This window comes from Prosopis cineraria, unplaced genomic scaffold, assembly GCF_029017545.1.
Source record: "Prosopis cineraria cultivar Desert tree isolate PC_DT_omini unplaced genomic scaffold, ASM2901754v1 PC4, whole genome shotgun sequence".
Classification (NCBI taxonomy): Eukaryota; Viridiplantae; Streptophyta; class Magnoliopsida; order Fabales; family Fabaceae; genus Prosopis; species Prosopis cineraria.
Genome location: NW_026555335.1, coordinates 42054946 through 42123337, shown reverse-complemented (window position 1 = coordinate 42123337; position 68392 = coordinate 42054946). Strand labels below are relative to the sequence as shown.

Below are 68392 nucleotides of genomic sequence, written 5' to 3'. Positions count from 1 at the left end.
CTCATATCAATTAATATGAGTATGAGAAATATAATCTAAATAAGCACTTCTTCTCACTCTTTTATAACAAAGTGGTTAGGAAAAAAAAAAGGAAATATCATTTTTTATATAAAGGAAAAATAATTATTTTTATTTATATGTGAAATATGGTTGATAGTGTCTTGTAATTTAAATGAACAAAAGGAAGTAAATTATAAAACTCTATATGGCCCCAAATCCAAATCCTTCTTGTATCTGAGTATTACGTGATAAATTAGAGCTTGAGATTACCTGAGAGTTTGTAAGAGTTATTATCAAAATATGCGGCAAATATGCATCGATAGTTTTTAGCACGAAAGCATGCTTGAACGAATTTTTGTGCCGTACTACTGAAGTTCAAAATAATTAAAGTCTTGTTTCTTATTAGAATAGAATGAATTAAAAAAATTAATATAAAAATAAATTAAATCACTTATATTATTCATGATAAATATGATAAAATTTATTAATATATATTATGAATGTGAGAATCATTATATCTTTTAAAAATTTCAGGAATTATGATTCTCAATTCCTTAAACTAAATTACTCATTTTCTTTACAAATGTGGTTTACTATTTTTTTATCTTCTCATTTGTCATTTATTTTTTAAATCATTCTATTTCATTTCTTTCTAATAATCAAATGAGATCTAAGATGCTTATTTAATATTGAAAAAATATATCAAGTGAGAACCCCTGGATATAATTTATATCAAAGAAGGATTTTAAGATTCTAAAGTTGTACTTCCACCCTTTAGTATTTGGATGAAATTAAGTTTTTACGAAAAATAATGACATTACCCTTGAAATTTAAAATAATAAAAAGACCCGCATGTGAGAGATTAGCAATACTTCATTTAGATTTTGATAATACGCTAATAGTTATTAATAACAATATATTAGCAACATATTTAGATTTTAACATGACAAGAAAATTGAGCACAAGTTTAATGAAATAAATGTTCACCCTATATAAATAACAAGCCATTTAAGTTTTGACAATACTTCATTTGTGACTAACAATGCATTTAAATTTTAACAAGATAGAAAAACTGATAAGATAGGTTTAATTATATAAGTATTAGTTCTTTATCAACAAGTATCTATTTAAATTTTGACAATAACTCATTTGGCATTAACAACAACGTATTTGGACTTTAACATTTGTTTTTTTTTTATCATCTTAAACTTTAGGGATGATGTTGCCTTTTCCTATAAAAAAAATTAATTTCAGTTGGTACAAAGTAGTTGTAGTGCAATTTTAGAATTTTATGATCTTTCTTTAATACTCTATCTATCTTAAATTATAGGACACTTTTAAAATAGTTTTTTTATCTCAAAATAAAAGGTGCTTTGGGTAAATTAAGATTTCATTAAATACACTAATTCTAATATTTTATTTTCTTTTTCTATAATTAATTTTTATCTCTTCTCTTTTCAATATATTAAATTATGAATATTTTTAAAAGTTTATAAAAAGATAAGGTTATTAAATATATTTAACGAGGTTTATTGATATGTAAAATTTTATTTAAAAGTATCATATAATTTGATATAGAGGGAGTAAAAAAATACATCCATAAGTCCTTAGCTGATATTTTCTGAAATATTTATAGAGTAGTTTCAACCAAAATAAAAATAAAACAAGTTTTGAATATCCGTACAGTTGACTAAAAGTAGCACTAGTTCACTTAGCATAATTCGTGTCTGTTATTAAAACTATAAAAAGAATGTCGTTATCATTGTCGATCTGTTTTATTTTTGGTTAAGTGTCTCATCTGTCTCTAAATGAATAATTAATTATAAAGACAGATTAATTACGTCTTTTATGAAAAGATAATGTATTTAGGTTTAAATGGAAATTTGACTAAATCTTAGCCTCTTGGGGATCCAATTGAGTACTAATCAACTCTAATATTGGAAATGATAACGAAAAGGGACCCTCTGAAATATCATGTTGGGTGTGGAGGAATCTTGATTCTATTGGAAGCAAAAGTATGACTTCATGGTATTGAGGTCTCTTGCTTTCTTCTTAAATTTATATTTCATGCCTATTTTGCCTTCATTTTCAAAATTTAATCACCATTTCTATTATCTCTTGTGCCTCTTCTCTCCCCCTCTCTGTCTCTAATTTCTTTCTCTTTTTCATTTTTTTAATTTATAAGCATCAATTCATTTTTATTTAGAGGTCAGAATTATGGTTAGCTATTGATAGCTCTAAGTTTAAAAGGTTAGAATTTGAAAACCTTTTTATATAATAGGTTTTTTATTTGTGAAGCCTGGCACTAACCTTTTAGGTTTAATATATGCTTTTTTAATTTTTAAATAATAAAACATTAAAACTCATAAAATATCTAATTTAAAATAATAAAATTACAAATTATATAATTTAAAAATACTAAAACGCATAATATAAATTATTATTGGAGAGACTAGAGAGTGGTGTTAAATGTATTACTATTGTTACCTTTTAATTCCAGCATTATTGGTAGATGTAGTTAAACTTTTTCAGGTTCTTCAAAGACAGTGGAAAAACTAGCTGCACCACATGTTTTATTGAGTTGGCCTTAGTTATAATTTTTAATAGTGATATAATAAAATTATTTTCCCAACTCTTGTTATGAACATACATAGTTTGGAAAAGTCTTCACTTTAATTACCGCATGTTTTACTGAGTTGGCCTGAGTTATATTCGTGTTATGAAAACTAAATCAAACTATCTCATGTGATGTAACTATAACTTGTTACTCACAACATAAAATTTCTCATGCCAATTCAGTTATCACCAGTCATATATAGATGCAGTGTTATGAAACCTGAATCAAACTATGTCAGACGATTGAGTCGAAAAGCTTGTTTTAAAAAGAAAAAGCTCCAATTTACTTCTTTCTCAAAGCCAAAAACTTTTGTCATCAATGAGAAAAAAAACCAACCTGCATTATCTATCATAAAAAGCTTGGCCAAACAGAAAAGAAATGTGTCAAGAGACCAATGAAAATTAAAATTGCACCTCCAAAATTACTCTGTCCCAAAGTAATGTTCATGTGTGCTTTCCTTAAGTTTCGATCTTCTTGCTACAATACAGTAAAATCCAAAACAACCACGAATTGAAACATGTGTTATGTGTCAACATATTATTATAAGATCATGATGCATGATGGCAAGTCAACCAAATTTTTAGGTATATGTTTCACTGTTAGGTATATCAAGCGCTCCTGGAACACTCCAACCCAACTATGAATGAGGTCTTATCAGTTGATGAGCTTTTATATGCGCCACATGCAATTGTCTAACAGTCATGTTATTATCCCCCATGTAACCCATAATAGATTCTCATCCATATCTACCAAATTGTTTTTAAGCTTAGCTCTGTTTGGACACATTTTAAGAGACGGAACAGTAAGGTATTGTTTGGTTGCCAAAAGTGATGAAAATGAAATGGATTAAAGAAATGAAAAAAAAAATAAAGTCTCCATGTAATATGATAAACACAACTAATTTCTTTTCCACATTTTGATCATGTTATTTTTATTTTTTCCCTATAATTCACTTACTTCTCATCATTTCCAATAGCCAAATTAAACATTTTTAAAGAGTGAAATGGTCATTTTAAAGTAAATTCTTTCTCGAAAACCCTTTTAGTATGACCTGGAATATCAGAAACCCATTCCTTTTGCCACTAAAATCTAAACTCTCAGCACAATGGAATGACATGTGCCTTTCTGTCCCCTTGTAAAGTCTTAAACACAACCTAAAGGACAAGGTGGCCATATCTTACCAGTTAATTTTTCATGGGACAATGAGGCATTCTTCTCTCACAACATGTCATTCAAACAAGTGCTGATCGTTTTCATATGCTTAGGTAGGATAAAATGGAGCTATATGGATGATGGCATGCATGGTGGTCCAAGGAAACAAATTTAGTTTGCTAAATATGTATGTAAGCAACTTTTATGCCCCTTTTCACTTTTTGGGTTAGCAGCATGCTTGAGTGAAATATTTTGATGTTAAGTGGGAAGATCTGTGAAGGATAACAAGTTGAAAAGCCCTAAAAAAGCTTGGTGGAGTTTACAAGTCCATTTTATTACTTCATACATGAAAAATACAAGAGGGCGCTTTATTAATTCTTGATGTGTTTTAACCCATATAAAATGTGAGAACATCAATTGAATTATCAGCTAACAATGTAACAACTTTATACAGTGTTGTCAACATTCAATCCATCATTCGAATTGAATGATTTGATGATAACTTTGTATTTGTCTGTCTACTTGGTCTGAACATTTTAATTGCCTATAATATTCCTTGTGCTTGCAGTGAAAATTGTCTCTCTCTTTGGTCAACTCATTAGCTTTCCACTGATATGTGATCTAATGAAAGGAATGCACCTATAAATGTCCCAGGTTATGGAAAGGAACCAAGTTCTGGAGCATCAAATTCACTGAAGATAAGTTTTTTACATAGTTTCAGGTGATATTCTCTTTGGTAGCATTTATGGCTATGTCCTTCATAATCATATTGTATCGCCTAGACGATTAAAAAGATAATGGAATTACTATGAAAAATAATTTAAAGGCACTTGATTTCATTCTAATAAAGTTAGAGAGAGAGTGTGAGTGAAATTGCTATCCAGTCTATTAAAATTACAAATTCATTTCTTACAGTTACTTGCTGAAGTGTGTAAAGATTCATATTAAAGGTGTAAAGTACAAGAAGTTGTTGCAATTTTACAATAGGATAGTTAAAGAAGCCATCTTTGATAGTAACTACTTATCTCTATTTTGAGCTGCTTGTCAGATCCCACATTGGAGGGACTTGAGGAGGGTCCTGACTTGAGGAAGATTATCAAACACTTTCAACTCCCACATAAAATCTACAACCAAATCAGATTTGTCAATCATGCTACCAGGGAGAACCCACCTTAAATCATTTTTAACTCTGCCTCCAAAAAGCCTAAACAAGTCTGCCAAAACATAACTAGAAGAAATCTAAATCTCGGTAAGACACTAGAGGAATATTTCAAGCAAAAGATGTAACACCACTTTCTTATAGTTAAGATTCTCAATCTCCAAAACATCACACATAACAATCTAGAGTTGTAAGAATGTTCAACCCTACAGACATAGCTCGTTCACCATTAAGCACCAAAATAGACAATAATAAATCTAGAAAACAAAGGCTTCCACAAGCCCTATCCACACTAAATCAATCCAAGAAGTCAACCATACCATAATCAATGCCCAATAATCAAACATACTCTATGAGAGAGAGAGGATATTATTGTTGCCGCAATATTGAAACCCAAAACAGGCAATCTTATTGTTGAAATCTTGAAACCTGTCGTTACTTTGAATATCCCAATCCACAATCCAAACTTTGATGTTGCTAATCTAAGCGCAACCTACCAATGAAGGTTAGAGCAATCCCTCATCTTAGAGTCTGGCAGCACCCAATAAAGATCATTAGCCTTTGAAATGTTGTCAAGATACCTCCATACCATCAATTTATACAATTTTTAAATGGTAAATTTCATCTTCTTAGCACCTGGAGGTAGACATCAAAGATCCTCAGCGTCACGATACCTTCAAGATTGCGTCCCTTGAAGTCCCTCACCCAATCAATCCACCAAAGCCCCAAGTTGCCACTAGAGATTTGAAACACCCACACTCTACACCACCCACATCTTAATCAAACATCTGTTCAAACTCAACTTATGTTGAGAGAAGGATGCCACCAACAATATCACTTCGCCTTGCAAAGATCCCTCAGAAATAAGGGAAGGGCCAAAACCCTAGCAGAGCGTTACTCTGCAGCAAATGAATTGTAGAAGCTTATCATTAGATTTAAAATGAAATATCAATTCCAATAATTCATCATAGCCATGCTGATTACGCTATACTTTTCTTCAAAGCTGGAGACACACTATCAAATGTGAGGAGTACTATTGAGAATTACTACTACTTTTTTGGCCAAGAAGTTAATTTCAACAAATTTGAGGTCATTGTTAGTCCAAATTCTTCTCTTGAAGATGAAGATAAGTGGGCCAAGTGGGCCAAGATGCTTAATGTTCGATTTACTTCCTCTCTTGGAAAATATCTTGGTATGTTTATTAATAATGGAGTTGAAAGACACTAAATTTTTAGGGAGCTTTTGCATAAATTTCAATGTAAGCTTGGTGGATGGAAATCTTCTCCCTTGTCTCAAGCTACAAGATTGACTCTTATCAAGTCTATTTTAGTTTCTTCAATTATTTATCAGTTGTCTTGCTTTCTCTTACCAAAGAATCTTGTATCAAAACTTGATTCTATTTGTGCAAACTTCTTCTGGGGATACTCTTTTGAAGGAAGCAAAAGAATGCATTTATCATCTTGGAGGAGCCTTTGTAAGTGCCTGTTTGGATTGAGGGATTAATCAATTTTAGGAGTCAAAAAATCAATTAAAGCAAAATTTATCTAAACATTCTTTTCCCACAGCTGCATGATTCAACTTCTGCGCTCCAGCGTTTTTTTTTTACAAAGTTTTATGAGAAAATTACATAGAAGGTCCAAGAAAAAAATCACAAGAAAAGCACAAAATTTAATAAAAATAAAATAAAACTCTCTTTTCTTCTTTTTTTTCTTAGTAAAATTCAAGCTTTGAATCCTTAAAAAAGTACTAGCATAAGTATTTAAACAAATTGCATTATAGTATGATCAATTATAATTAAAATCTATCATATAATCAATTATTTTCATAATCTATTATACCCAACTGAAATTCAAACAGGCACTAAATCTAATAGCGTTGGTGGTCTTGGTCTTAGACCATTCCATTTAGCCAATAAAGCCTTACTTGCAAAGCGATCTTGGAGAACTGTTTCTATGGATGATAATTCTCTTATTGGAAAAATTTTGAAAGTCAAATATCTGAATTCAATTCTGAAAGGTGATTGCAAACCAAAAAAATCATTATTCCTGGATCATGAAGGAAATTATTAAGGTTACCTATGCGATTTCCGACAACATGAAATGGTAGGCTGAAGATGGAACTCCGATTCCAATTCACCACGCAAAGTGGTTTCCCTTGGGAGACAACTCAATTAATAAGAATCTCACTATGGCCGATCTTTTCGATGAGGAAGCACTGCATGGAAAGAGCAGTGTTTAAATTCTTTATATGACAGCTAAGTCAGAGAGGAAATTTTAAGCACAACACTCTCTTTCTTCAACTAGGAAGATTGCTTGATATGGACGAAGTCAATTCAAGGTAATTAATGTTGTATGTGTGTCAAAAGTGTGTGTGTGTCAAAGTCCCACATTGATTAAAAGAAAGACTCTCCTAGTGTATATATACTAAGGAATGAAGTGGGCTAGTAAAATGGGCTTGGAAGAGAAGTGGCCTCGTGCACATGAGACAGGCCAACTCAGGGCAATCGCAGTTGAAATCAGCCGATTCGCCCCCCCTGCGCGCGAGTTCAAGAGGTAGTGGGTTCCTTTTACCGGATTATTTTATAAATAAATAATTATTTTGGCTTGCCGGAGAAACTCAAATTTTGGCTGTCTGGAGTTTGAAGTCAAACCAAGAACGTTTTTTTTTCATTAAACAAATTAATTTTTTCTAAACGGTTGTCTTCCCAAACGTTCCCAACGTTTCCAGAGTTGAATGCGTTTTGTGTAACTCCAACGTTTCCAGACAAGTTTTTAAATAATTTTTATGAGACTGTAACCGAGCTTTTAAACCGGTGGTAACCTCCCAACGTTCATGTCCACCTTCAGGCTATATATAGCCATGGGTTCAGACAGAGCGAAATACAGAAGCCTCTTGAGTCCTCACGGTTCTCTCTTCCTCCCTCTGCCAATCTATCTGTCTGTAATTACGTTTGGTCTCCGTTGTTCTGTTCCCTCGTTTCACCGAGGAAGTGCTTGTTTAATTCTGGGGAACTGCCGGCCGTCCGAGGGTGTGCCGGAATAGTTCTTAAGGACAGTGTCCTTCTGGGCACGACTCAAGCAACCAGTCAGGAGTTTGCTGTTACACACGTTTGCCGCCGGTATTATTCAACAATTAATTATTCTGCTAATAAAGGATACCATCTGATCTCACAAGCCCCATCAATTGCTAATGCTCCTTCACTTGACATCAGTTGGAAGTTCTTGTGAAGAATTGAACTACCTCATCGTACATAGCTATTTATTTGGAAGATTTTGAATGAAGCTATTCCAAATCCAAATATTTTGCGGAAGCATGATCTGCAAGTATCCTTAGTTTGACCACTTTGTAATAATCATAGCGAGTCTTTGAATCATACATTTCTCTTTCGTGACTTTGCAAGAGTAGTTTGGTACACATCATCTTCTTTGTTAAGATCAAATGATATGGAGATTATTAGCAATTTCATCTTTGTAGATCAAGTCGGCTGAATCAATTCCATCTAATATGCATATTCTTAAGGAGGTTCTCTTAACAATACAAATAATTTGCGAGTTCAGGAATTTAGCCAAGCATCAACAAAAAGAAGTTCATCCTTCTCAGGTAACCCAAAAGGTCATTTGGCTCTTTTTATCACTTTTGATAGCTGCTGTTGATTCAATAGCGCCAATTTTGCATTGTGTATATAAAAGTATGAAGTTCAAACCTTGCAAAGCTAGAGCTAGAATGGGAGTGTTTCTTTTTCTGAGTTACCATGAGATTTCTGGTAACTTAAAGTTAAGAGAGATGATAATTCTCTTTTTCAAGGATTATAGCTTCATTAATGCAAGAATTCATAAGCAATCTCAACTCACTATTGATCCTTTAGTTTTTTTTTTTTTTCTTGAAAGAACCGAGATTAATTATTAAGTGAATTATTGATTTAGAGGACTTTAGGTCACTAAATTTTTCAAATATTACCTTCATGTTTAAAAAATCCTAACTATATCAACAATCTCTTTGATAAAGGTAGTAGACACAAACGCTATGAAATAACATTAATTATCTACTTTTATATTTTGGTTATTATTGGTTTAAAAAGTTATCAAGAAGCTAGTTGAATTGGTGACAGTCTTTAGTTAGTGAAAATAAATTTAATTCTCATCACGAATATTTGTATAATGCTACTGTTTCTTTTCCTAATTAATTATAGTTGTCTTTTTATTAAAAAGAATATTTTAGTCGTTAAAGTAGTATTTAGTTCAAATAATAGTCAATTAGACAAGTAAGAAAAAAAGAACAAAGAAAACCGAAGAAAAAAGTATTTTAACAAAACCGGACATCAGAGGGGCGCGAGTTCTCTCGTCGCAGCTCCGTCGGCCGACAGCTGATGTTACTAGGGCGCTGATGACGCACAGCCGGTTGATCATTCGTCCGTGCTCCGGGGTTGTGGAATCTGGAGAAATGGAAGGAATTGGAAGATTTCGTACTGTGTTGTGATAGATGCTATGCGCCAGTTCTTGAGCTTTAGCTTTTACAGGCTATTTAGCCATTGGTAAAAACCAATTTCTTTTTTTCTTTTCAAATTTCATCCGTAGCCATAGAAATAACTTGTGCTGTTTTAATCCTTTACTTGGACATCAATAACTATGGGTTTAGCCTCTAGACATTGGCTTCTTGACGATTGCTGTACCAAAACAGAGAAGGGAGAATTTTCTTGTAGTGGAGGGGTTTCTTCACTGAATACTTTGTTTAATATTAACAATTCTTCAATCGTTGTAGTGAAAATATTCTATATTTCGATATAATCGTTGATGTTCAAGCCTTCCTGTCGCCAAAGCTGATGATTTTGGGGATTGCTAAATTAAGAAGCTTGAATACTTGCACAAACAGCACTGACACAACAAATCATGTAGTGTTTAAGGTTTATTTGAAGTGTTGGATCATGAGCAGATCTGACACCATAGGACTCCAGTTTTTACTGTTTTAACCATCGGTGCTTCATATGAGCTGAATGATTATGTTGTTACTTAAGTTATGTTGGAGAATCTTTCTTTTTTAATCTGGCACCTGCATGCCTACAATTTTGTTTATTTATTACGGGGACCTTTCATAGGCGCTATCACTGGTGCTTCAGGTGGTAAGATCTTTGAAAAATGCTGATTTTATTGCAGAGTGAATTGATAAATCAGGGAATAGCAGCTTCTTGTTGTTAAAGATGGCATGTATCAAAGCTGCAAAATAGATGGAAGAGAAATTTCCCTCCCGTCATCAAAGCAATGTTGATGTTTATATGGCGAAAAGCCATCCCCCTAAATTCCAGCCACTCTTCAACATTATTGAGATCAATATCCTTCTCGCAGTCGTCTTCTTCTTCCTCTTCTACATTGTCTCCATCCGATTCATGCATTATCAACACCATTCTCAATTGCAGAACCCATATGGAGGCACTATGGTACTTCAACAATGCTTCCAGGCAAATTAATGCAGCTAGGAATCCCCAGGTTTATGCTGCTATGATTCACATCTTAGCAGGGGCTAAGCAGTATAGTGAGGCCAGTTGCTTGACAAAACACCTCTTTCGTAAGCTCCAAGAGTCACGAAAACCCCACAGTGCATGCTGTCTCCTCTTTGACATTCTCTTTCAGCTGAAGAGTTCTAAATTCAGCACTGATGTGTTTGGAGTTTTAATTGTTGCCTTTTGCAAGATGGGTATTGTTGAGGAAGCCTTGTGGGTGTATAAACAGATGAGAATGTTGCCTATGTTGCAGGCTTGCAATGCACTTTTACATGGGTTGGTCAAGATAGAAAGATTTGATTGCGTGTGGACGTTTTATGAGGACATGGTGTCTCTTGGTTTTTCTCCAACCGTTATTACGTATGGCATATTAATCCATTGTTCTTGCACACAAGGTGACACAATCAAAGCGCACAAGTTGTTTGATGAAATGGTGGAGAGGCAGATTGAACCGACTGTTGTGATATACACTATTCTTATACGTGCCCTTTGCAATGAGGGTAGACTGGCAAAAGCAGAGGACGTGTTTAAGTTGATGAGAGGATCTGGTGTAGTTCCAAATTCGTACACTTACAATACTCTAATGGATGGTTATGGCAAGATTGCTAATGCTAAACGAGCTTTTGATTTGTTTCAGGACATGCTTCATCATGGCTTACACCCAGATGTTGTGACATTTGCTATACTGATAGATGTTCTGTGCAAAATGGGTAAAATGAAAGCTGCCCAAAACTGTTTTGCTTCTGTGGCAAAACTTGGCATTGTTCCTAATGCCTATACTTATAATTCCTTAATTGATGGGTGCTGCAAGGCTGGGAACTTGGATGAAGCAATGCGATTACAAATAGAAATGGAAAGGTTTGAAGTTTTGGCAGATGTGTTCACATATAGTATACTTATCAAGGGTCTGAGTGACTCAGGTAGATTGAAAGAAGCTAATGAAATATTGCAGAAAATGGAGAAAGCAGGGGTGCGTGCAAATTCCGTGACATACAATACAATCATTGATGGACACTGTAAAGAGGGCAATGTGGAGATGGCCATTAAGGTGTGTTCTCAAATGACTGAAAGAAAAATAGAACCAAATATCATCACATTTTCTACATTAATTGATGGGTTTTGCAAGATAAGAAACGTAAATTCTGCAATGGGTTTGTACACAGAAATGGTAATCAAAGGTATTGTGCCTGATGTGGTTGCTTACACGGCATTAATTGATGGGCATTGCAAGGATGGAAACATAGAAGGGGCTTTCAGGCTGTACAAGGAGATGTTAGATGCAGGATTCACACCCAATGTAGTTACAGTTTGTTGTTTAATTGATAGCCTTTTTAAAGAGGGAAGGACTTCTGATGCAATTAAACTATTCTTGGAGAGAACAGGAGCTACCTGCTCTGGAGATCATATGGATAAATTGGATGAGGATAATGGCATACTTGCCCCAAACAGCGTGATGTACGCCATCATAATTCAAGGTTTGTGTAAGGATGGACAGATCTTTAAGGCCACTAAGTTTTTTGCAGATATGAGATATTGTGGTTTGCAACCGGACATGCTAGTTTATGCCAACATGCTGGAGGCACATTTCCGGTCCAAGCATATGCTAGATGTGATGTTGCTGCATGCGGATATGCTCAAATTGGGTGTCATGGGAAATACTTTGATTCATCGTGTATTGCTTAGGGGCTATCAAACAAGTGGATATTTGAAGTCAGCTCGTATGTGCTATGAGAATTTAATGGAATATGGTATTCACTGATCTTGGAAGCAGTAGCTTGTGCTGAAACATGAAATTCTGGGCAATGATCCATTTCGAGATATTAAGACATGCAATATGCTTCATGGGCGAAAAATAGATTAGTTAGAAGGAAGATTTAACAATTTCTTCAATTAGTCATTATCGGAACTTAAGCATTTGGTGCTGCTGGAGATGAATATTTCGATGCTGTTTATATCTTAAACATTGCTCCAAGATCATGGACAGAAATATTCATCCCGAGCGTTGGGAAGATGCCCATCCTCGTTTCTGAATTTCAGTTTGTGACAGGGATCATGTCATTCTACAGGTAGGCTCTTCTTGGGAGTAAACAAAATGACGAGAAGGATAGTTTATTTAGGAACTTATGTCTGACTCTTGGATACAAGGATAAATTTAATTACATGATCTATTGACGAGTAAACAGTGTCCATAGGACAAATAATTGCGTCACTTCCCTTGAATTCAGTTTATCAAACAAGCTTAGTCGTATTGGCTTGAAATGGTTCTTTTAGTTCAACGTAGTAGCCTTGATGACACAACAACTTGCTTGTTAAGCCCTTAAAAAAGCAGCTTTTAATGCAACTGTTACACCAATGTCCATTTAGGAAGATATGGAGGAAACATAAACTCCAGAAGACATTGACATGGTTTAGAGTAACAGGGGGCGAAATCTAGCATGGCCTTGTAACTGTTCCGGAGGATCAATTGATTGATTCTCAGTAACGCAGTTGGGCATGAATCCATGCTTTTGTTCCTTGTAAACAATGGCTAAACCAGAGATGTGTATGAGTAATTCAGTCATAGATATGTGTGGCATATGCAACTTGGACACTCAAAATTGTGAAAGGTTTTGGTTACTAGAGCATTTGATAAGTAGCGGAAAAGCTTGTGGCTGCTTGCCCATTAATGACTCCTAGCCCAACAAAGCACGCATGCTATAAGGTTTTCCCCAATGAATCAAAATATTTAGAATCGTCTTTGTTAAAAAGGAAAGATCTTATTTACGTGTCGTGTCTACTACCAGTACTCATTCTTCCTAGCAGAGTAGACATGGGACCCAACGACTTAAATAGTCAATAATTCGAACAAAGATAATTACATTATTAACTTTAAGCTGTACAAAATCCCCTTCCCATTTGAAGGAACTCGTCGTTTGCATATAGAAACATATTGTACAATATGCATAGGCCCAAAAATATGAGCTCAAAATGAACAATAGATAAACTATACATATTGTCTGCAGACAGGACATGAATCATTCTTGACAAGCCATCGGTCCACACAGTTCAAGTGAAACGTATGGTGACAGCGAGGTAAACTCCTCGCAACTTCTCCTACTTCAATATCCTGCAAATTTCATTTTTGTTTAATATAATTAATACCATTGTTTTTACCTTTCTTCGATGAAAAAGTCGAATAATAAGATAAGAATTCTAGGAACTGCCGGCTCAATAAAATGCATCTTTGGAGTTATATTATCTCATTAATTCACAAGCAAAGCAAGTAACAACTCCAACCAATGAATAAGCATATATGATGATTACTGATGAGCACTGGGATTCAACAAGCAATCCGAGTGCACTGTGAACAATGAATAATATAGACTCTTCTTTGTTCTTTAATATAATTATATATTGACATTGCAATCAAAATGAGCATAAAAGTAGAACCTGCAAACATATAGTGCAGCAGAGATTCTCCATCTTCGTGTCCTTTAAAATAACATGGTGTGGTAACTTCTTCAACGAATCCCCAGACAATCCTCTAGGGGAAATTAAGCTATGAACCTCAGGAATCTCACCGTCCCCTGTATTAGCACCCCCAACCTGCTAAAATAAAAGAAACTGATCACACATCTGAAAGTAGCTATTCTTCTCCAGACAGAAATACAAATCTCAGGAGCAACAACAATTAAACACTAAACATCTGCAAGTAATATATAGCATTTAGAACGATCAACATGACTAAAATACCAAAAGGGTTCTCTAGTTCTATGGGGGAAAAAGTAAATTATGACATGTTAAGAATGAAAATCCAAACGGTCTCCTATGAGCGGTTCCAAAAGTTAAATTCAATTGAAAGACAATCAGGCGAATCATAACATATCAAGTCTATAGTTACAAATAAGTCGGGAATCACAATAAAATGATTAAACTTAATCCCAAACACATGCTGCATCAGCGGAAGGCAGTGAACATCATTTTTAGTTACATCCATTCACAGATACAGTGAGCTATCTCTCCCTCTCTCATCAGGAAAAAAAGAAAAGAAAAAAAAAATGAGCAGGGAAAACAGGGAGTAAAACAACCTGCCAACTGTAAGCAGTTAGTATAGCTGGCGTAAATTGTTCTTCTACAAGCCTCCCACGAACAAGTTGCTCTATGAAATCCGCCTGGATCCAAATGGTAGAGAATTGATTTATTGCTAAAGAATTAAGACCACCTTCCAGATTCTTTAAGATATCACCCAACGAACAGTCAAGCACACACAAACACAAGGCATAGAAACATCTCCCGAAAGGACCTTTTAAAGCAAAAGACTAGTCATGTTGTACCATATAAATTTGCAACTTACATATATTCAGTCATCAAGAGCAAAAACAGTTTATCCAGGTAAAATTGAGACTCCAGAGCAAAAGGTCTACCAACCATGGATGATGAGCTCCTTGAGCCATTTTGCTCTAAACACCAGTAGGCGCGGGAAGCTTCGAACACCTCAACGGATATTATAGCCCCAGCAATGGCACCCAATGAAGCTCCACGGAGAAAACCGCTCTCGGAAGCTCTACTCGCTAGTGCACCAGCTATTGCTCCTGTGATGGCTCCCGCTGCATTAGGGAATTGCATGCCGACAGATGTTAGCTTAATAAAACATGCTGCTTTAACAAATTAGCAACAAGAGATGCTATTCAAATAACAATGAAATTTTACTATAATCGATTGGAGAAATAAGAAGCAAACAACGATATAACTCAATCCAGTTTCAATCCAAGTTACTCCCGGTTTTCCAATTGATAACAGCAAGGGTCAAGAATTATATAGAAACCAAGAGAAAATGAAACGGGGGTCTTTAATTTTTCTTAAGAAGCCGAAGCAACCAAGAGAAAGATTATAAGCAAAGGATAATTCAATTCACTTAGACCACATGAAAATCGAAGTTGAAGAAGAAAACAGCTTTCATTACCCATGGCAATACATCCCGTGAGAGCCCCAAAAATAGCGGATAAAATCAATTTCGATACAAAACAGAATCTTCCAACTCTTTCAATCTCTTCAGCTTCCATAATACTGGGAATCAACGTCACAGCGACAAATAATTGATGGAAACACCAGGTGTTAAAATTGAGAGGCGTAGAGCGGCCGAGAATTTTGGGGCACCAGCAGAGTCAGCTACGGAAAAACGAAGTCGAGATGGTTGGGAGTTCTTTTGGATAACAATTGGGGGTGCAGACGAGGAAAGATAGTGAGAAAGATTCTCGGACGTTACTCGATCAAGCCACAGGGGAACGGAAGACACCACCTCATTCATTCCTGAATCATTCAATCTGGTGTTTGCCTGTTTGGTCAGACAAAAACGATAAGATTCATCAGCGCCAAACCAAAAATACGGAAATTGCATAATTGCCAATTAATTATTAATGAATTATTTGGATAGGATATACATGAAAGCATATTTTAATTATTTCTAAAACTTTAGAAAAAGTCTTAATCCTAATGTGTTGTAGGTAGGATTATAAATAATGTACTTCTATCATAATCCGGCGTCTGATTAAACTGTTAAATTGATAAATTAATATATTGACCGATTTAATGAAATATTTTATTTAATAAAATTTGATTAAAATTTTTATCATTAATTAATTTAATGGTGAATTTGATTTTCAATAGCCTTCTATCCCTGAGTCAGTTTTGATAAGGTTGAATTTGATGTCCCTACCTACAACACATTAGGATTAAGACTTTTCCTAAAGTTTTAGAAATAATTAAAATATATTTTCATGTATATCCTAATCCTACTAAATGATTAAAATGCCATAGCCCACTTTACTTTAAAAAAAAGTGCCTTTTAAAGTTGTAAATATCATGATGATGGCAACAAAAAATTTTATCTCTTTATATGAGATTGGTTATATGAATTGCATTTTATCATTATGTTTTATCATTTATTAAATTTTTAAAAATATTATTAACTAAGCGGTCATCAAAAACTTTTATAAGTGTTCTATTTAACTTCCTTTTACCCTTTTTTGTAGGATTTAGAGTATCCATCTTATTTTTCTCATTGGTGCCTCTCGCAATCTTTTTTGCACATGTCCAAACAATTTTAAATGATTTTCTATCATTTTTTACTCATTAGATGCTATGCCTACTTGTTCTCATATATGCTCACTTTGAATTTTATTTTTATGTATATGCTTGCACATCCATATCAACATTCTCATATTTATCACTCCAACTTTATGCTCATGCTATCCTTTTAAATTCTAACATTCACTATCATAGAATATAGTTAATCTTATAACAATTTGATAAAACTTTTCTTTAAGTTCAGGAAAAACATAACTTTCAATTCTTATACTTTGCACGTGATTTACTATTTATTTCTACACTTTATTTTCATTGTTTTGAGTCCTTACAATTTTTTCCATCTACACTTTAGGTCCCTACACTTTCAGAGGGAAGCTAACATGGCATTAATCATGTTAATTATGCTGATATGGATAATAACACCATTAATTATATGGTGATGTGTCAGTTAGTGATAGATATGTATTTTTTTCTGAGAAAAAAAAATAAAAAAAAGCTTATGTGTATTTTTTTAATAATTATTATAAATATAAAAGTAGGGTTTAAGGCTACAAAAAATGTCACGTGTTTATTTTTAAGTTTGCTATAATTCTATACTTTAGAGAGCCTTTCCTGTGATTCTGTGTTTTAAAGTTAGTTTAAGGTTAGGTTTAGGATGATTTATTGTCTTCTAATATATATATATATATATATATTTAGGTTCAGGATGATTTATTGTCTTCTAATATATATATATATATATATATATATAATATTATTCAGGTTTAAAGTTAGGACAAGAATTTTTCACTTTTCAATTATTAAAAAAATACTCCCTCAGGATTTATTTATAGGATATATTCTAGAAGAAATTTTTAGTTCAAAATATATGACACTTTGTAATAATTAAATTACTTTTTTTTTCAATTTTACTTGGCCCTTTCTTGATTAATGAAAGTATTTAATGTAGTTGTATCATTATTTAAAACCAAAAGTAGAAATAAAAGTACATATCATTTTTTTATGATATCAAGAAAAAAAACTAACTTTTTTTAAGATACGTAAAATGGTTAAAAATGTTTTATAATAAGAATCAGAGATAGTACACATAAGCTTTTTTTCTTTTTCCCCCTTCCAAAAAAATACACATCAACCACTAACTGACACGTCACCATATAATTCACGTTGTTATTGTCCACATCAACATAATTAACATCATTAATGCCACGTCGGCACCGTTATGAAAGTGTAGGGACTTAAAGTGTAGATGGAGAAAACTGTAAGGATTTAGAACACCAAATTAAAGCGTAGGGACCAATACCAAATTGAGTACAAAATGTAGGGACTAAAAATTATATTTTTTCTTAAGTTTATTAGGTATCTTTCAATTAAAAATAACTCTTTTAGCTTTTTTTTAATTTGCATCATATGTGCAATATCTCCATTAATTTTTTCATTATATTGAATAATAACTCTCAAATATCTAAACTTTTTCATTTAAGATATAATTTAATCTCCTAATTTCACTTCCATTACTACAAATTAATATCTTATTAAAATTACAATGTAAATATTCTATCTTACTCCTATTTAAGTGAAAACCTTTCGATTTTAATGTTCTCCTCCATAACTCAGGTTTGTAGTTAATTTTTTCTTTTGTCTTCGTAATAAAAATTATATCATTCACACAAAGCATGTATTTGAAAATTTCTTGTTGAATATACTCAATCAAAATATCTAAAACTATGTCAAATAAATAAGGACTCAAAGATTATCTTTAATATAATCGAGTCCTTATATGAAAGTCATTTATTTCATCACCAGATGTTTTTATATCAGTCATTAGCTTGTTGACCCCTCATACATACTTTGTATAACTCTAATATAGACAACTTAGACTTCTTTTTTTTTCAAGACTTTCCAAATTTTAGTACACAATTATAAACTTTTTTCAAATCAATGAAAACCATTTGTAAATTTTTACATTTACATCAATATTTTTCTATCAATTTCCTTAATAGATAAATCTCTTATATAGTCATTCTACCTGACATGAGGCCCTCAAAAATACCTGTTACACCTCGAAAACAGAACATGTTCAGCACAGAATATAAGGATAATACCCATATCTTAAGTCTTTACTCAAGAAAACTCTAATTTAAAAGCCATGAAGACATTTGATAATAAATTAAACCATCTTCAATAAAAACTATATGAACAAAAGATTTAATATTTTACAAAACAATAGTAGCCGCAAGAATTCTCTTTCGATCAGTAAATAACAAAGTATAAATTATAAGGATGAGGACCTTAACTATAACTTAGGTGGAGCACCTGACATAAGAAATTTACTTTAAAGAAGTTTGATTTCAACTTTTCATCTCAATCGAATATTACAGCCCCTCAAGGATTAGCGAAAAGCACAACATTAGCTAATGTATCTAAGATCAAAATAAAAATTTTCAGTGAATAATGTCATAACAATAATTAATAAAACTTGAATAAAAAGGAAAAGATTAAAATAATGCGTGAGTCAAAGAGACAACAGCTTTCATAAAAATATAATAAATTTTAAAATAGAATAGCTCTGTAAAATTTTAAAATTAGGTCTTAAATCATTGACTATCACGGCAAATGTTAATGGAGCTTGCTTCCAAGAAAGTACATAAATGAAATAAATATTTATAAACAAATCACTGAATAACATTAATGGAATGTAAAATCATCAAATAATTGAATTCATAATTATAGGGACTTATCAGAACAATTAACAAACGTGGACACATAGTCCACGAGGGTAAGTAACCAAACACGGCTTATGCCACGAAAACAAACGTGGACACACAATACACGAGGGTAAGTAATCAAATGCAGTCGAAGCCACGAAACAAACGTGGACACATAGTCCATGAGAATAATGCTAACCAAACGAGGCTTGAAGCCACGAAACAAACATGAGTATAATGCTCATAAATAATTATCCCTCCGTTCCACATGCGTTAGCCATTGCACAAGGCTAGTACCTCCTATAAATACCTTGCTAGCTAGGTGTACCATGGCGCGCCAAGGGCTAACGGAACTACCGTTAGCAACCAATGTTCTGTACAAAATCCCTTTTTAAAATTATTTTCCAACATGCAAGAAAATTATCACTTTCAGGATACAATCCTCATTCTCAAAATCAAACTCACATGAATACTTTTAAGCATTAAAACTTGCTAGAATCAAATTTCATATCCGATGCTCATGCTTGCATTTATTGAATAAAAAAAAAGTTTTCAATGTCGATCTCGCATGAATCATTCTCTGTATCAATCTAATATTTGATAAAATAAAAATTTCATAATTAAAGTTCAAACATGACTTAATTGATCAAATAACATTTCAAATTTGGTAAAGCTAATTTCTCAAAATAAAGAAATGTTAATCAACAAATATCCAATAATCACATTAATGCTATTAAAATAATTTCCAGAAAAATATAATATTTTAGTAAAGGAAATTTGGATTGGAAAAAAAATTAGTCGGGACGCTATTCACTTACCTGAGATAATCCCAACATTGTAATTTATCCCTTAACCTCCCTCACCACAAGGTTTATTCCTGAAACATCCAATATAATAACAATTGAACCTTTAAAATTTTATAAAACTCATAATTATTTACTCACTTCTTATATTCTATTCTTACATTGCTCATGGACCCTGATCTTTTTAATTTTCATTCCCAAGAAATTCATGTCCTTCACGTTCCTTTTTACCTAACAAATCATAACAATCCCTTGACACGTTTTAACTAAACAATACCATTGTTCACATTTGCACTCTTCCTACAACGTTTCATCAAACATCTTATATGCATTCTAAAATCAAATCTTACATGGGTATGAAAACTTATACATTGCCAACCATACAATTCTCAAGCATTGATAAGTTCTTTATAAAATTTCCTATATTCAATTTGATAACAGGATTTAACTTCCTGTAAGAGCAAAACATGATTCTAAATTGAATTTAATTTTAAATTTTAATTTTATTTTTTTTGTTTTTACACAACCATAATTCATCCAAATGACTCATAATTACCCTAAACATCATAATTTATGTCACAATTTCTTTACAATGCTCACATTAAAACTCTACTGAATAATATTTGAATCAATTATGCTTTTCACTTAAATCAATAGAATTTCAGAAAATACACAACCAAGCAAAAATCTCCGAACAGACATTTAATCGAACACTCTATGCGCATCAATCCTTAAGCTAATATTAACATCTTCTTCCTCAATATCACTTTCTTAAGATTTTACAGTAACAATATTATAATCAATAATCCAATCAACTTCAATTAAACTCAAACCTACTCCATCATCTCCTTGTTTTACGACCATAAATTTCAACTTAAATCAAGCTTTTTCTTCATACAATCATATCTAAACAGTCACGTTCAGCAGCAGCAGAGGGGAAAAATTTTGCAACTTAAATCATCAACTCACACACCCACTCACACGAAAAGGAGACTTGGAGTTCTTATATCACAGATTACTAAACGAAGATAGAGAAGGGAAGGAGAAATCGCACCTTAAGCTAAATAGGGGAGGGAACTTCTGAACACGATGCACTAGAGAGGGAGAGGAATAGAGTCACAACAACCAACTACAAAGCAAAGAGACTTACAAGCTGAACCTCCAGCTTTAACTACTCAGCTCCTCGCACACCAACAGCACCAGATGGAGGAGGGAAGAGAGGTAAGATTTACTAACCAACAAAGCCGATAATGTTGAACCAGGAAGAGGGATAGTTTGACGCTGAGAAGGGAAGGAAAACTCTGTGCTCACACTCACAAAAACCAGCACCGCACGCAAAGAAGATGGAGAAGATCGAGGATTTCCCCTGGCTGCTACTGCCAACACATCTGGAGTATCAAGTTGAGAATTAGGATGATATCGCAACTATGAGAGCAGGGAGATGAGCAACAGCACAGAAGAAGAAGAGCCCGTGATTCGTCCTCTTGCAACGGCGTGCAGCAGCAGGTGGAGCTTGTGTACACACCATGGATGTGACGGAATAAGTGCGAGAAAAAAAAGATGAAGAAGAAGGAGGATGGCGGTTCTGTTCAAAGCTCCTAGATCTCTTGCTGGAAAGAAGACATTGGGAAAGGAAAAAAAAAAACAACAAAAACAGAGGATGCGCGTGTTTTGCTCTCTGCCACAGATTTTTTTTCCTAAGGGCATAATAGTAATTTCATAATGAAGCAAAAATAAAAATCCTTCATAATATTCTCGGAGGGTTCGAACTTAGGACTTGAGTGTATTCATCCATACTCATTTCGATTGAGCCACCCATTCACTCTTGATAAAATTATTGCAAAATAAAAATATAATCAAATATAATCAAAATACTTTATCATTAAATTTAATCTTATTTAAATTTTTGGGTTATTATATAGAATTCAAACTTTGAACCTAAAAATTTATTGATATAAGTTCTAATAAACTAGCACTCTTATCTCATTGCACCTACTGCCAAATTTATATAAAAACAATCAATTTATGCTATTATTAATTTAAGTATCATTTATTTATTTTTCAAGGTTGTTACAATACCAATCTTCAATCTCAACTTATGCTTAATCACTCTTTCCTACAATTTTATTATATAACTCATAAGTTTAATTCTTCTGTAGTTTGCACAATTTTAAATATTCCCTTTATTTTTACAAATAAAAACTAAAATGTTTTTCCTCCATTCATCAGGCATTTTTTTGAATTACAATATCTCATTAAATAACTTAGTTAGTCATCCCACCCCTTCTTCACCTAAATATTTTCACACTTTAATAGGAATACAATCAAGTTCAATAACTCTATCATTTGTCATTTTCTTAAAAGCTTCATTTATCTTACTATCACATATCTTTCGATAGAATGACAAAATTTTATTCTCCTTTATGAATTATTAAATCTTCTAAGTTACTTGGCGAGCCTCCTTCATTATTAAAAAGTTTGTAAAAGTAAGTCTTTCATCTATCTTTACTCTTTAATATCACAATTTGTAATCAAAACTCTTTCTTCTTCATCTTTAAAACACCTTACATGTTCCAAATTCTTAATCTTTTTCTCTACTCTTAATAGTCTTACAAATTTTTTGCTCTTCATCCTTTATTCTAAGACAATTGTAAAACTCTTTAAATACTTTAGAATGAGCTTTACTCATAGTTTTCTTGATTTTCTCTCAATTATACGATACTTTTTTCAACTTTTATCATTATTGCATAAATGGATGGCTTTAAAACACTCATTTTTATGTATGGCTTTTTTTTTTTGGTACACTATCATTCCATCACCAAAGTTCTTTATCTCTCATACTAAAATCTTTTAACTCTCCCAAAACTTTTTTAGCAACTTTCCTCACCTTCTTATCCATATTTCCACACAAAATGCTAGCATTTTCCTAAAACTCCTAAATTCCTTTGGCGAAAAGATTTCATTTGAAAATTTCTCACTTCTCACCTTTTAGCTGACACCACCTAATCCTTGAATTTACCACTTCGGTGCTTTTGACTTTTACTCGTGATACGCATATTAAGGATAATGGCCCTATGTTGTGTTGTTATGCCATCCCTAGGAATCACCTTTCAATTTTTAGAGTCTTTTATCTGTGTTTCTTGTCAAAAAAAAATTAATATGTGATTTTGAGGCTCTACTCTTGTAGGTAATGAGATGTTCATCCCTTTTCTTGAAACAAGTGTTGATAATCTTGAAATCATATGTCAAAAAGAAATTAAGAATAGATTGTCATTCATTATTTTAAGAACCAAAACCACCATGAACCCTCATATAATTATTTTCCTCCCTCCCAACATGACAATTAAAGTCTCCTCCAATAAAAATATTTTCACTTTGTACATGTGTTGAATCAACCCCTTCAAGTTTGTCTAAGACAATTCCTTAAGACTGACTTCTGCTTCGCCTGAGGTGTATAAACGCTAATAGTATTGACAGTTTCACGTCTAAAAAACTATTTTTAAGGAAATAATTATGCCCTAAATTTTTATAACTTCTACCACATTCTTCTTCTGCTTCTCATCAATAATGATACCTATCTCATTCCATGCACTTACTTTCCCTACATCTTAACATTTGAAATTTTGAATATTCTTTGCTTGTTCACTGAGTCATTTAGTTTCCTACAGCATAAGATATTAATTTTTTTATGAATTATGATTTACAAGTCAAGGTCTCAACGTTCTAAATATCAAATCTGATCTTGTTTTTATGAACTAACTTCTTTAGCTACATTCATCTAGAATAACACGATAGTCCTTGCTTATTTAACACTACATGGGGTGCTCAAGTAGTGATTCTAACTCACTTGACATTGTCCTTGAACCATGCAATGCATTATTTACGAGCAACAACCTAATATTAGCACAAAAGCATATATTGTCTATATCCATATGAGATTCAATAAAGTTTTATATTGCTTATTGAGAGCCTAACACAACCATCCTCATTTACTCGAAATTAGTCTATAAACATAATAGTTTAATTGGAAAAAAAAACCGTAAAGAAATAGTAATATTTTAAACATCAACTAAATTAATAACATGTTTTCTTGATATCTATGAATAAAAACAACTAGTTGTTAAAATTAGGACTGGATGTACTAGTTTGTTTTGCACTTCCTCCATCGTCATTTTCACTTTCTATTTAATCTCATGGGAAAGGGCACATCAACTTATAAAAATTTAAGGATAAAATTTATATTTTCCATAAGGGATATCTTTAGATAAAACAAGTATTAATTATGCCTATAAATTGTAGTATTAAGACTTATATTTATGGATAAAAAATTGATAATCAGGGCTTATATTAAGAATGGAGGAAGTATTTCTATATAAATACATAAATCCCACATTAATTTTGTTATATTATAATAATGAATATATTATTTATAACTTAGGTATATTATATTTATATCTATATTGTATAATATAAAATTTTAATAACCCGAAAACTTATTTTTCAAACAATTTACAATACAAATTAAAATCTATTAATTAAAAACAGAATAATGCACTACTGTAAAAGTTGATATATTGATCATAGCTACAATGGCACCTTTTGTTTAGAAATGTACTCCTTTCGTCTTAAATTATAAGACATTTATGAGAGAGATTCGACATCCTAAAATATAAGATACTTTTAAAAAATTAAAGTTTGATTAAATAAGTTTATTTCAATATTACCCTTTCTCTCTCTATAATTAACAATCATCCCTTCTCTTTTTAATATATTAAATGAAGATTATTTTTGAAAATTTATATTTTTATTTTGAAAAGATAATATTTTTAAATATATTTAATAAAGTTTATTGATATGTGAGATTTTATTTAAAAATATTTTATAATTTAAAACAAAAAAAGTATTAAATATTAATCTTATTATCGTTGGAATGTTCTCAGGGTGGTCTCTTTGCTTTTTTTAATAATAAAAATGTAAGAAAAATAAAGACACAGAAAGGACAAATTTTACCTGATTTGATTCAGCATTTGGACAATTATGTAACTGTGTTTTGTTGGCAAAAACACATGCATGCGAACACATTAATTGTTATGCATCTAATAATATATAACAAAGACGATTATTTTTTAAAGTATTCTGCGCAAAGCCCCCACAATGTCCCCGTTAGCAGGATACCTAGGCACATCCCTTTTCCACGTTCCTCTCTGTCAATAATCTTCAGCTTATTTCAGAGCTCAAAAAGATTAAAATCACATAGATGCACTATATACAAAATCTGTGCGTATGCTTGTATATATAGAATCAAACATTCATAAATATATATATATATATATATATATAAATGCAGTTTAATTACGTATGAATATGAGATTCATGATCTAATTTCAACTAAAGAATATCTCTATTTTGAGCTTATTTCATTTCTTTGACCACTTGGGATCGAGACAGACAGAAACAGGAACTGTCTACTACTAGGCACAAATAAAGCCGGGGAATGAAGAAAAGTGGTAACAAGTGTCAACTGAGAGAAATCATCTCATGAATACAACCATCCCTGTACGGTCACAATGCATAATTGCTTTACAAGTTGTAACATGAGAGGTTACAGTGATCCAACTTGTACAGAGTCAGTTCCGACCCACCAAAAACATTCTACACAAACTACGCTTCTCAGCAGCAGCCTTAGACCGGGTTCATATAGTGCATTCACGACAAGCGGTAGCAATTGGTGACGGCAAGCCAGACAACGCGATGTCTAATATGGCTGCTTATTCATGGATATTGTCTGTAAAGATCATATAGAGTAAACCTTGTGAGAACAATATTTAAATCGTGCTTGAGCATATACTTTCTAATTTTTATTGTAACTCTAAGAAAAATTCTAGTTATAAGTGCCAAACAAAAGCTTGCGAAGCTGCGAAGGCAAGTGTTTGAAGTGGCGGGGTTCATCGACACATCTATTTTAGTGGATCTTAATTCATTCTTTGTGCCTATCCTCAAGGAAATGAATGTAAGAATTTCCTCTCCTATTACATTGCATCATATGATTATTTGTTATGTTGTAAAACAGCTTCAGAAGCAATGTCCACCATTATGTTCTTTGATTCTTTCCTACAAAGGCGGATCAAATTTTGACATTCAACACCCAATAAGAACTTGAATGTAAAAATTTAGTGAAGAAACCTTCATGGTGGGTGAGATTATAACTTACATTACAGGCAAATTAACAGCATCCTCGGGAAGTACATTATACAGCAACTGCTTCGGGCCTTCTGCTGGTTTTGATTCCTCTTATTGCTGCAAGTGAGTTCAGATCATGAAAATACGTCAAGATGATAATAAATTGCCATCCATTACCAATAATGCCCAACGACACGGACAAACATTTTCTCCATGTTGTACCTTCAGCATAATCTTTAGCTCCAAACACAGCAGAACCAGCAACCAGAGCATTAGCTCCAGCCTCAATCACCTGCCAAAACAGATATTACTAAAAATTGGACCTTGCAAGTCAAATGATCCAGCTTATGGCTTACTAGTTGAAGGACCTTTTCACAAGTTGCCCCAGAATTATTTATGCTAGTTTACTTGCTCTACTTGACAAGGTAGACACAGTTGCTTTCATATATCTTTTTGTGGTTATCTTCCCCAAGGACTTCAGTGATCCTTATCCTTAATCAGATTATTTTCAGCAAGTAGAACACTCTGAAAATCTTTTTCAAAAATATTACAGATTGAAGATGATATAAGCACAAGGCACCTTGTAAGCATTTGCTGGACCAACTCCACCGTCCACTTCAATCCATGGATTCACTCCCTGAAAAAAGAAATGCAATTAGAATTTACGCAAAAGAGGAAAGTTAAAATAAACAAAAATGTTACATCATACCTTTTCCGCACAAAGTCTCCTCAAATCAGAAATTTTCTTTACTTGACTCTCTATAAAACTCTGGCCACCAAACCCGGGGTTGACAGACATAATCAAGACCAAATCAACCACTGTCAGCAACTGATAACACTTTAGTTGTCCAAATTTCTTTATTACCTAAACTTTAAATAGGAACATCCCCCAAAGTGAAGGCAATCAATTTTGTGTATATAATGAAAACCTCCCCAAGGCATCCCAACATCAAATATAATAAAAAGCTAGTGAGAAATTCTCCAATTTAGTAATGTAAAGATTCATTTATAACACATCAATTTATTCAGTGATGGGATTTATGGATTACTGACGGCTTCCAATATGCTATGTTTTCTATTCTGAACCAAGCCGAAAGCAAGAGCTTGTGTTTGTTCATGGCTAATAAAGCAATGCTTAGAAACCATAGTTCAGACCAAGCTCTTAATGCACATTGTTTAATGTTTATACTCCCATTATATAATAAAAACAAATAAATACACAAATAAAAAAAGGAAAAATAACTGCAATTGCTCACCGTCAATTACATATTCGATTGCACTTAATGGAGTAGCAGGGTTTAGGACAACTCCAGCTTTGGCTCCCAAGCCTTTCACCTGTATCAAGAGAATGCAATAAGATCAATTAAACGACAACTTGAAGTGAAAAACACTTTCCAAGGAACAATTCCTGAACTCCAATGCCCCTAAATGGAAGTATCCCATCATTTAGTTGGAAGCATGGGAGAGCCAGTAGAGCTGGAAGAAAGAGACCAGTTCTGAAATGTACACAATAGTAAGACCACATATTTTGTGCCATGGTGAAAAGATAGCATCAGAAAAGGGGAAAACTGAGCATGTATGAGGTTGCAAAACCCCGAACATTTGGCCAATTATAATTTTCTTTAGCATCTTCAATACCGAATTGGGCATGAAGAGGCAAATGTACCTTAACAGGAACGATATGGGCAGAGACAAATCCATGTAGCTCTGGCTACCTGAGGAGAACTATGTCTCCTACAGTATCGTATAATGACCTAAATGGGCCATGAATCATCATTAACCCAAAGCTACCAATAAAAGGTAAAATAAAAGGAATGAAATAATTTTGTTCATCACGTGTTCATCTCAGAAACATTTGTGAGACCCTGTATGAGTGAAAGGTTTATTTTTTAGAAAATATATATGTATATATATAACAAGGTTTTACTTTAAACCCAATCACGGTTTAAGAATTGCCCTGATCTGACATAAAATAGATATAAGTTTATTCAAAGATTATATCCACTTTTTCTGAGCTCAAATGCTTGATGCAAAAGATCACTTTGAGACATCCAGAGAAACTGTATTCATAAACAACAATTGGGTTGATATCCTAAACAACAAAAAAGAATTGCAATGGCCATTTCTTTAACCATCCCTTAACTTGCTTTAACCAAGTCTTTTCATCCACATCATGATTAGGTAGGTATATGCTCAAACTTACCAACCAACAAACATTGGTGACAGTGAAGACATTGATTCACTGTTTGGAGTATTAGACTCTCATCTTGTAACATCAATATTATGTATGGTGGTTACTGGTCCCTTACAAGAATGTTCTGAAATTATGTGTCAAACATCATAGGTTTTAAACAAACTTCTAGTTCCTCCGATTTTACAAATGCTTGCCTTTTGTTAGTCCTCTTGGTTTCAATTGCAGCTGCATTACTCAAAAAGTAGATGGATCAGAGAAAGTCTTACTTGATTAACTGTACGATGCAAATGGATGGTGGAAGATTGCTCACAATGAACACTAACTATGTCAGCTCCTGCCTTGATAAAATCTGGGACTCGCTGTTCAGGCTCTACAATCATCTGCAGTTCTTAAATGTGCATCAGAAAAAGAGCAAGTTTTTCAATGTCAGCTTGATTTACATGCATATAAAGATGAATACCAAGTGCACATCCAATGGGAGGTCTGTCACAGGGCGCAGAGCATCAACCACAAGAGGCCCAATTGTAATATTTGGTACAAAACGTCCATCCATCACGTCCACGTGGATCCAATCACAGCCTGCCAATTCCACAGCCTTTACCTATATAACACGAGTAAAACTCCATCAAGCATGACTGACAATTTTAAATCAGAAACATATTAATAATAACTTGCAGGCAAAAAGACAGATTTTCTTGCAGACTTGATAAGATAATTATATAATTAGACATTATAGTCATGTTGAGTGTTCAACCAGTGTCCTAGGTGTTTGGTAGAAAAACTAAAATCTGGATACTAACTAAAGCAATGAGAGATGATATAAAACCTGCTCTCCCAACTTTGCAAAGTTAGCAGAAAGAATGGAAGGAGAAACAATGATGTCACTTTTAGAAAACTTGTCAACACGAGACATAGCCTTCACTGTAGTAGTCAGCTTCCTCCTAAATCCATAAAATAGCAAGTAATTAAAGGCTATAAAAGCGACAAGATATCCGTTACATTGAAATAACACAAGGCACATGTAACAAACATATACAATTATGCAAGTCCTACAAGCATGGCATGACTAGGAATTGCATGAACATGCACTTCGCTGAATACACATTCATGCTGCATATCATTTCAGTACTCAACCTGAACACAAAGCAGCCACAGACAAGCAGATGGATTTCACAGTGAATGGATTTAACATTCTATTCAGCCTAGTATGGATGGAATACTTCAAACATCATCAGTTGATATTAAATATAGAAAGTGGAAACAAGATTTGTGCCAAAGCAATGTCACGGGTGCATAAAAATAAAGCCATTTGAGTCTCTGACCAGCATAAAAGGTCATCGATGCCCTACCGAACGACTAAAAGAAAGAGACAATGCATGCATGTGGGGTGGTGTAAAGTAAATCGTACAATATTCCCATAATCACGGTACCATACTGAAATGGGGTTATTAAAATATCAGTGAGGAGTGATGCGTAGATGTTGAAGAATCAATCCTTAATTTCGAATGCAATTCTCTCTTCATGCAAGGGTAAATAAACTTTTCACAAAAGGAAAAGAAGCGCATAATTTCCTAAATTTTGTAGATCCCGCAAGCAAAAACCGATCCTCTCATCCAGAAGAAGGTACTGCCATAGACACCCATCACCGCAGAAGAGATTCCAGAGCGTTTCTATCTAACAGCCGCTATCAGGAAAATGGTGGTTATAATCAACAATTCAAGGTCTCTACAGAAAATTTATGAAATGCTCAGCAATGGGATTTTTTGTAACAACACATTAGCTTCCCGAGCACACAATTTCTAATATATTATCAATCCCACTGATTCAGAGAACAAGGGGCATTAATAAATAGCAGCAATACCTGTAGAAAGTGACAGAACGAGGCTGGAAGAGAGAAGTCTTTTGAAGCTTGAGTCCACCAGCCAATCCATTGACTTGAGATTGGAGCGTCGATGAACACAATGAAGTTGCTGCCATCTCTTGTATTCTCTTCTTCTGAGTTCTGAGAAGGTAGACTCTAAATTCCCACGCGATTCAATTCAAACGAAGGTAGCTCGAGAATGTTAGGTATCTTATTATTTGGCTTCCGACCTCTCTCAACTCAACCGCGCTTCAGCGCCTACGTCTGGCGGAGATTTAGAGCGACAAAAATGAAGCAAAAAATATCCAAAAATCGTGCGGCTGACACGTGTTGCGTCGCTTTTGGTGGGGATTTGCTTATCAGCAACGGTTGGCGCTCTTATTTCTTCTTCCCCATGTTGCTGACCGTGACCCACCGCGACCCCTTAGACCCCAACGACATCTCATTTCATAGTTTCCATAATTTTATGTTCAAACATCACTTGTTTCATAAACAAATAAGTATAAAATCTCCTTGTTGGCATAGCAGTTCTACAGTGCCATCCTATACAATTTTTTTATTTTTTTCATGAATTAAAATTATTTTAAAAAATTAATTTTTAACAACATAAATTAAAGTTATATTTTTGGGAGAATTTCAATAAAGATTCTTGGACCAGAATTACTCAAATTCAAAGTTCTTAAATTTTTAAAATTTTACTACAACTAGATGTACTGATTTAAATTGATATCAGAATTATCATACTTTATTTGTTTATTTTTTTTGAAATGAAATTAAGTGAAAACCTAACAATAAATGTAACATCCTTGAAAATTAATCCCTAATTAGCTGTGTTAAATGAAATTAATTAGGCAATTAATGTGGTGTATGATTACAGAAAGCTAATAGATATTTTGGGTTGTAATTTCAGACTTAAGATTAAGTTCAAAATGGAGTTAAGACACCCAGACCTTAAGATGGAAGAAAAAGAAAGGGAAATGGCATTGTGCCACATGTTGTTGTATGTGCACAAATGTCGTGTAACATCCTAAATTTTAATCCCCCTGACTAACTAAACTTAATAATGATAATTAAGTAAATTGACGTGATGTGTGGTTAAGGAGGTCTAATGACTAGTTTTGATTGTGTTTCAACCCTAATTGTGGGTCCGATGATAAGTCGAGACAACTGGGCATCGAAAGAGAGAAGAAAACAAGGAAAGAGTGTTTCTGTGCCACAAGCTGCGGCGTGAAATACGTTCGCCACGATGCACAGACATAATTGAAGCAAGAAAGGGACCTTTCTATGCCATATGTTGCGTCACGTTCAGTGTTCACCGCGTCACGTGGCCATTTTCTACAGGTTATAACTCATGAACTGAGGCAGAAACAGAAAGAAGAGAAAGGGAAAAAACAAAGAGGATGATTTATACTTTGCTAGGGTTTGTTTCTTGATGATATTGGGATTATTTTAGGGCTACTAAACATTAAAGGTAAGCACCCTACACTCATTTCTTCCTATCTCTTCTACATTTATGAATTTTATGGTTAAAGTTTGATAGTGGGAGATGATTGTCAGTTCCTATAGATTATGGATCTGAATCTATTGACTCAAATAGAGTTAATGAGAATAGATTAGAGTATCTAAACTAGTTGTGGGATTTTTGGTTAGTTAACCTCACAAATATCCAAAAATTTCATTAATGATGGTTGCTGGGGTAGTTGTGATGCTATAAATAAAAATTTAATGGCTCATTAATACTATTGGGGACTAAGAAGAGTTAATAAATCTAATAGATAAGCCTAAATGGTGAAATCAATGTTGTTAAGAAGATGGGAAAGTGAAAGTGTGAGTTAGTAGTGTGCTCTTGACATTCTTAATGAAGGTTAACTTGGTAAATTGTAGATTAAGCTCTTAGACGCCAAATTTTGGCTTGGGAATTTAAGCTTGAAAACTAGAATATTGAGGGATAAACCTTTGACCTCTTAAAGGTTTAAGGTAATCGGGAAAACTCTATTTTGGATAGTTATATGTTAATTGTATTATGATATAAGTGTTTAGAATGACAATTATGTTCTATGAATATAGATAACACGTTATGAATTCATGTGCTTATATAATTGCTTTGGTTTGAACTATAAATGCAAAGAGATTTTGAAATGAGTTTTGAGTTCTATAATGATGGTTAATTGATGTTGAGAATGATAATGATGAATGCGCTAGGATTAAAAATGAGAATATATGTGTTTATGTGAAATGAGACTTGATGCTCACTTAGGTAGTGTATAGTCGTGAGCCCAATATATTGATTTATAATAAAGAAGCAATGAGATTGTGAAAATAGTGAGCATCAAACATGGCATGATCAATGGGCATGAGTTCGCCTAGGGTTTGAGAGTAGAGAAAAAACTTCATATGGTATTTTAGCTGCCCTCTAATGCACAGGAGTATAGCCTTATCCTACTGCTGATCGAGGGACTGCCCCATAATTTGTCAAGGGACTAAAACCTGGTTTTCTCCACTAGTTTATCAAAAAAAATTAGCTTAAGGTATACGACACCCTAAAAATTTGAGAGTAGGGGAAATCGTGATTTAAGATTGAGTTATGTGATCTTTAGCCAGGTCGCACCTCACAATTGGTGAGCTTGGATAGTCCGGTCACATGGATAGAGCACTATTCAATGTTATAGCTTATGGTTTTAGTCAGAAAAAATAAAGAGGGTATAAGATTGATTGATCATTACTTATGTAATTATATGACTTGTCCCATGTTTAAGTTGTGACAAGTCGTGTTGATATATTGGGTTATGGTCACATGTCTAAATGTTTTGTGACAATGTACCGTGCGTTAAGATGAAAATGAGCTAAATGAGTAAGGATAAGTTGTGTGTTATGTATTCATGCATGTTTTAAGAACTCTATTTCATATGCATGTGTTTTATTACAATTGATATATAACTGCACAAGGTAGGTTTTTACCTTAGTTACTAAGTGACTAAACTCATCCCTTTCATTTAACTCTTTAAGGCTCTAGCTCTGGTTTTGAGAAAGATAAAGCTCTTGAGGCTTAGGGATCCATACATTTCTAGTATAGGCCTCTAAATGTTGTTTATTTTGTCTAATAGAATATTATTGCCAATTCTAGGATACATTTTATTACACTTGCACTATAAAGTTGTTTAAATTGTCTGAGTTGTATTTTGAGTCCTAAATAATTGTGTATAATGAGTTAAATATGTTGATAGTGCTAAAATACTAGTGCAAGTGTAGTAGAGTTGTTTTAAACATATTATGATTGAATTCAAATGCAATGCAATAAAATTACCTCTCCTTCTGTTTTTGGTGTTAAAAGGGTTAAGAAATAATTTTGTGTTATACTAGTACTTAAGTGTATGTGATGTGTTGTATTAGTAGTTTTAGGTCTAGTGAATATGGTTTGGTTGTTAGAAATAGCTTTTGACACTTGTTATAAGTTTTAGACACCTTTTTATGTGTGAAAGTTGTCAAAAGTGATAAAAATGTGTTTAGGTATCTAACTTCTTGATGTGACTTGTTTTAGGAAAGAAACCTATGCCATTAGCTACATTATGAAAAAAAGCTTTCCATAGCAACTAGATCATGTCATTCAGACATCAATGGAGATTTAGGACACGTTAAAAGTTGCCTAATTCTGCTGTAAAAAATGTGCAACACGTTGTGGTGCAGTGGCACTTAAGCCGTGGTGTATGGCACAGATAGCAACATGCTGTGGCACGATATGCACAAGCCATGATGCATTGCTTTGTTTTTCAACAAATTTGATGTTTTTCAACTTCTTTTGCTCATATGAGGTATCTCATGCTTTCGTAACTTATTTTTACTTTGATTGATGTGACTTGTTTTGGGAGAGAAACCGGTGTCATTAGATAGATTATGAAAAAAACTTTCCATAGCAACTAGATCATGTCATTCAAACATCGAATGGAGATTTAAAACACACCAGAAGTTGCCTAATTCTGCTGTAAAAAATGTGTAACACATTACGATGCATTGGCACTTGAGCCGCGATACGTGGCATAGATAGCAACACGTTGCGGCGCAATATGCACAAGGCACGATGCATTGCTTTATTTTTTAACAAATTTGATGTTTTTTGTAACATCTTGATTTTTAGATAATAAATAAATTGTGGAATTTAGATTTTATTAAGGATAAAAAATGATAATAATAGGAATTTATATTATTTGAGGTTATTTAGAAATAATATTACAGTTAGGCATTTAATTATGAATTAAAAATTTAGGTTTAAAATTACAAAAGAAATGTTTAGTTAAGATATAATTTTAAGATTTAAAATATATAAATAATTTTTTTTGTGTGTGTGTGTAAGTAAAAAAAAATAGAGAGAGAAGGCTTTCTTTTTAGGTCTTACATCGGTTAGATGTGAGAAGAGAAAGTGCCCCCTCATGTATAAAAGAAAAGCACACGCATCAGTTGGGGCAAAAAGGAGGCATTAAGCAATTTGTAAAAATTACAACTAATAGCTCAATAATTTAAATAATTAAATTTAAATCTATAATTTTTTTAATAATATAATTGTGAGACCCATAATTTTATTTTTATATTTTTTTTCCATCTCTCTCCCCCTCTCATGTTGCTCTACCTTCTCATGGAAGGGGGTTTATTTTTTTTTCTTTAGGTATGCTCCAACTTTTCTATTTAAATTAGCATTTAAAAAATTATTTAATTACAAAATTAATTTTTTAGTTATTAGCTTTCTAATGATATGATTATTTTGTAGAGTAGAGCAATATTCTGATTAGAATTTTTCTAAAAGATAGTTAATCTGATGATATGATGGATTAAAAATATAGGTTGAAGTTTTTAGGGATATAATAAATATTATAGAATATTTTTTGAGGTTCAAACTCATGTTTAAAAATTTTTAAGTTAGACTCTAGATCTATATGGTTGAATTTATGTTGAATCTGAGATGTAGGGATGAACCTCTAATTATTAAATATTTATTTAAGTATAAATATGTATTTCTAAGGTTATAAAATGATGATTTGAGGCTTTAGGGTAATTCTAAAATTTTTAATTTATTTTTGGGAAAATTTTTTAGAATATAGATAGATAAAATTGTGATACTAGAAGTGATTTGAGGCTTGCATATAGTTTATTAGGGTATGAGAATTTTAGAAAAAAATTTAAAAAGTTAAACGAGACATAAACCTTAAATTAGTGTTAATATGGATCTTAAGCCTAAGACTTTCTAACTCTTTAAATTAAAATTATTTATTAATTTTAATAAAAAATTAACATATAGTATTATGAAATAATTATGTAGATTGTATTGATAAAGAGAATGGTAAAAGAAGAGTTGTGAAGGAGAACTTATTGTTTAAGATACAAGATAACTATTATTAATGTGTTGTGATGGGTGTGTAAGTGATTGGTTATATATTATTTTATTGTTTGAAAAAATTATGAATTATGATTATTGAAAATAAATACTGTTATATACTTGTTTGGAATCATTGCCAAGTGGATTAAAAATTTATTTTTGTTTATCATGATGAGATATTATTATTCGGTTATATTCTTGTTTGGATATTTAAATAATGCATGACTTGTCAGGGTATTTTAATATATGGTATTATTAGAATTTCTATCTAGTTAATTACTATCATGTGGTAAGCTCTCATTAAACTCAATGAGTGGTGTGTAACTTGGTCCAACTCACCTTTGCCTAGGTGATTTAGCGTCCAGGCATAGCGAAAGAAGGATATAAGGTTTTGTCATGCAATTAAATACTTGTTTGATTTGTTTGAAAATATTATTCGGTTAAATGTTTTTGTGTGCTCACTAAGCAATCAAATAATTAGTTACATCCATATGCATCATTACATATCAATTTTTGATTATTGAGACTTTTAAGTCTCATTCCCTGTGGTTAATACTTTTACAGGAGCGAATTCGGCGAAGAAAGTACTAGAGGCATGACTTTGGTGTATGAGACACCATCTTTTACATTGCCTCTTATTTTAGATTATGCAATATATCTAGTGCCAACTTAGGATATATCTTATTTTGTGGGGCATATAGACTCTAATTCTTTTTATTAACTACATTTATATGACTAAGAGAATCATGTTTATCCCTCTTGATTCTTGACCTGATTTGAATATCATGCCATGAGGATCCTGTCTATCCCTCATGGTTCTAATTGCCTTTTGGTTCATATAACAACATTAAAAAAATTTGTATTTAAGAATTATTTGGGATTCTGCCGTCTTAAGATAGGATTTTACACTAAATACTGATTTAAAAATTATTTTTTTATACGAATTGTTTTACATTGTTTTCCATTAGGTAAAATTTTATTTTCAATTATCATGGTAGAGCTTATTCATTATGTTAAATTCTTTTTACTATAGTAAACTATTTGTACAATGTTTTATTTATATGATAAACTCTTTTCTATTATAGTAGAGTTTTGAAAAGAAGTTTAGTTATTTATTATCATAGTAGCATAGTAAAGTTTTGAAAAGAAGTTTAGTTATTTATTATCATGGTAGAAATTTTTCTACCATGATAAGGGTTTGATGATGTAAAAATAATTTATTGAACTAATAATTTGAAAAAAATTGGTTTGATAATTTTAGGATGTTACATTTTTCAACTTCTTTCACTCTTATGACGTATCTCATACTTTCATAACTTATATTTATAACCTATATTTACTTTGATTGAAGAGTCAATGAATGATTTGGATATGTTTTTAACTTAAGAGAGCTTGGGATCCCTTGATTTGAAAATTAAAAACTTAGTAATATCCATAAATGGTAATCCCTTAATTACCATGAATTTGAATTGTTAATGATATTTAGTTAGGTGAGATTTTACATGTCATGTCACACGAGTCATCATTATTTCAACCAAGCTTCTTTGTACTAAGCGTTGCGATAAATGATAGCATATTTGCAAAAAAAAAAAAAAAAAGAACACAAAATAGATTAAAAATAGAAGAAAGAGAGGGAGAAAATGAAGAGGAACTCAAGAGCTTTGCTAGGGCATGGTTTAGGTCATCATTTATGAGGTATTTGAAGTTTCTAATCTTCACTAGTAAGTTCCCTAAATGTCCATCTTCCTTCCTCTTGCATTTTTTTTTTAGTTGGGAAGTTAAGGTTTGCATTTGGAAGTTGATTTTTGGACTCTAAAGGTTAGAGGTCTGAACCCATTGATATAACTAAAATTAATGAGAGTTGTTTGAATTATTTAAATTTAAAATTTATGGCATTGTGAGTTTTGGTAGTTATGGGATAATGAATACTCGAAAATCAACATTTATGGAGGTTGTTGGGATTGTTTAATGGTAATAGATGGTTGATTAGGAGTTCAATAAGGTTAATGTGAACCAATGTGAGATAAAGGAAGCCAATAAACCTTGTGGGTATTCTTGTATATAAGGCAAAATGGATTTTGAAGGCTTTGAAAGTGTTGAGTTAGATATTGTAAATTATCCCAATGAGAATATTGATGATTATTAATTAATATGTGATTAAATGTAGATTAATTACCTTTGTCATCATTCAAACTTGGAATAGCTTTGGAGTGTATAATTGAGGAGTGAAATCTTTGACCTATCAAAGGTTTGAAATAATCAAAGAAAATATCCTCATATTTTTATGTGTTAATTAGTTATTTTGAATTACAAACTAACATTGTCAATTGTGAAATTGTTTGTAATGCAAGTTTGGCATGTGTTGTGGTATAATGATCAATTGTTGCAATGATAAATTAACAAATTGTGATATGATATGTGTGTCTGTTGTGATTAATAAAAACAATGCTTAGTTGAAGATTTCAATAATGATGTGAAAATGTGAGTATATATCAATATAAAGTTCAATGAGATAGTGTGATAAGGAATTCAATGAAATATAATGAATTGGAGTTCCATGATAAGTTGTGAAGTGGGGTTATATGTGGAATACAATGATGTTAATTGGCATGTAAATATGTTGAGTTACAAGCATATTATAAGGGAGGTGTATCATGCATGCAATTGATAAAGGCACATGATTATCTTTATTATGTTCTTTGTATTAAAATTATGTGAAAGCATGTGATTATCATTGTATAAATGTGAAAATGAGCTATTGTGTTGATATTGCATGAATATGTGTTATTAGTGATGTAAAATGTAAATATGTGCTTTGGGAATGCTAAGGTGAAACAAGTAGGATAATGAATTACCACTTACTTGCAAATTAATTGGCATGTATTAGTATAAGTTAGACGTACCTTGATTATTGCGTAGTTGTACTTACCCCTCTCTTTTCAATATTACAGAAGCTAGCTCATCAAGGCAGGATTAAGGAAACAATTTGAGGCTTTAGATATCCATCCTAAATTTGTATGCCTTAATTATTTTGAATTCATGTGTATAATTATTTATAATATTGGCAACTATGAGACATCATATTTGTTCTTACTTGCTATATGATTTTTGAGCAAGGTTATATATTTTGGACCCTAGGTTATATATGTATGAAATTAGAAAATCTAGAAAGGGTTAAAATATTAGTGCAAGTGAAAAGTGAGTAAAATACGGGATTGACGTTGAATGATGTGATTATTCATGAATTTGAGGCTTCTCCTTTTGTTTTTGTTATCAAAGGGTTGAGCATTGAAATGAAGTAATTGTGCATATGTATGTGTTGTGGTGTATTGCACAGATATCCTATGATCTACTAAATGTGATATAGGGATAAGACTATGCTCTTGGCACTTGGATTAAAAATTAGACACCGAGTTGTGTTGTGAATGAAAAGGAGTGGGCTTGAAAATATGTGTCTAACTTTTGAATGAGAAAATATTTGAATATAAAACTAGTGGCATTATTTGGAGTTAGAAGAAAGCTTTTTGTAGATACATAGATCACATCAATCAGACATCAAATAGAAAAACAAGATGCGTTAGAAGTTTACCCTGGAAGTTATCATTTGATAGCTTTGTCATTATCAAAATTATGCAATGTATCGTGGCACATGATACAAAGAAGAACGTACACCTCTATTTTTTAGCACTGTTTTGCTGTTTTCAACTATAATGCAAATGCTTTATTATAAAACTATATCTCATGCTTTTGTAAACTTATCTTATTCTAATTTTTTATTTATAAAATTACATCAGAGTATTTTGAAAACTTGAAAGTTTGGGATCCCGTTTATGTAATGTTACAAATTTGGTAATCCTTATGAGTTATTCTCTTGATTGCCTCTGATTTTGGAAATAATGTGGATAAGTAAGGAAGACCTTACAATGAACAAGTAAACTAGAAAAGTTCTTAAGTAAATAAATAACATGTAATATAAAAATCAATAAATTATCTTAATATATAAACAATATTTTGTAAGTAAATTAACAAGAAAAGCAAGAAAGTTTTGGTATGAATTTAAATTAGGGGCAATTTTCTCATTTTCCTTAGAAATGTAATATCAAATAGATACCCTTAGACTGTAGTGAAATTTTAAAAATTTAGGAGTTTTAAATTTAAATTAGTTTGGTTCAAGAGTTTATATTTTAGTTTAAATTTAAATTGTACTCCTCCATTTAAAAATGTAGAATATTTTTTAAGAGGTTGAATGTTATAAAATATAAGACTTTTTAGTGTTTGTCAAATCTAAAAAATTAAAATTATTTGTTGATTTTGTTGAATCCAATAGTTAGATCTTTTAAATGAACTTTTATTATATGTAAATTAAAAACCAAACATACATTTAGACCCAAACGACATCTCATTTCATAGCGTCATCGCACTTTTCATATTTTATTTTATAATTTTATGTTCAACATCACTTGTTCCATAAATTAATAAGTATAAAATGTTCTACAGTGCCATTCGATGCAATTATTTTTTATTTTTTCATAAATTAAAATTATTTTTAAATATTAATTTTTAATAACATAAATTAAAATTAAAATTATATTTTATTTTTTATTTTTTATTTTTTAAAATATAAATTGAACTGCTCCATTTAAATATGTAGAGTATTTTTTAAGGAGTTTGATATTAAAAAATATTAAGTATTTTTTAATATTTTAAGGTGTAATTAATGCACTTTTTCCAAAAGTACCCATAATAAATAAATTCTTTATAATTTATTTTAAAATAAAATACCTTATTATATACTCTTTTTAGTCCTATTTATATAATAGATAAAATATATTTTTTATCCTATTTATAAATCATTTCATTAAAATTTTTTCATAAGTTTCTCTATTTAACTTTCATGGAATATTTGAGAAGAAATATATTATTAAATTATATATATTTAATAAGAATAAAGTTAAAAAATTATTAAGATTTCATTAAAAATACTTTACATTTTTTAAAATAACTTGCGTAAAAATAAAATAAATTATTATTTGTATTTGTATATTCTAATAACTAAAAAAACTTCTTATATTGTATCATGAATAAAAAAATATAATTAATAGCATTTGTTAAAAAAATTAAAAAATATAGTTATTTTTAATTTATTTTCTATAGTTTTAATCACTTAAATATTAGTCTTTATATTTTAAAAATAAAATTATAAAGATAAAAAATATTTTAAAATTTTAATATTTATAATATCTATACCCTATTTCTTTTAAACAATGTGGATCAGCATCGCAGGGGTCTAAAATTTAGTTGATATTATTTAATATTCTGTGTTAGTTAAAATAATTTAATTAAAATTATATTAAGAAAATATAAGTAATTTGAATTTCAATGCGGGCCAAAAAGAAGGTAAGAAGGGAAATACACACAAATCCATTTAAATAGGAAGTTACTCTATCTTTTTCTGAATATAATATAATATCTACCTTAAATTTTGTGAGTCATAAGACTTATAATACTTTTTAAAAAATATTAAAAATATATCCGAATAAGAATTTCATATATTTAAAATTAAAATGAATTCATTATTTAAAATGTTCAAGATCAACAAAGAGAGATAAATATTAGCTGACTTGATGAAATTTTTGGGCCATAAAATTAAAGACACATAAAATAAGAAAAAGTAGTACAAGAAAATCAGAACATTATTTATAACCCAAACGCAACTTCATAGAGAATTTTTATATAGTTACATATAAAAACTATATATTATATTTTATATGAATTATGATAATTATATTTATAGACCAGATCTTTTGACACCTCTTCGCACCTGGAGGGGACACCAACGTTCTGAACTCTGTATATTTTAGCGTTAGCCAAAAGCCCCTGTTCGAAAATATAGTTTTTTTTTTTTTCTTTACCTTGAGTTTGAAAATATAGTTTCAAACATATGAATGGTCCTCTTGGTCTTTTGAGTTACTGAATTTTAATATTAAGGCCTGTTTGTTTTTTATTTTTAAAACTATTTTTTATTTTTAATTTAAAAAAATTAAAACTTGTTTAGATAAATATTTTTCATTTAATTGTTTTTAAAATTTTTTCATTTTTTTCTTTTTTTAAATAAAAACAACTTCAATTTTTTTGTTTTATTTTTATTATTTTTAAAATATACTACATTTGATTATTAAAAATTATAATTACCTTGACCAACTTATAACCATCACTCTCAATTCATTTTTTAATTTTAAAATTATTTTTTAAGACATAACCAACATATTTTCATTTTATTTTGTTTTGAAAAATAATTTTAAGCACTATATTATAGAACATTTTTTAAAAATAAAAAATGAGAACAAAAACCAAATAGACCCTAAATTACCTTCTTTTTTTTTGGGAGTTGCATTTCAACTCTCAGACCTAACAATTTTTCAGGATTGATATTTTTTTTCTCATTTTTCATCAAATAAAAACGAATGACCAACTTCAGTTCTGTGTTCCTACATTGCCCCAATTTTGCTGCTCTGTGTGTGTGTGTGTGTGTGTGTTTTTTTTTTTTTTTGGCCCAGCAAGGGGGGCGAAGCCCAAAGTTGATTACACATTACAATCAAAAGGCGACAAAGGTCCCAAATCATGTTGCGGCACAAGAGTCCCCAAAGTCTGGGACAATATCCAGAAAACTAAACTTGCTTCTAGAACTCAGCCCTTCTCTGGCGATCCTGTCGGCCACTATGTTTGATTTCCTATACACAAAATGGAAACATACTTCCCAATCTCTCTTCCGAAGCTCGTATGTACCATAATCTTAGGAACATAGACTTGTTGAGTTTTTCGGCCATTGAGCATATCTATCAAAACTCAAGCTTAGCATCAGATTCAAATATAATTCTACAAAACCCGAGTTCGCATGCTGTCTGCATTCCAACTAATAATGCCCATTGCTCTGCTTGATTAGGCGTACAAAACCAAGGAATTTATAGCATCCTCCCGCCCACAATCCTTCCTCTGTTCGAAACACACCACCACGAGCAGCCAAAGAGGAATATCTCTCCACTGCTCATCAATATTGCATTTGTTCCATCCTGCATGTGGTTGTCCAAGCATTTGAATTCGGTCTAGGACTGAAATCATTAGCAATCGAAGCCCTATTGTTATCAAAAACATAATTTTTATAGATACTCAGTAAAACAGCACTGGGTTTGGCAGGTTTATCAAAACCCGTTTGGAAGACAAACAAATTCCTCCAATTCCACAACTTCCACAAGATCACCCCCCAGAGTTGAGGCCAGGACACATTAGAATTGGTCCCCAACTGTAAGGCCAGGACACATTAGAATTCCACAATTTCGCCGTGTTGTTTGTTAGAAGATCAACTTCTTGGGGGCCTTCTTCCTGCTGGGCTTGATGAAAGATCTTGCCATAGCTGCGAAGGATCATCAGAAAAATCTTCTCCTTATCTCACTTCTAGATTGAGAAAATATGAAGCTGAAAAGCAAATCAATTACAGATTCTGTTGTGTCATCTCTTGTCCACCTTCTTCTAGCACATGCCCATGACGATCATGATCCGTGATGAAGACCATAGTTTTTTTCAGATTAGAATCTTTGACACTGGGACAGGTCCATTTCAACATGGACAGTTTTCTTCAGATTAGTATCTGACACCGGCACAGGTCCATTTCAACATGGATTGGATCAAATTTTAGCTTACATTTTGAAGGAGAATCTGTTCCCTAACACTAGCCGGTTGGAAATCAGGAATCAGAAACAGTACCGATTGCTCCTTTAAGTTCAGGTATTTTGAGAAAGTGAGAAACATGTATTAGGAATACCTTACTGTCACAGGAGAGATGCTGGGCATCTACCAGCCATTCCATGTACGATAATAAATTTGGAAAAAAGAAAAGAAAGAAAAGAGAAGACAAGATTTCACAAAAATATTATGCATCGCTTTTTGCCCATTAAAATATGCCAAGTCTCTAGGATCCACTCAGAATCATATATGATGTCAATTCTCCCAGGCATTAGCAAACAAGCCTAATATACATACGGGAAACTGTTTATTTAAATTATAAATCAGTCTCATAAGATAATGAAGCAACCTCCAAGCACTTGATCAAGGAACAGGTAACATGCTCTCTTCACCATTGAAATACGCTTCATTCTTGTTAAAGGCTCAGTTTTTCCTTCCTTCACATAAGATAATGTGGTACCCATGCCTGAATCATCATTCATCATCACCAAAACAAATGTCAGTATTTGTGCCTGAATGGAGAAGAAATATGGCACAGAAGGTGTTAAATTAAGGAGGGAAAATGGAGAGTCATACGTTGACTTGAAAGGTGCACTTGTAGCTCCAACAGATGTGCTAAAAGCAACATCCTGAAATGGCCCAGCCATCTTTCCTCGAGGAAACCAGCCAAGGTCACCACCTTTCTTTCCTGATGGACATTCTGAATACTCTTGTGCTACCTGTAAGAACGTCAAGACTATATTGCTGATGATTTATCATAGAAGACAAAATATTTTTATTCCTCTTTCTTTCAAGTGACAGAACTTGTTCTGAGAAGCAATAGTTCATGTAAAAGTCACTGTCCAAGGTGGTTCTAAAACCCACTCTTGTTTCACCTTTTCTCCAACCAAAATGATAACTTCATGCCACTGATAAAAGTTAGTTGTTTTCTATTTTTGGATAAAAAGAAAACAAAAATAGCCGTGATTCATAATTTCTACAACAATAATAATCTTGGCTATAGTTGACAAAAAAACTCAGCTGCTATGACAGTGCATAGAAAAACATGAGATAAATATATAACAGGGGAAAAAATAAATGTAGCACATCCTAGAGTTATTCACCTTTGCAAACTCTGCTGGTGGCACCTTATCTCCATTGCTGAGCCAGCCATCCTGCAGCTTCTTGTATGCCTCATTGATCTTCCCTTGCTTCTCACATAATATATGCCTTGCTGCAGCAAATAAAAAGCCAGAGGGAAATATCAATACAAGAATAGAGTAATGAAGAATTGTAAAGTTTTCTAATAACGGGTACTCAAAGACAATAAAGAAGTTGCTACCTTTGACATAGGTGCAGGTACCTAGCCCATCTGCACCCTTCCCACCTTTTCCCTTACCCTTTGAAGTATTCTCATCACTTCCACTTGCTGCCTGTTTCCCCTTTCCCTTCCCAGATTCCTTAGGCTTTGAATCCTTTCCCATGCCTCTTAGAAACCAATTAATTTCTTTATTTCACTGAATAAGTAAAGCATAACCTTCTTAGTTAGAATGAGTTTACCCAGAACTTCAAGCGACAAACAAAAATGAATTATAAGCAATAAGTGTAATTCAACTAATCACAAGACACTCATACGATCTTAAAAACCATGGTAATTTTTTTTCCCTTATACTATCTTATCGCTAATAGAGTTAGGAAAATCTATCAAATTAATATAGATGCACACACCACGACTTTAGCATGGCGAAAGTAGGGCCCCATTACAACCTTTTAAAAGTAGTACTAGGAAACAGACAATATCATCATAATGGCTTTTAAAAATACAAAATTCTTGAGCTGAACTGGAAAACAAGTCTCAGATGTCAGACAATGTAAGTAGTTTACACGCACACGTGCAAGATGAAACTCTTGTCATCAATTTCATGGCATACATAAAATAGCAAAAGAAGGCTTCAAGTTGCCGTGAAGGGGTGGAAACCATCTCATAGATATACCAAGAGTGAGTTAAAAGTTATAATCCAGGTAATCAAAGAAAAGAGCAATATGAATTATGGTAATTGAACAATGAACATTCATCCTTATCAGTGTAGGGGTTGTCCCACAAGAAAGATACTACAGAGTCCTGACTGCAAGTTCAAAAAACCATGGTTATTTCTACATAGAGTACACTTATAAATATGAGGAAGGAAGAAGAAAAGAATAACACGACAGTCTTCCATTATTTTAAAAAGGAAGTTCTCAAGAATCAACATCAATGTCAAGAAGTTATATTTGGTTTATGATCTTTTGCATCATTTTTTGTAGAAGCTAACACTACATGGAAGATTGACAAGATCTTCCCATCATTCGAATCCCCACCCGCCACAAAAGAAATGAGAAATTCAAGGTATCAATGATAGCGCCTCCGCCATGATGATGATGAAGCTCATGCAAAACAGAAGGGCGAATGCCGATTGCCAACTATTTGAGATATACGCGCCCCCCCCCCCCCCCCAAAAAAAAACAAACAAACAAACAAACCACCCCCGAGGGGGGGTGTTGGGGGGACAAAAGTAAGACTTTCCTAGTTAATCAGATCCATAGACATGCCCACAAACCAAAAGTTGAAAATCCAACTAAACCGCTTCAAGAAGAGGCATTCCATAATGCCGACATAATTCAACGGAAACACATCCCCAAATGCAACAACTGGAAAATAGTACAGCCATGATTAATAGCTGCAAACACTGACCGCGCAGAAAGTTCTATATGCATTCCAGTAAGCATATTTAATACAAATCATTCCAAAGAATCAGCGCCAATGTCCAGAGAAAAAAGAAATCACGAAAAGACCAAGTAAAACAATTGAAGACGAAAACCCACCAGTATCATTGGAAAACAACGAATCTAGAAATTGTGTTTACTTCTCAGTTCTCACCTCTATCTCCAACAAAACTCAAGTCGGAGAGATTCTCAAGCGCAGCAAAGCAGGGGTCGAAAGGAATATGACAACAGCAATAATCAACTTCGTCGACAAAGAATCGGGGGTCATCTGTCTATTTACATTATTGCCCCTGACAAAAGGTTTCGGGAATATCTATACGTAATCATTGATCATGAATTATCCGCAGGTAAAAATGAATTAGCCCTAAGCCCCCTGGTGGGCCGGAAAGTAGCGAGCGGGCTTAGAATCGTTCTAACCCATTCAAAGACAAGTCCAGATAGCTTGTCTCGCTTAACCTTCCCCTAAAAGTAAGCTGGCTTGCTTTTTTTTTTTTTTTTAAATACAATTAATATTTATTAGGATGGTGCAACGGGCAAAACGGACTATCCCAAAGGACAATCCATAACCCGTCCCATTTTGCACAAAATGGACTAGGCCAGCCTGCCCATACATGGCCCGTTTTGCCCATGAGAGTATGGGTAGGTTAGAGTTAGATCGTTTTGTATAGGTCCTCCAAAAAAAATATAAAAAAAAAAGCAAGAATCTATTTCAATTCCCAAAACTCTTCAATTCTTAAACCAAATTAACAAGGAAAATTTATTATAAAAAAATATGAGAAAAGATCCAGAAAGAATAAATGATAAAAATGTTATCATAACTCTAAATAAGTTGACGTTTCTTTAAAAATTCAAGCATTATAATGCAATCAAGTACACTAAATAATGCAAATACAGATGGCTGCCTATATGCTTCACCAAACTTGTTCAACCAGTTTGAAGTTTATCAAGTTGTCTCCGACAATTTTGGGGTTTGTTAAGCTTCTTAAAATTATTCTTAAATTTTAGAAAACTAATAAATAAAGTCTTGTTTGCCAAATCTTAAATTAACTTAGCTCAAGATTAAACCTATAAGACATTTTATCTACAGCTAGACACAAATAAAGGCAAAATTGTTTCCCCTCCTTTGTTCATGTTCATGGACAAACAAACCCCAAATTCTGAGTGTCTTTAAAAATTAATTAAATAAGTCAAATGATAAATTCTAACCCCAAATTCTCTTTACAAATCACACCCTATGTTAATTGGACTCAGTCAGCTCTTAAAAAAAAAAAGCTTGAGGAAAAGTGACAGTCACAGCAAGTTCAACAAATGCAAGGAAGAAAGTAAGAGAGAGGAGGTGAAGTTATGCAGAGAGAAGAGAGCAACCAGAGAAGGAGACAAATTTTACAAAAAAATACTTTGCATCTATACACCACTTATTTCTATCTATAGGTGACAAGTAGTAAACCAACAATAGCCATAAGTGACAAAGACGAGTGATTAAGAGATATGAGAAATTGAGATGAGAGCGAGTGTACGACGCAAGGGCGAGGGCGAGGGTGAGATGAGTAGATGAGGATGACTGACTGTGAGGGTTTTTTTTTTCACTGGACACATCTTGCTTGTATTACTTGTGTAGTTAGAATTTTTTTTAATAATTAACCTCTAAATGGGCTGGGACGAGCAGCCCAAGGGGTAACCTGTAGCCCGTCTCACCTATTTAAATTAAATACATGCTAGCTTATTATTTTGACCCGCTTGTTTCTTTCTAAAACCACCCGTTTTTACCAAGTATGGGTGAGCTTCATAGGTTGTTTGATCACCCCTAGTATTTTCTCTCCATGCATAGGAAACATTAACAAAAACAATCAAAAGTCAATATGTGTACAATTCATTTCAAGTCACAAAATAAAATAGCCATATAATTTGGTGAAGTTGACATGTATTGTAAATATGATAGCACTTGAAAGAACAACTTCAAAATTCATATCCATCAACTAACTAAATACACAAGATGAAAAGAAAATAAAGGTGTGCCAAACTAAGCATTGCAATATATCAAGCAACAAAGGAGTGCCTAATATTTGATCTAAATCATGAAATATCTTTTTGTGCACAACATTTGAAATTGTTGTCTTGAGCAAATTATTATTGTCATGTGCAAATTCCCTAGAGAATGACATTGCATGAGTAATCCTGCTAATAGAGAATCCCTTCTTTCTTTTCTCCCATATCCTTTTATCCCTCTTGTATACATAATGATGCAAGAACTTTGAGTATTTTAATGTACATGCAAATGAATTACTTTCTTTAATTTTCATCCATGCTGGAAACTTTGATTCACATGCCTTTTGCTTGTCTAACAATTCTTCAATATCATCAAAGTTTGAAGAGATTACTGATTGTTAATTAGGCAAGTGAAAACTAAGCTTCTCAACACCAGGGTACCTATGATGGATAACAAAAGCAAAGATACGCCACGATGCTTTACATAATGATATGTATTTATAGCTATAGTATTACTGAATCTCATCAATTACTTTGCTTGAAGTCTTGTCTTCATTGTCCTCATATATAAAAGCAACCACTCTATCACTGCTTTTACTAATATATTTGAATAAGTGCTTGATAAAGATCGACAGATTGCATTTCTCCATATTGATGTGAGCTTGAAACTTTAAAATAAGTAAAGGATTGTATAAAATAAAGTATTTGTTATCTATATGCACTCTGTTTACTTCAATAGTTTTACTATCTCTTATGATACATACGATATCCATCATCATCAATCATTGTTATATCATTATATCTTTTTGGAAAATACTTTGTACATTTTTTATCCTTCATGCAAGGTGACTTTAGGTTGGAATGACCGCACGAACCATGTATCATATATTTTTTCACCAATTCATATAGTAGAGGGATGATTCTTAATCTAGAATTTTGGTAAAAATTACCTTATATAGTTTAGTAGGAAGGATATTTGATCGTGTCATTTTTATCAAGGAATAGGAGTAAGTGTGCATGTAGTAGTCCTTGCTTTTGGAATTCAATTATTCACACCTCTGCATGTTATGCAATTAGAATATGTCAGAAATCTAAACATTTTTATGTGTTTATTCACAGATTGTAAATGACTTTTAATGATGCAAAAATAACAGTAAATACTAACTTATACGAATTATACCAATTTTTTTAGTCTTGATGAATTGTATCACAGCCTATAATTTCAACTTAAATATTCTACATTATATATATAGTCTATCTGAAGGGCTGAAAGAGTTTCCCTTGTAAAAACATGCACTCTTTGGCTAAGTAGTATTGTAGGTAAATGCAAGGAATATATCTAGGTAACCTATCCACCTATAGAGTGCCATTGCATCTTAGTAATTTTGAATTATATATCTTACTCCACTAATAAATAATGAAGGTATTTTGTATTTACGTATAGCTCCTGCATTCCTTTCTCTACTATACAAAGCATCTAACAATCATTGGTATAAATCCATTCTAAGTTCTTTTTGATGTGTTCTTACTCATAGAAGGCATTGTGAATCAAGCATGTTATATCATTCAAAAATGAATTGTTGTAGTAATCTCTCGGGATGTAATAGCATGGACACTTCTATATTCCATGTCATCAATCTATATTCAAATTTCTCTTTCATATTTAGTCTCTTCCTCTTGTTTGTGTTACTGGAGATACTTCATAGTGCACAATATCATCACAATAACCATCTTCATCATATGAGAATAATAGAGGATACTAAAGTATGAGATAAGAGGGATGTAATTCATCAATTCTTTGAAGTGATCCAAATAATTGTAGTATTATGATTTCTCTCCTGTTGAATCACACATCAACATCACCAACAATTAAAGATGATACTTTAGAAGTAGCAGGAAGATTGTATGTATGACTGTCTTTCTCCCTAGAGCTTCTTAAGCACAACTTCAACCATCTGTGCAAGTTGTTACCTATCATGGATGAAGTAAGTCAGTATTGCTTGACAAAAGGATTTATGTCATATAAAACATACTTGATCAAGTTAACTACACATGGATCAATGGTACACTCCTTAGGATATCTGCTATCACAGGAACAATGGACAAAATTGATGAACTAAAGGACATGAAGATAAATAATTATGAAATAAAGTACGTGATAATCATGGCATTTGAGCAATGTATCTTATAGCTAATATTCTATTAGAAATTTCATTCTTTGTATCATAAATAAAGAGTTGACAATATGCTTGCCTCATAACATTAGAAGGTAACGAACTACCTATCGTATGGTAGTTTAAACTAGACAAAACCAATGCCTATAGTCCAACATCGCAATTCCTAGAATGATCAATCTTCCCACCCATAGATGTGAATGAGAATATGTTGTATGATCTTATATTAGTTTAGATTTTTTTTGATAGATTTGACTTCCTTTCAAAGAACAAAGAATACAATTATGCAACAGGTGTATTCATCAGGTGAAAAAACCTTTCCTCATAACCTACATATCGAGAAAATAAGACTTCTTCTTCTACCTTGATTCTCTAATTGCTCGTCAACCATAGTAATGCACCATAAAATTTACATTCACATATGTTAGATCTCCTAAGTCCATGTAATCTGCAGAAGTTATCTATGTTAGTAGAATATCAATCTAATGACAACCCAAAATTCTGTTTTAATTCATGGATATAGATACTTAATATATCTACCTTTTCATTTCTTGCTCCATGTTGCTAATTTCTTCACTGTTGAAAGCATTGTTTGATACTCCCAAGTTATTTATTTCATCTTAAAGACAGTTGAAAGTATGCTTTAATCTATCATGTTCAGCTTGAACACCTATCTGCTGGTGTCTTGTATCATATAGTACTTCACAGCATGAAATAATTTCTGTCTATAACGCATGTAGGTATTGTTCAGACATCCCTTTATAAGCCCTCACAATGAATTAAGGTTTGGAGGAATGCAAAATTTTATTATGTAATGTTTATTTATAGTACATATAGGTGCTTATGGTGAATCATGCCACACCGTACCATAAAGTTGTCCTCAGTTAACCAAATTATGTAAGAAGAAATAGTAGATTTGCTTGGTCAAGATACCCCATATTAAAACAAACTTTTTTTATTTCTTGGTGCATTATAAAAGCCTTCATAACAATACTTTAGACCTGAAAAAGTTCACAGTAAATTTGCAACGAATCCTAAAAAAACAATAGAAAAAAATGCACAAGGGTGCATAAGAAAGGCTATTATATATATATATTAGGCTATCTTCCTGCCTTAATAGACAACCATTTAGAACAGCTATAAGTGACATTAATTGAGAATTACATCATTAAATCTAGCTGAGACAATGAAAGAACATAAATTACAAATAGATGCTAATGTACAATAAGCTGACTACTTTAAACAATATGTGATTTGTCTCCATCCACTGATATTGCTATAGCAGTAATTCCACAAAGTCTAAATACTTAACTACAATAAGCAAAAAGTAACTAGAGAGTGTAAAAGGATGTCCAATCTACTATTAAATAATAGATGAGAGACTACATCTCCCACAAAAAAAAAAGATCATCCAGCTTGAAAACAGAGAATGATTGCTATGGGTTCAGTTTTAAACAAATGTATTTTAAAATACATGGTACAAAAATCAATAGATAAAAATGGAGTGAAAATAGATAAGATAAACATTAGCATCTAATCCTCTATAGAGAACTTTTACAGTGGTAGCAGGTTTCAAGTTTCATCAATATAGGTAGCCTTCTTTAAAACTAAATCAGGCATTGCAAAAGGGAGGAAGTAAGGAAAGATGAAACTGGATGGGCTACTAAGCAATAAACTACTTATAAAGGAGTGTACAATATGCCTTGAATAATAGATGAAGGGCCTAATAGCTCTAATTAATAAACAAATAGATTGAAATAAGATTGACTACAATGGATTCAGCTTTTTGAAAGTAAAATTCAAATTGTAAAGCAAAAATCCAATACAACTGTTATTTCTATAAGGCTACATTTTTTTTTTCTTGAAAACTAGTGGTTGTCTGATTGGACCTATGGACAAAGAGAAAGGACTCCTAATTACACAGCTATAAAGTTAGTTAATAAGATATACTCAAGGAAGTAAATATGTCTGTTTAAAAAAACTTGTTGGAGAAAATTTTAAAGTAAGTATATTTATCATTTTAAATGAAAAGGCTTAAGGTTAGCTTTTAAAAATCAACCTAGTCTCATTGCTTACAATCGATTATAGTTTTGAAATAAAGTCTAAAATTATAAACTTATCTTAACAAAAAAAAGTTATGAATCTGTAATAATTAATTTTCAATTTTATGTGCTCAATTTAAATGAAATGCCTTAAGGTCAGGTTTTAAAGAATTACCCAATCTTATAGATTATATAGGATTGTAGTTTTGAAATAAATTTTTAAATTAGAAACTTATCTTAACATAAATAATTAGATTTCTATCATAATTAATTTTTAATTTTATGTGCTCAAGCTGAACACGACGGATCAAAGAACTCATATTGTATTACAAAAAGTAGGTAGGAATAATATATTTTTCATGGATTGGATTCTTGTGAACTCAAGTGTTCGATGGTTCTAAAATACGTCAGCGTTATTGCTACAACAAACCTATCATGAAAACAGTTCACCGCAGCACTCGACTGTTGACATTAAAGGAACAACCACAACATAAATAGCCAAGTAAACACAATATGCTAAAAAACATATATTAGAATAGTTTGCTATTAAGGAGCCATGCATGTATATAACACAAAAAACAATAAAATAAAAAACAAACAAATTATAAACTTCACATAGGTCCATGCATAATGTAAAAAATAACGCTGTGATACAATTTCCACTAATAATTTGTAACAGGGATGAAGAAAGAAACAATTCAATAAAGGCCTCCAATGTCAGATCATCATGCAATATGGTGAATGCCAGTGATCTTGTCTTACAAAGACCTCGGTTCAAAATGAACCCAATCAAACTTTGGGTCCTAAAAAACCTTCATTGCACCGTCAAAGTTGCTAAGGGAAGTCACGCCATTCAGAATGGCTACTATAGGTCCAGGTTTTGGGAACGAAAGCTGCAAAGTTCTCTTATTTGTTGACAACAGCATCACCTACTAACAAACACGAAACATACGGTTTAAAAATAATAATAATGGTGTTAACCCATTAGACATATTTAAAACAATGAAAGAAGGAAACAACAATCATGAAATTTTGATAACAACTTATGGCAAGATAAAAAGCTATCATCTCTATGGAAATGACCTTCTTTAGATAGCCACAGCCCTTGTCATACACATAGAAGTTAGTCCTCAAGTATGAATGATCTACCTTCACCAAAATCTTGAGTAGTCATCATCAACTGAAGGGTCTCAATGAACTTAAAATATGAGAGAGCCATGCGCAAACCAAGTCATGATGATACATAGAGAGGCTTCCCTTATTCATTGTTTCAGATACATAGACGTAGGTTATTAATTAAGGGATCATCAAAGATCTGGCATATATCCCTAGAGAAAAAAGAAAGATGGACTAGAAATGTTGCATTAACAACCCTTCCACCTCCTTGAGATAAAGAAATGAAAATACAAAGCAGCCTAATGTAAATATGATGGCTAAAATAAGCCATATACAAAGCCAACACTGTTCACAAAACCACTTTGATCTAAACGGCTATGTGAACAGTAAATTTGTTAGAGGAGCCTGCCCACAGAGGTGGCTTGACTTATTTACTATCAAAGTTGTGTTGATTTTTTTTTATTTTAATTTTGATGAAAAAATAAATTATTTTGTATTTATTTTGAGTATAGTATTGATTTATTGATAGAATAATTATGTAAAATAAATTACTTGCCTATATTTGTAAACATTTGGATTAATTTAATTCTGTAACTTTAAAAAAACAACTTGCATTTAGTCTGTAAAAGCTTTTAATTTTCTTTGAAATTTAAACAAAAGAAAAAGTGGGTTGGCAGGGTATAACGGATTAACAAGCTAGGTTAAAATTCTTCTTCTTTTTTTTTTTGATCAAATGGGTTAAAATCCTTGAGAAAATTAATCCTTTTAGTCCTTCAACTTTTAACTCACTTATAACTCAGTCCCTCAACTATAACCTGCTGCGACTTAGTCCCTCAACTATAATTTACTGCTACTCAATCCTTTAACTTTTAATTCACTTATAATTCAGTCCTTATGTTTTAATTTTTTTAAAAAAATTTCCTTATCAAATAAGAGGGATAAAAAAATGTTCATGTATTATTCTAAAATATCCTCTTATTGCTCTATAATGGGAGATCTAAGCTAGCATAAAAAAAAATTAACAAAAGTTGAAAAGTTAAATTATAAGTGAGTCAAAAGCTGAGGGACTGAATAATAGATAAATCATAATTGAGGAATTGAGTCGTAGTGAGTTATAATTGAAAAACTGAGTTACAAAAAAATTAAAAATTTGAGGATTAAAAGATTAATTTTTTTTAAATTTTTTTAACTTCAAAGAAAGTAAGTTGATTTAAGCCACCTATTGGTCCCACAAAAAAAAAAGTTTAACCCACCTTGCTCAACTTGCAATGGTGGGTCAATCATTGTAACCTATGGATTAACCCGTAGTCCCAACTATGCATCTATGGACCATTACAGTGATGACTAATGACTCGGCCATCCACGTGATGAAGTTCAATTTTTTGGAATGAACAATGGACCATAATTATTGTAAAAAAAATAAAATAAAAGAAATAAGAAACCTTTCAACATCCACCCCTTCCTAATTAGCAAATAGGTTGATGTTGAAAAGTGTCCAAAAACTCAAAAAGAGTGCCACTGTTTCTAGCAAAATTCTTAAAATAGTCACTCATACTTTTAAGAGAGAAACTCACAAAGACATTTCAATCTTTCATAAATAATCGCCTAGCATGCATGAGGGAAAAGAAGTTCAATTTTTTGGATAACAAGAAGTTCACTTTTTTAACTGAATCACATATATAATTAAATTAATTTTTTCATTATATAAAAAAATAATTTTTAACTTCACATCATATACAATATGTTTCTTTTCATTTTTCTTATATTTCTCTTACTTATTCCAATTGATTCTCAATGTTAATTTCTTCCTTTCTTTTCCATATTCTATTTTAAAAAAGAACTTCAATATATTTATTTTTACAGTAAAATACTTTGACTTCTCCTTTATTTTATCTTAATTACATATATTTCTTTTTTATTTTTAAAACCTATATGGACCTCCCCTTATGTAAATAGTTATAAAATACTAGTATCTTTATTTTTAAAATTTCATTTCCATATTTTCAATTATTAATTAACTATTAAGTTACTTATGTTGAACTAATATATCTCTTCTTTTAATATAAATATTTTCTAAAAATCACTCAAATTACCAAAAAAAATTAATTCATATTTTTTACTTTTTTATTTATATTTTTAATTTTTAGCTATATAAATGTTTTTATTTAATAACATTTTTTTAAAATTTAAATACATATATTGATCAAAATAATATTTCGAACATGCAGCTAAAAAATAATAAAATAAATTACTCAATATAATTTATATTTATTTTTTAAAATTTTATTAATTTTAACACATTTTAAATTATTTATTTAAATATCAATATAATTATTTGAAGTTTTTAAAATTGAGAGAGAGAGTACGCAATTAAATTAAAAACGTAAAATAATATTTTTATAATGTTCAATATAATTATAAAACTAAAAAATTAATATAATGTTCAATATAATTATAAAACTAAAAAATTAAATATTTTAAAATACTTAACAGAATATTCCTGAACTAAAATGTAAGTTTTGAAAATAGGAAAAAATGTTTTTGTAATTTATGCAAAAAAAGAAAAGAAAAGAAAGAGATCTTTATAGTTTACTCTTCTTTTTATTATTCTAAATGACATGGTATCTACAATTTTTTTTTTAACAATTTTTTCCCATTCCTAACTAAAGATGTGCTAAACCAAACTGAATTTAGTCTCTTAAATTCGATTTTCTCATATTTTCAGTTTACTTCAATCAATTTTTGTACTATTTTGGTCCTTGGTTTAACTATAAATAATTTTTTTTTGAACCAAATCAAACAGAAACGTTTTACGTAGTGAATTCTGCTTGGTCGGTAATTCTAATCAATATCAATTATAATAAAATTTATAAAAGCTGTATTCTTTACAAGTATATTGAATCGAGATAAGCAATGGCACAGCCGACACTAAATATGCAATTAGTTTACCCGGGAAATATATGCATTAATTTGCAACAAGGGCTTCTTGAATCACGAAAATGTAAATTGCTCCTACAGATCAGTCATCCCAGTGAAGGATCCTCCATGAAAACAAATTAAATTTTGTTGTCCTTCAAGAGACATGACATTAGCTGCTTTCCTTTAAGGAGGGCAACCAACCTGAAAACTACTCAGATTCAGAATCTAACATCTGATACGCATCTGATGGCTCAAAATCAGTCATAGAAGCAGGTGGTTTTTTTTTGGACCGAGTCCGGAGCCGGTCTCTTTGTCTCTGTCTTCTTTCCTCCGGTGTAGGTTCCTGTCAAAATGGAAGGCTTACTCAACCAAACTTGGCTCTACTATCAAATAACATCCTTAGTAAAACTCGAAAATAACTTCTGGATATTATATATTTAATAATAATCTCGGGGGGAGGCGTATATTCCTGCTGTGCTGCCGAATACGGAGACTAGAATCCAGAATAGATGTCACCATATTGTTGTAATTACATTTAACATTTGTTTCCATCAGCATATACCAAGAGAACCAACGAACCGTGGACCACTTCATTCATATAGCAGAATGAAGATTGGACATAAAACCATTAGTCTTCCATACAGCACTTTCTAATGTATCTTGTCCTAGTCCTAAGGTCCACAAAAATATTAGCTAAATCGGAACGCCATTTTGAAAATACAATGTAAACGAAGCTGACAGTTACCTCCTGTCTTGGTTGATTGGAATCATTTGATTTAGCCAAATCAGCTCGTTGGCTCCTCCGCAGCCAGATGGTGCCCAGAGAAATTAATGCTCCCAGAAGCAGAATTGGACCGACCCTAGGATCCTCAAGGCAAGCGTATAGTCCAATGAGAATTTCCAGAAAACTCTGCTTCATATTTGTCAAAGCAATCTTTTGTGCTGTTCTGGACCAGACAGGTTCAGAGTCATCTTCTACAAGACTAGGGGTTTTTAGTGTCTACAAAGGTGACAAAGTAGGTAGAATAAGCTGGGTAGAATTCCTAATGGCTCGCTGACATTTACTCATGACTTAAAAAAGTGAAAGACTTACAAAGAATGGTAGATCTCTCGAGTCACCATCTGCTATAATCCCTGCAATCCATTTGGTAATCTGGTAAAAAAATGGACAAAGAAAAAGAAAAATCATTAGAGAACAGCATTTCATTGGCATGGTACTACATAGTTAATTCTCACAGTATGCAAGATAATATGTTCATAAACACTGTTATTAGTTGCAAAAGGAAATGTGAAAAGAAACAAGGCAGGCAAATCAGGAATCATGCACAGTACAAAACCTGTGAAATGTCATCTGCCCCATTGTACTTAGCTACAAACTGGCCTGCATTATCCCGATCCAAATCTTGGTATAGTAACGAGTTCCATTTTGTTACTTCCTGTGTTCTCTTATCCACAGCACTACCATTCCTTAGGTAACGAATAATAAATAAACGAGGCGCATCATTCATACTCCTCCGTTGTCCACAAGTGTCATAGCTGGCCTCAGAACCAAGGTAGAAACGACAATAGTCCTGATAGAAGATTAATTATGCATTTAAATTAGCAGCTAGGGCAGGAAACAGTTGCAAATAAGGTGGGGAAAAAAAAGCACCTTCATCCAGTCAAACTAGTTATTGCTGTTACCATTTGTTAATGATTCAGAGCCAGTTTGTTTAAGATTAGGAAATTAAGTGATTAGCTTATCAAAATAAGTTGAAAGTAGATTATTTCCAACAAAACTCCCAATATTGACATCAAGGTTCTCCCTACAACTCAGGTAGACAATTAAATTTAACTAAAGATGAAAATAAATAAATAAAAATAGAACAAATGAAAGAAAAATGATCACCTGTTGTTTTTCACCATCCAGCCAAGCAAACGTCAATCGCTTTCTCTTAAATGCATCCACAGCTGAAGCTAAGGATTCCTCTTCATATGGCCAATCTGACTTGGCATGCTTTGACAATGTTTCTTGAACCCTGCACATGGTCTGTGGACTTGTATAATTCACATCTGCTAAATTCTAATGAATAGATGCTTCAAAAGACAGATATTTGCCTTGGCCCCTCAAGATAATAATAATTAAATAACTCATTGTAGATCTACTTTATTAGGAACTTTTTTTTTTTATAGGAACTTTATTAGGAATTTTAACAGTACAAAATTAACTTTAACAATGACAATCATGACTTGACATTCTCAATGAACCCAAATAAGGATGGTTTTCAATTAAAACAGTAGTTACATTGTGGGATACATGATAGAAATTTAAAAAGTAAAAGAAAAAAAAACGTACTTCACGCATTTTGTTCAATTCTGGACTTAGCCTTCCTACTGCAATAGCACAATACCAAATCACCGTGTCATATCCAGCACGGGAATAGCCACGGGGATCACAACCTAGCTCCATTGATGTTGCACTCCTCAGTTGTGGAAGCTCTAGGAGGGGCATAAACATGTCATTAATAAAAGGGATTGAAAAGTGGTTCGTTTCATAGAATTCTGAATTAAAGCAATAAAAAAACGCCTCCAAACAACTTGCAAGTCCATACGATTATGCCATGAACAGAAGAACAGTGTTGTGTATATACAGCATTAACAAAACAAAACAATGAAAGTGTCACAAAAGACAGACTAACTAGTGAAGTACTGGCGTCTTGATGCATATACTTGAAGCCCCAAAGATGCAAGTCCACTCAGCTCTCTCTCTCTCTCTCTGTTTTTTTTTCTCGCTAATTTGTTCTGACGCAATAGATGCCTAAATCTTTTCCGCTGAAGTTCTGTGAAAGTATTTGGGGTCCAAGAGTGAAATATTTTATTTGAAAAAGTTTTTTGGTTTAATCAAGGACAAATGGAATTTAAATACATCCGATTTAGGAAAAGATCTATTCATTTAAAGAAGGTCCAGCCATATCACCTCCCACTCCTCGTTTCCCAACAAAACCATAAACAAAAATGAAGGCAAATTTTATTTTAAAAAAGGTAGCTAATCAAAGAAATGGACAATCTATGGATTGAAAACCATAACTCTGGCTTACCTTGCCGTTTATTATTTTCCATCAAATTCAGAAATATTGAATTGTTAACTGAACCTACAGCCCAAAAATCATGGCATGGTTATTCAAATGAAGAACAGAACACAAGTAAAAATGTTCTCAGGTACTACAACAAAAAGAAACAGACCATGATACACAACAGGTTTGATGCCTGGGTCTTTAAGAAATACTATAGCAGGGGCAGATTCCACCCCAAATCTGCCATCAAAATCAAAGCAGAATTCTTCAAAATACTTTATACTAGATCAAGAGATAAACCATAGGCTGCTAAACAAATTTGAATTTCGAACATTCATAGAGCTGTTCCTTCTTTATGGCCAGAGGGATATGTAGAATGAAAATTTTCAATGTGAATTTTGGAAATTAAAATTTCCCACTTACGCTCCCAACCAATAAGAAGATTCCTCTTCCCGCCAAAGAATTAACGCAAAGGAAGCAAAAGCCCAATAGTCTTTAGCTGCTCGTCGTATAAATGGAGAGGCACGCTCCCCCATTGTTGAGAAAAAGATGACTTTTACCTATAAGACATACAGGAGTATTAAACAAGTAACTTGAACAAGATAAGAACAACTAAACAAAGGTCTACAGAAGTAAAGAGCACATAAAAGAGGAACCAGTAAAGATCAGTTCTTTGACTAGAGATGAGGTATAGATCATACACAAAATTACACCTCTTTTGAGCCTTTCAGCTAAAGATCAAGTCTAAGATGGCCACAGAATATAACGTGCCAGATATTTAATTCTATTGGAAATTGCTTCAGTTTGCAATCACCATGCAAGGAAATTCGGTAACTAAGTTTTCACAGATGGCTCTTGGCTAACAGTTTCATAGTCATTAGTAGTGACCTTGGATAAACTCAAGTTCCCAAATGATAATGGTAATGAAGAATAAAAGGAATAAATGAAGAAGTTAATATATGACTCTACAATAATAAAAGAGCAAGAAAGTTGTACCTTATGCGGACTAGTTTTTGCCAGGAAATTTGGTACCTGAAAATTTAACAATACAGTTTCAAATAACTTCCAAAGAGTAACCATAGAAACTCAAACAAGACAGAATAAAAAACAAACTATAAAGCCATAGTTGTTTAAATGCTTAAATCAATATTAACTAATTAAGTGATTTCAATTATGCAGAATGGAAAAAAATATGATCAAATAAAAGCTAGGTGCGAAACCCATTGAATACAGGGTTACAAACAACTTGTACAAATGATTGGGCAGCTGGCTTTCAACAACAAGCTTATCCTTCAACTGTGGGTCATAGAAGGGGGCAGGATTGCTAATAAACAAACCAACAACAACAAAAAGCCTTATCTCAGTAGCTGGGGTTAACTACATGAATTGCACAACGCCATTGTGCTCTGCATTGCTAATAAAACAAAATAGAAAATTATGTGATTCATTAATCTTATGGTACTTATATGAAAATGGAAAATTTCTAAATTCACCACCGAAGGTATTCTTTTACCCATGGAACTGCTAAATCACATTACTGCTGCACTGATATGAAGAAAGATGCTTTCAAAGAAATTAACAGTGTCTTTGGCTGATTGTGTCACGACATTTATGTTCAAGAGGTAATTATTTTTGCCACTTAACTATAGATGTTCCCTTATGAATTTCAGTAGATCACACTAATGATACAGTGACAAAGGAGAATACTATAACAGATAACTACAACATCAGGAGCCTTTAGACAAATTACCAGCGTCTCCTTTGAGTAGTACATAATTTGAGGTAAATGCAGTACTGTGGTTGCAAACCAATTTGTAACTTTATCTACGGTCAAATCACCAACAAACCTATCACAGAAATAATATAGTATCGTTTCTATATTTTTGGACAACATAGATTAAATAAATATCCAAAGCATACATAATGTATGATTATCTAAACATAAATCATCTTCAATAAATTAAGTCAAAAGTTTTACAACAGTAGGTAATTTTGAAACGCAAATCCTAACCAAAGGCTCACCTAGTGATGCAATTTGTAGATTGACATCCAAGGGGAACAGCAACCACAGATGGAATACCTGCGCACAATATTTATAGGTTAGAAGAGCCACATATGCTCCTTCTAAATATATTAAGGTATCCTTCTAATACACAGGATGTGTTTAAATCAAGAAGGACGACTTCCCACTGTCCAGTAAGCATATTTCCAAAGCCATCAGTCAGAGGAACAAAAACATCTACTTCTTGAAAAATTTTAATTATACTTTCCAATCACATAAAACTTTGTTTTAAAATAATTCATTGAGAATATGCAACAAGAAGCTGCAAAAACACAAGAACCTCCTACAACATTAGTTCATATAAACAGAAACCGTAATCAGAATAAACAATAAGATGCATTTACTGTGTGGTAAATGATTGTTACAATGAATTTTCAACAGAATTTGGAGAACACAGCTCCTTCTTTTGCACCTTCACACAATCATTCGTATTTACATGTGTCAAAAGTTTCTTAAAAAAAAAAATTGGCGACAACAACCATAGAACCGAACTTTCAATAAAAATCCAGTTAAATATACAGATAAATAAATAAACAATGCATTCAGGAACTTACCATTTCTGAAAAAAGGCTTTCCGGTTGATCTTTTATCAGCAAGGTAAACAGCAAGTTGTATCTCACCAACTTCAACCAAACCAATATTTGCAACCATATCCAATGAAGAAGCTAATAGAAAAGAATCAGAAAATTCAAATGCTGAATATGAGCAACAAAACAGAATCTTTGGATTTCAAGGAGATTTAATCCACATTTAAAATAAATTTCTAACATCAACCCTTGCACTCCTTCAGCAAAGATAAAAATGCACCCCCCCCAAAAAAAAAAAAGGAAATGAGTAAATTTCCAGCTCTCATTTTGTCCAATAGATGAGAGAAAATAATTTCTGAATACACAAGAAACTTGTTCACTAGATCCTCTTAGCATGAGGCAAGCTTGCACATTCACGTATTAGCCTTCTGCTTTAATGTTAAGAGGGGCGTTTTCTTTATCCTTTTCCTACCATCAAAACGGTTCTTAATTTATTTTTCTTTTGGGGGCAGGAATTTAGATAGAGTGATCATAATAGATTTGATCATACGTGTTATAACATCTGAAGGTTAGTTGCCAATGGGCGACTCATAAACATTTCAAATGATTTGTAAACCAGAGTAACATGTTGAAATATTGCATTTATTATAATATTGGTGATCATATTACCATTAGAATAAAGATTCTTAGGAAAGTCTCCTGAATCCTTGCCTCATGTCTCTCTGTTATTTCCCCATTTGTGTACACATGTTCCGTTCTTATGTACTGTTGAAATAAGAAAATATAATATACTTGTCTTGCTCTGTTCAAGCCTAAACAACATTTCACATGCATAGAAGATTGGCTACATCAGAAGGTCATGTTAAAGATACATACCAATTTTCTTCCAGTCCTCAGAAAACTGAGCACAGCGTTTGCTCCCAGATGAATACAACTGATTCAAATTTCATTCAGCATAAATACCAAGTCAGAAAATCTAAAGAAAAAGAGAGTTCAAATTATATCTTTTTACAAAAGAAAAAAGGCAGGAGTTCAAATTATGTACGCTAGCAATATCGATTATCCAAAGTCTTTAGTATAAATATCAATCAAACCTATCTTTCAACGATACCAAGAGTGAACTTAAAACTAAACGTTAAACATTAATGCATGGCTTTAAAATTCACATAATGTTACAAAGTACAAACCATAAATTTACCAGTTTTCAAAATCATCAATCAGCATATTGGAAAATAAATTGTTTACCAACTTATAGGTACATATTGTCATTATCTAGCTTTTTCCCTTCAAATGTTTAAGTAAATGAAACAAACCACCCCAAAGTTGGAATTAAAGATTCATCCAGGCTTGTAAGTTAGAAGGGCCCCTTAATTATGTCTTTTCAAAAGCAGACAGCCACTTCAGTCAAGTTTTTAGGACTTAGGATAATATAATGGCAAAGCTAATAGCAATCCTAATATCTCCAAAAAATTTACATAATTCATTCCACAGATTGAGTGGGGAAAAAAAAAACCTCATTCTGGAAACCATAACACTGATTATGTTTAGCTTATTTGTGATTCTCAAAAATACAATTCATGTTGAAGCATTTAATATCAATAAAACAGAAAAAGAGTAACTATTTCACATATACATCCATAAAGAAGAACCATAACCCAATGGTGAAGGAAGAAAAGTACAAAATTGCACATGAAACTAAAGGTTCATTTGTTAAACTTAAACTTTGTAATTACAAGGAAATGGTGATGATGAGGAATAAAAATAAGAGAAAATCAAGCTGTGAAACACTAGTTACTTTAGTTTTCCTATGTCAGCATATTCTAACAAGTGTTTATACCTGGATTAGCCATGGCTTCGTATCTGGAAATAAAGACCGGAAGTTACTGGTTGTGATGACTTTATAAGAGTGATCAACAGACTCTGAAATGTAAAATGGACTACATGTATAAGAAAATACTCATCAAGAATCATTCCTACAGCTTCCTCATAAATGCTTATCTTTTATTTATATATATATATATATATATTACAAGTCACGACTTACCAGAAGAAGGGGCATCTAGCAAAGGGAAGTCCAATTCTGAAGTATTTTTCCCTGCATAATGCTTGCTGGCAGTCTCAATAATATGCTACCACCAAGCAATTCATCAATTAAAGAGAGAATATATAAGGTTACAGTAAATAGGGTAACAAGAAAAAATATTGGGACAGCTCTTACAAAATGGAAATGATATTCAAAGGAACTATCCCGAAGAAAGTACTCACAAGTTGCTCATCAATGCCAAATACGTCATAGTCTCTTTTCCATGTAGGATTTGTCAGCAATTCATAAGCATATCGAACCTGCAAACATATGTTTCTTGTGAAATGATGCCATAGCATTTAGGCTTCTTGTAGGGGAAAATGTCAACTTACAAAGAAACATTTTACAGTTCCATTTCATTAATACAGATCCAGCTCTTTATACAATGAAATCCAAGACAATTTCAGTAGATCAATTTCAGAAGAATGGCTCTTTGACCCCTCTATATGAAGTAGAGAAAGCTAGAAGAAGTTTCAACAGATTCAAGTTAAACTAAGCAACAAAATCTAAAATATTTGACGCTCCTAGCACTCTTAACATACACATCATGCGGCCTGAACCTCATTTTCTTTGCACCAACTCTCTTACACAAGCATAAACACGTCCTGACACACAGATATATGGTTAGACAACGTTTCCCCAAGGAACCAAATCTAGCCAGCAGCAATCAGCATTCAACCCCTCCCAATAGTCCCATCTACTCTCCTCTTACTGCTAGTTGAGTAGTGCTTACAAAGTCTTTTTTCTAAGCTGCTGAAGTTCATAACATTAAGCCCGTATCTGGAAATCTCAGATTCCACAGATTTGTTTGTTTCAAAAAATATATATAATCAAATACATATCTTCTTTTCAAGGATAGCAATGTTCAAGACAAGCCACTCCTCTCCAGTTTTCAGTCTATAATATGGAATCAGTTAAATTTGACTCATAACTCATTATAAGCAAAGAAATCAGATCACAAAATCATCATAATTATCTTTTACAAAATACAGACTAAGTTGAAACTAATAGAAGGATCCTAATGGTTTCACTGCAAATTCTGTATTGAAGTGTTTTCCTTCTCATAGTCCTGTCTTTGCTGTAAACACTGACATTATTAACAGGCAAGATGGTTCATAAATGATATCTAGAAACTAACCTTTAAAATTTCAAGAATATCCGGAGCTTCTGAGGCTGAATTCCTGAAAGAACAAGAAACTAGTGCATAAGATTATCCATTACTTAGAAATACTGAATGCTCCTGCGTCGAATATTTTGAATATTCTCTATGTACTCCTACAGGCCACCATATTCATCTATTCAGATGTCAAATACATACCTAGCCAGATGAGGGAAGAGAGAGACCGGGAAGCAACAATAATGTCTCACACACCCACACACTCTAGTGAAAAGTAAGAATACACAATTTGCAACAAGAAGTAATGACTTAATTACCATTCAGATACGAATTTCTCGTAGGCCTCCTTCACTATTATCCGTTACTTAGAAATATAGAATGCTCATAAAAACCATCAAAAAGGCTAACGTGAAAACATTTTGGGTATTCTCAATGTACTCAGGCCATCATATTCATCTATTCATATGCTAAATACATAACTATAAGCCAGATGAGAGAGGAGAGGGACCGGGAAGAAATAATAATGCCTCACATACCCACACACTCCAGTGAGAAGTAAGAAAACAGCTTATAACAAGAAGTAATGACTTAATTACCATTCAGATTCAAATCTCTCGTAAGCCTCCTTCACTTTCTCAACCGAACTATACTTCTCAATGTTCAGAACTACAATCACCAAAATGGAGAAATAACATAAATTTACAAAAATTATAAACAAAAAATTGCGAAGCTCATATGCATGAAAACAGAGTCCAATGCGCAGAAATAATAGGAAATACCGTCGTAGTGGGAGGGAGGGAAGGATTTGGGAATAACAAAGAGCTGGCAGCACAAGGCTCCGGCAAAGAGAATCAGAGGAAGAGAGTAGGCTCTGATTATCGAAGCCATTGAGGAAGGAGTCGCCTGACATGGTGGCGCCGAAACCCTAGCCATGAAACGCCGGAGCGAATCACAGTGAGGGAAGAGCAAAAGGTGGAAGGATTACGGCGGACAACTGCCTGCGAGGGACAGCACACTCGGCAATTTCTTCTTTCAGTATCTGTGACGGTGATTTTGAAGAAACAAATGCAAAATTATTGATTTTTAAATAAGTTCTTTATTTGTTAGATGCAAAGTTTAACAGTATTATATAATTACATAATATGAAATCGAAAGAAGACTTTGTTTATGCGTCAAAGAAGAGATCTTTATTAGAGCACACGTCATCAGCATTGTTGTGGGATTAAAGCACAGGAAAGCTTTTCGAAGATCTTCACTTTCGGTCTCCGTGGCGTTCAAGTTTTGGAAGAAGATTGTTCATGTTCCATACTTCCATGGTATAGGTGGTTTGTCCGGTTTCTCAGTGAGAGCCGGCTGCCTTCAAGCCTCTCGTTAGATTATTGGTGCCTGCCTCTCTAATTAAAAAAATAAAAAAAATGCCCATGAATTACTGTTAAGTATTTGAACCTTGTTTGCTATGTTGTGAGGACTAATCCTCCTACTAAACCCAACCTCACTGATAAATTCATTCTTAAACAATGCTAAATTAGACCTAGCATATGCAAAGTGCAGCCACAATGTAGCATTCGTTTGCACAGGCTGTTAGGAGGAAGCCAATCAAACAAATGCATTTTTAATACTTTAGTGCAACATGTACCAGCACTAAGTGCCAGTTTGGATATGCCACCAGAATTGATCATTTGTACAGAAATCACATTTTGATCAAAATTACTCAAACACTCCCATTTTTGTACTGTTATTTATCTCACCTCAATGTCAACTAGTTTTTACTAATACCACCCCCATACAATGCACAGGGACCAAAGACTACCAATTTAAACATCACACTCTATATTTATTTGGTATTATATTAGTTGATATCACATAACAAAATGCATTCCTCGCACAAAAAATTTAATCTAATCTATTCACAGCCTTCATTACCAAGAAAGAAAATGTTGATAGTAATGTCATGAAATCAAGCATAGAAAGAATGACAATCAAAATATACAAATAACATCTCATAAGCCTAAGTTCCTAAAGAACTCTATGTAAATAACATTTATGATTGTTCTTCTATCAATATTTTCAAGATCATGCATCAAAATTTGTAATTCATTCATGCTTTTTATCCTTGACAATATCACACATCATACTTTTTATTGCCTCGTGCAATGTACGAGAAGATTATACATAAATGTTGATCAAATATAGTAATTAACTTTTATAAATAATCTGTTAATTGTGAGATTTGTTTCTTCTATCACCTTTCAAATTGAAACTGTTATCCACTTATTTTATGATATTATTTTCAACAATTTTTATTTTAAATGCAATGCCTTCATCTATTTTGTGCATATATTCTACATTTAGATATAATGCCTCCATTTTACAATTTTACGAACTTTACATCCTTATTATACTCATACAACTATTTTTTTGGTAAAACTCATACAACTATTTTTATTTTGCAGCAACTAGCTTTTCCTTTCTGCCCCAAGAGATTATAATTAATGTGTAATAAAATTATATATAAATCAATTCTACTTTAAAATTATGTAAAAGGAAGATTATAATTATGATAGAATGTTTTGCATAAAGGTTCCATGAAAGGAGTATTTTGACATTGATTATGGTTAACCTGCAATGGTTTCTTATAAGTAAAAGTGACCTATTGGAAGTAGGACACCGGAACCAAAAACAAAACAAAAGAAACAAATAAACAAAAACATATAGCTTGCATTTATGTTCACTCCAACAACATAAATTTCAATTTACATAGTTATTTCACACTTAATCCGGCAAAGTGATCAATAAACTAGCTTCTTTTCACCTGCAGAGGCAATAGGTTCTCTCTTCTATAATAATTGGTCCCTTCACGGTTCAAGAAGACTACAGTCAAAATCAAGAACCCAAGTGAAGAAGGAAAATAAATAGCTACTATACTCCTAACACCTGTTAACAACCAAAAACAAAAACAAAACAAAAAACGAAAGAACTGCTCCTGCAATAGTATTTTCCTCAATAGGTGCAAGACCGTTATTTGTTCTATTCATCATATTTGTGTCTATAAATTGCTCCGTACAATATACAGAAGTTTTGCAACAATACATGCAAGTTTTTTTTTTTTTTGGGGGGGGTGTTTAGTAGTTACCTACTTGCCATAAGGTACTGGCAATAATGTGCAACGTCGCGATGAGACAATCCCACATACTCGTCTATGAACAAAATCTTAAAACCAAAAGAAATCATTTTC

The 68392-nt window shown here is 32.4% G+C and overlaps 5 protein-coding genes across 10 annotated transcripts; 1 reads left to right on the top strand and 4 right to left on the bottom strand.

Moving 5' to 3' along the window:
- The first annotated feature begins 9213 nt into the window (after nt 1-9213).
- On the top strand, nt 9214-12602 carry LOC129307667 (pentatricopeptide repeat-containing protein At5g61400). Its single transcript, XM_054948522.1, has 2 exons — nt 9214-9459; nt 10079-12602. Exon 2 carries the CDS (start codon nt 10184-10186, stop codon nt 12179-12181), a length of 1998 nt encoding a protein of 665 aa, XP_054804497.1. The 5' UTR covers nt 9214-9459; nt 10079-10183; the 3' UTR covers nt 12182-12602.
- A 659-nt stretch (nt 12603-13261) lies between these two features.
- On the bottom strand, nt 13262-21606 carry LOC129307668 (NEP1-interacting protein-like 2). Of its 3 annotated transcripts, XM_054948524.1 has the most exons (6): nt 21051-21606; nt 15365-15736; nt 14830-15008; nt 14490-14573; nt 13852-14007; nt 13262-13528 (listed from the first exon to the last, which is right to left on the bottom strand). In XM_054948524.1, exons 2-6 carry the CDS (start codon nt 15462-15464, stop codon nt 13406-13408), a joined length of 642 nt encoding a protein of 213 aa, XP_054804499.1. In that variant the 5' UTR covers nt 15465-15736; nt 21051-21606; the 3' UTR covers nt 13262-13405. The 3 variants fall into 3 exon arrangements, with proteins under 3 accessions (XP_054804499.1, XP_054804498.1, XP_054804500.1); XM_054948523.1 differs by lacking the exon at nt 21051-21606 and having other exon boundaries at nt 15365-15812; XM_054948525.1 differs by lacking the exons at nt 14490-14573; nt 21051-21606.
- Nucleotides 21607-25491: 3885 nt separating this feature from the next.
- On the bottom strand, nt 25492-30491 carry LOC129309563 (ribulose-phosphate 3-epimerase, chloroplastic). Its single transcript, XM_054951175.1, has 10 exons — nt 30232-30491; nt 29197-29311; nt 28831-28971; nt 28637-28750; nt 27433-27511; nt 26886-26995; nt 26757-26813; nt 26399-26468; nt 26208-26293; nt 25492-25781 (listed from the first exon to the last, which is right to left on the bottom strand). The coding sequence occupies exons 1-9, from the start codon at nt 30345-30347 to the stop codon at nt 26244-26246; spliced, it is 852 nt and encodes a 283-aa protein (XP_054807150.1). The 5' UTR covers nt 30348-30491; the 3' UTR covers nt 25492-25781; nt 26208-26243.
- Nucleotides 30492-43510: 13019 nt separating this feature from the next.
- Nucleotides 43511-46390, bottom strand: LOC129308047 (uncharacterized). 2 transcript variants are annotated; one of them, XM_054949018.1, is made up of 5 exons: nt 46233-46390; nt 44658-44832; nt 44440-44549; nt 43913-44055; nt 43511-43802 (listed from the first exon to the last, which is right to left on the bottom strand). In XM_054949018.1, the coding sequence occupies exons 2-5, from the start codon at nt 44797-44799 to the stop codon at nt 43760-43762; spliced, it is 438 nt and encodes a 145-aa protein (XP_054804993.1). In that variant the 5' UTR covers nt 44800-44832; nt 46233-46390; the 3' UTR covers nt 43511-43759. The 2 variants fall into 2 exon arrangements, with proteins under 2 accessions (XP_054804993.1, XP_054804992.1); XM_054949017.1 differs by having other exon boundaries at nt 46178-46335.
- A 9845-nt stretch (nt 46391-56235) lies between these two features.
- On the bottom strand, nt 56236-66494 carry LOC129309633 (uncharacterized). 3 transcript variants are annotated; one of them, XM_054951282.1, is made up of 21 exons: nt 66295-66482; nt 65937-66196; nt 65754-65823; nt 65179-65221; nt 64223-64300; nt 64002-64086; nt 63795-63877; nt 62834-62891; nt 61985-62095; nt 61391-61448; nt 61119-61215; nt 60365-60400; nt 59792-59928; nt 59538-59608; nt 59393-59446; nt 58651-58793; nt 58204-58344; nt 57653-57886; nt 57409-57468; nt 57061-57315; nt 56236-56658 (listed from the first exon to the last, which is right to left on the bottom strand). In XM_054951282.1, exons 2-21 carry the CDS (start codon nt 66088-66090, stop codon nt 56524-56526), a joined length of 2103 nt encoding a protein of 700 aa, XP_054807257.1. In that variant the 5' UTR covers nt 66091-66196; nt 66295-66482; the 3' UTR covers nt 56236-56523. The 3 variants fall into 3 exon arrangements, 2 of the variants coding, with proteins under 2 accessions (XP_054807257.1, XP_054807258.1); XR_008592937.1 differs by having other exon boundaries at nt 56519-56658; nt 57061-57262; nt 66295-66494; XM_054951283.1 differs by lacking the exon at nt 56236-56658 and having other exon boundaries at nt 57103-57257; nt 66295-66494.
- Between the last annotated feature and the right edge of the window lie 1898 nt (nt 66495-68392).

Bases quoted from the DNA above. Each gene is read 5' to 3' on its own strand.
- LOC129307667 (XM_054948522.1), top strand. From the start codon at position 10,184: ATGTTGATGTTTATATGGCGAAAAGCCATCCCCCTAAATTCCAGCCAC.
- LOC129307668 (XM_054948524.1), bottom strand. From the start codon at position 15,464: ATGGAAGCTGAAGAGATTGAAAGAGTTGGAAGATTCTGTTTTGTATCG. The intron at 15,009-15,364 runs GTAATGAAAGCT...TCCCTAATGCAG, and splicing joins CACGGGATGTATTGCCATGG to CGGGAGCCATCACAGGAGCA. The intron at 14,008-14,489 runs GTTGTTTTACTC...TTATTTTAGCAG, and splicing joins TAACTGCTTACAGTTGGCAG to GTTGGGGGTGCTAATACAGG.
- LOC129309563 (XM_054951175.1), bottom strand. From the start codon at position 30,347: ATGGCAGCAACTTCATTGTGTTCATCGACGCTCCAATCTCAAGTCAAT. The intron at 26,814-26,885 runs GTATGATGTAAC...TTCTTTTTTCAG, and splicing joins GGAGACTTTGTGCGGAAAAG to GGAGTGAATCCATGGATTGA. The intron at 26,469-26,756 runs GTGCCTTGTGCT...CTGTTTTGGCAG, and splicing joins GTCCAGCAAATGCTTACAAG to GTGATTGAGGCTGGAGCTAA.
- LOC129308047 (XM_054949018.1), bottom strand. From the start codon at position 44,799: ATGGGAAAGGATTCAAAGCCTAAGGAATCTGGGAAGGGAAAGGGGAAA. The intron at 44,550-44,657 runs GTAGCAACTTCT...TATTTGCTGCAG, and splicing joins TACCTGCACCTATGTCAAAG to CAAGGCATATATTATGTGAG. The intron at 44,056-44,439 runs GTGAATAACTCT...ACGTTCTTACAG, and splicing joins CACCAGCAGAGTTTGCAAAG to GTAGCACAAGAGTATTCAGA.
- LOC129309633 (XM_054951282.1), bottom strand. From the start codon at position 66,090: ATGGCTAGGGTTTCGGCGCCACCATGTCAGGCGACTCCTTCCTCAATG. The intron at 59,929-60,364 runs GTACAACTTTCT...TATGTCTTATAG, and splicing joins CAAAAACTAGTCCGCATAAG to GTAAAAGTCATCTTTTTCTC. The intron at 59,447-59,537 runs GTCTGTTTCTTT...TTTGGGCTGTAG, and splicing joins CAAACCTGTTGTGTATCATG to GTTCAGTTAACAATTCAATA.